This window comes from Callospermophilus lateralis, chromosome 6 (assembly GCF_048772815.1).
Source record: "Callospermophilus lateralis isolate mCalLat2 chromosome 6, mCalLat2.hap1, whole genome shotgun sequence".
NCBI lineage: Eukaryota > Metazoa > Chordata > Mammalia > Rodentia > Sciuridae > Callospermophilus > Callospermophilus lateralis.
This window is the reverse complement of record NC_135310.1, coordinates 128587061-128657878: the sequence shown is the minus strand read 5'-3', so window position 1 is coordinate 128657878 and position 70818 is coordinate 128587061. Positions and strand designations below refer to the sequence as shown.

Genomic DNA, 70818 nt, shown 5'->3' with positions numbered 1-70818 from the left:
AAGTATTGGTATTAATTCTTCTTTAAAGGTTTTGTAAAATTCCGCTGTATACCCATCCGGTCCTGGACTTTTCTTGGTTGGTAGTCTTTTGATTGCTTCTTCAATCTCATCCATTGATATTGGTCTGTTCAAACTGTGTGTCTCCTCCTGACTCAGTCTGGGCAAATCATAGGATTTAAGAAATTTATCGATGTCTTCATTCTCTTCTATTTTATTGGAATATAGATTTTCAAAATAATTTCTAATTGTCTTCTGTATTTCTGTAGCATCTGTTGTGATCTTGCCTTTTTCATTCCGTATGTTAGTAATTTGAGTTCTCTCTCTTCTTCTCTTTGTTAGCATGGCTAAGGGTCTGTCGATCTTATTTATTTTTTCAAAGAACCAACTTTTAATTTTGTTAATTTTTTCAATAGTTTATTTTGTTTCAATTTTGTTGATTTCCACTCTGATTTTAATTATTTCTTTCCTTCTGCTACATTTGCTTTTGTTTTGCTCTTCCTTTTCTAGGGCTTTGAGATGAAGTGTGAGCTCATTTATTTGTTGGTTTTTCCTTTTTTTGAGGAATGACCTCCAGGCGATGAATTTCCCTCTTAAAACTGCTTTCATTGTGTCCCATAGATTCCTATATGTTGTATCTGTATTTTCATTTATCTCTAAGAATTTTTTGATTTCCTCCTTTATGTCTTCTGTAACCCATTGATCATTCAGTAACATATTGTTCATTTTCCATGTGATGTAGGATTTTTTCTTCCTTCTTTTATCATTGATTTCCAGTTTCATTCCATTATGATCAGATAAAATACATGGTATTATCGCCACCCCTTTATATTTACTGAGTGTTGCCCTATGGCATAATATATGGTCTATTTTTGAGAAGGATCATGTGCTGCTGAGAAAAAAGTATATCCACTTGATGATGGTTGATATATTCTATATATGTCAGTTAAGTCTAGGTCATTGATTGTGATATTGAGCTCTATAGTCTCTTTATTCAACTTTTGTTTGGAGGATTTGTCCAATGGTGAGAGAGGTGTGTTGAAGTCACCCATAATTATTGTGTTGTGGTCTATTTGATTCTTGAACTTGAGGAGAATTTGTTTTATGAACGTTGCAGCACCATTATTTGGTGCATAAATATTGATAATTGTTATGTCTTGTTGGTGAATGGTTCCTTTTAACAGTATATAATGTCCTTCCTTATCCCTTTGGATTAACTTAGTCTTGAAATTGATTTTATTCGATATGAGGATGGCCACCCCTGCTTGCTTCTGAGGACCGTGTGCGTGGTATATTTTTTCCCACCCTTTCGTCTTCAGCCTGTGTATGTCTTTTCCGATGAGATGTGTCTCCTGGAGGCAATATATTGTTGGATTTGTTTTTTTAATCCATGTTACCAGCCTATGTCGCTTTATTGGTGAGTTTAAGCCATTAACGTTTAGAGTTACTATTGATATATGGTTTGTACTGCCAGCCATGTTTGATTATTTATCTCTCTCTCTCTCTCTTTTTTTTTAAATTTAGTTTGTTTCTCCATGATTAGCTTTCCCCGCTGTCCTCTGTCATTACCGAGGCTCTTCCCACTGTTGGTTTTGGTTGTTGTTTTTCATTTCTTCCTCGTGTAGTGTTTTGCTCAAGATGCTTTGCAATGCTGGTTTTCTGGCTGCAAATTCTTTTAGCTTTTGTTTATCATGGAAGATTTTTATTTCATTGTCAAACCTGAAGCTTAATTTTGCTGGATACAGAATTCTTGGTTGGCATCCATTGTCTTTCAGTGTTTGAAATATGTTATTCCAGGATCTTCTCGCTTTCAGCGTCTGTGATGAAAAATCCGTTGTTAACCTTATTGGTTTACCCCTGAATGTAATCTGCCTCCTTTCTCTTGTAGCTTTTAATATTTTCTCTTTGTTCTGTATATTGGCTATCTTCATAACAATGTGTCTTGGCGTTGGTCTATTGTGATTTTGTGTGCTCGGAGTTCTGTATGCATCTATAATTTGTATATCCATTTTCTTTTTTATTTCTGGAAAGTTTTCTGTTATTATTTCATTCAGAAGGTTATTCATTCCCTTGGTTCGATTCTCTGTACCTTCCTCTATTCCAATGACTCGTATTTTTTAATGTTATCGGTTTTTATGTACTCGGTTTTTTAATGTTATCCCATATCTCTTGGATGTTTTTCTCGTGATTTTCTACCAGCCTGAGTTGGCTAGACTCTTTTCAAGATGATATATTTTGTCTCATTATCTGTCGTTCTGGCTTCTACTTGCTCCACTCTGTTAGTACTACTCTCAATTGAATTTCTTATTTGATTTATTGTTTCCTTCATGTCTAGAATTATTGTTTGATTTTTTTTTAGTAATCTCTATCTCCTGGTAAAGATGCTTTACTTCTTCTTTTATCTGTTTATGTAGCTAATTTTCAACGTGTTCTTTTACTGTTTGAATTTCCTGTCTCGTATCCTCTTTAAGGTTCCATTCCATCTGTCTAAGGTGTTCCTTGAGTTCTTTATATGACCATTTTTCTGGTGACTCTAGGTCCTCCTGGATATTTAGGCTGTCCTTCATTGTTTGTACTCCCATTCTTCCTTGCTTTTTTAAATTGCTCATATTACTTCTTGTTCTGTTTGATTGCTGAGTTACTGTTGACTCTTATAGATTTATTTGATGCTTGGGACGAAAGATATTAGAAGGGAAGGGAAGAAGTCACTAAAGAGAATGAGGGTACGCAAGTAGAACTCAAGAAAGGGGGAATAAGGAAATTGTAAAGAGATGAAAAGACAAAAAAAAATAAAAAATAGGGGAAGAAAGAAATTTTTTTAAAAGATAATAATGATAATAAAAAAATTAAAAGTTAAAATTAAAAAAAATAATCATAATAATAAAAATTTTAAAAGGTTAAAAAAAATTAAAAACATAAAAAAGTTAAAGAACAACAACCACAAAAAAGAAAATGCAAATGAAAGAAAAGAGAGAAAAAAAAACCCCGAATTAAAAAAAAATAACAATAATAATAATAATAATAATAATAATAATAATAATAATAAATGCAGTCATAGAGTTCGATTAACTTCTCTTCCAGTAGGTGGTGCTGTGCCCACTGGGTAAAGCTTCTCCTCTCAATAGGAGGGAACCGGTCACTGTGCAGCAGCTCTTCCTCCCAGACTGGGCGGGTCTCCAATCCTGAGTGTCTAGGGCCTTCTGTTGTGTTTCCTGTAGCCAGGCCCCACTTACCTGTGACGCTCACCACAATCCTGGCTACACACCAGGTCTGCTGCTGCTGGGAGCCTTCTACTTAAGTGAACTTGTGATCAGGTCCTCTCTCACTTCCAGGAGTTTTGTCTATTTTCTTTTTCATTTAAATGAATCCTGCTTCTTTCACTCTTGCCTTTCATTGTTGTCCATGTATTTCATTTTTCAAATTCGCAATAAAAGAACTAGGAAAGAAATTGGCCCCTTCCATCCTGCATAATAAATTAGAATACATAAATAATTTAATTTTAAAAAACTGGCCTTGAGCTGCTAGGTGTTATGCTCGAGTTCCAGACCCCCAAAAGACCACCAGAGACCAAGATTGATGTAAGCAGCAAAGAGGCATTTATTGCAAGCTAGCTCGGTCCTCTGCATACACACAGCAACTGGCAATGCTGAGAGGCCCCGAGCCCAGGGTTTGAAGCAGTTTTATACACTCTTTGAGGAAGGCAGGGACTTCATATACATCATAGCATCTCTTAGCAAATCATCACACACTGTGGGGAAAATCAAACTCTTAACATTGATTAGCACATTCACTGGCAGGAACAAGTTGGTAAGGGTGATTGGTTAGTACAAGAGGGGGATTCATTTGAACTGATTGGTTTAAGCCATGAGGGGTGTACATGCTGAACTACATGGTTTCCCAACGTTATTAACCATCATAAACTACTTTGGGGTCATCTGGCATCCCAGGTATTTTCCCTGTCTCATGTTGAGTGGTGGTTGCTAGGGGGTTGCTATGGGTCCTCACCTAGCCTGACTGAGTCAGGGACACCTGGCACCGCAGTTCTCTCCTGTTATTTGTAGATAACAACTCAGTAGGGTGGGTATGTGCCTAGGAGTTCTCTGTGGCAGTCTTTTCAAGGACAAGGGTCACACCCCCTTCCTTGGACAGGCTTTGCTCTGAGGTAGAGGCTGGTTTCTCATTCCTCCCTTTGTCTGGAAACTTGGGAACCCATCATGGTTCCCTCAGTTTGGGGTCTATTTGGGCAGACCCTACATTTTGGTAGCGTAAACAGTAACCCTCAGGGGACAGTCTTTAACTTCCCAGATTCACTCAAAATTGGCCTCCTAGATCCAACCTGACTCAATTTACCTATCTACACTGTCTATCTATTTCTGGCTTCATTCCCCCCTCTAATTTTAGGAACTTCTTATTGCTATAAGGAGAAGGGGCGATGGCTTGTTCTGGCTGTTTCAAAGCTGAGACGGGGAGTCAAATATGAGGGGGCTCCATGACGTGGGGGATATGAGTTCCCTTTTAGAAGTCAGTTCAGTTTTAAGTCTGGTTGGGGAATAACAGGTTGTAAAGTCATCTGGGGATGGGTGCTTCTATGAGAGAAACAAAAACCATGAGTACTGAATAAATGTTGCAGTAGCTGGAACCTGTTGCTGTATAATAGAAGTTTCCTTACCAGGCTTTAACATCCCCAGTTATCAGGACTGTAAACATAATATTTAACTTTTAGTGTTACATATGTCCTTCCCCATAAGATAGTTTAATAATTTAATGTCATCTGATCTTGCAAAATCCTTTTACTAGTATGACCTCTGTGTCTATTAGAGAAACCTTTAATTCTGTTACTTAGGGCTGCATGATCATACTAGTAAACACCAAGCCTACCTGTGTAGGTTAGGAATATCTGTAGGCCTTAAACTAAAAACTACTCTGGCAGTTTCTTTTGAGAGTTTCTTTTGAGAGTTATCAGGCATTCCTGCCTAAGAATCTCTTTTGTAGCCTCCAGTTTACTTATTCTTGGGTGCTAACACAAGGTGTATTCCTTAAGTTACATTTAATTATTATTATTATTTAAAATGCCCAGGAATAACTGTGTTTTGATTTTAACTGTCTTTGCTAAGTGTTTAAGATAAAGCAGTCAAACTGAGTTTTATTTCTATCTATTGTTAACAGTCAGTTGAGTTTCTATGGGAGTCCTGGGGGAACTTGAGAGCAGCTTCTCAGTTTGGCTAGTGCCATTTGAGCTAGGATGGGTCCAGGTCTTGCTTGACCATGTGGTTTTCCTTGGAAGCATCAAGGATGTTTCCCTTCACTGATGACCCTCCTCTTCATAGCAAATGCACTGATTGGCTTTCTGTTCTCCAGTGGTCTCGTTAATCTCCCTGATCGGGAGGTTATGTGGCCCAGAGTTGCAAAGCTCTTTAGAGAAGTCCCCTGTTCCCTGGATTCAGACTGACTCAGACGGTAAGAGCCAAATATTGGTTTTCTTGGCCCTTTTAATTTAATTTTAATTTTAAGTGTTAATCTTAAACATCCAGCAAATCAATTTCAACAGATTTATATTAACAGTACTGGGCTTTAATGTCTATCTCTCTATCCTATAGGTGATAACTTATTATCTTAAATTAACCCAGGTTGTGTGTTCTCAAATCAGTACCTCTGCAAAACATTAACAGGCAATCTTTAGACCATTTATAAGAAAACTACAAATAAAATTAACAAGAGTAAAAACATATTTAGTTCATATAATAGCTACATTGAACTCTGGCAGAATTATACATTATATCCCCTGTTTGAGATCCTAGTAATCTTGACAAAAACCAACTTTTGGACACAACTTTAAAGGTACTGAAACCTGTCCTATTTTTTTCATAGTCATTCTCACATGCAGTAAGATGGGTTTCAGAGCCTTATCTCAGGTAAGGTGGGGCTCTTCATAAATCTTAAGTAAAGTGCTATAGTTCTGAAGCTGATCTTTGTTTTTTAAACATCATTTTACAAAGCTTGCAAAAATTATTGCTCAAGTTTACATAAATATTAGCTAACACAATATAATATCACATCTAAAACATGAATTAAAGAAAGGCTGAAAGCTTTTAACCTTTTTTAGAAAAGTAGCAAAGTACTTTTGTGTTTTACAATATTAAACTTTACACAGATTAGGCTCTCATTAACTTAAAAATACATTTAAATTGTACCTCAGTATAAAAAGTAACATAAAACTTTACATATCTTACTGATAACAGGTCCAGTTATAGAACATCAAATGATATAAATAAATCTCCAATATGTTTTTCTTTTAAGTCTAAAATTATCATACAACTTTAGAACTACGAGCTTGATATAATGCTCTTTTATAGGTTCTACCTTACAGACTTGTATATCTGGAAGATATGAACACATTTAATAGTACCACAATTACATTGATGTTTTTATATTCATTAAGTTTAGCTCTTAAAGAAATAATATATTACAATATTGCAAAATAGCAGATGTTGTTTAACCATAGTTGTATAATTTTTAATTTCTTTAAGATTACTTGCTCAAAAAACTTACATATATAACCAACTTACACTGACCTGCTTTATCACTTACTTAAACCTTCTTATTTACTTAATCACATAGACTCTCTTATCCAGAAACACATTTTCCTTCTATTAAATCCATACTTAGAACCTTCTAATTTATCTTTTCCATCTGTTAACCTCCTTTTCTGTCCGCATTTTGAACAATCCTTATAAATTTCTGAATTTAGGCAGATTATTTCATAGACATCAACATTTTATTAGGTTTTTTTGAACACCTAGAAAAACTTGTAAGCTTAAATTTAAAGACATCTTTATTTTCATCTGTTTACCCAATTTAAATTGAACCATTTAAATCACATGAATCAAAGATATTTGGATCCATTTTAAAATTTTCATGAGTGCTCTATATATATCTGCCAATTTTCATGAAGACATCATTATTTTCATCTGTTTACAACACATAACACAAGTGTGCACACATAACACAATAGTAAAGGCCTTGTAGCTTTTCACAGATGAAATCTCCATTGCAATGTTTAAAAACTCCACAGTTGATATCAACACATTATTGCCCATGTCTTAAAGGGCCAGAAACAAACACAAAGAAAGACACATCGACAGACAGACAGAAAGGAATGCCAGACTACGATTGACAGACAGGAACTTTTAAAACAGTCCAGGTAAGAGAAAAATCTTCCCAAGTTTTTAACTCTCATTTAATTATGACTCCTACACCAGTAGCACCATAGATGTCCCCACGAATGGACCAGATTCTCACAGAGGGGCAACCAGAAGTGTAAAATCAAGGGTCTCGGTGTGGTGATTTTACTGCATTCAGTGTCCCCCCCCCCCCCCCGTTTTTTAGTAGACAGAGATAGAGGGAGTTCCCTGAAGCAAAAGGGGCTTTGGCAGCTGCTGGGAGTCCCTTAGTCCCTCCTTTTACTTACAGGATTAGCTCCTCTGGTTAAGCTCTTATCCCAGGCATGCTAGCATATCTCCTAACTTTCCAGTAGTTAGGTTCTTGGGTAGTATCTCTAAGCTTGTCAAAAACAACCACCTTTTTTGAGACCTGCCAGGAGATAAACCCTCTATGATGCAACACTGAGGAAACTCTTTTTACATTCCTTTTTATTTATACTTTATTGCTCCACTCCCTTAAAGGGACGAGATCTCCTCTCCAAATTTCAAGCCTCCCTTACACTTCATTTCCCTTTCATAAGTCCTGATATAGAACAACCCACCCTAAGGGCTACAGATCTTTTTCCCTCCTCTTCTTGCCAATTCCCTTTTTCCCTTCCACACACACTACATTACTTCTTTCTTTGGCCCTGAGTAACCCAGCTCCTCCACCCCCTGTGTCTCCACACCTAGTCCACCCTCAAACTTGGGATCTGACCCATCCAGTTATGGCATCTCCCCATATGCCCACCCACATATCCCTGAAGGACCTCTCTTCCCATGTCAGCCTCAATATCCGATTTACCTGAATCACTTTAAAGAGCTAAAACCCCATCATAACAGATCTTTAAAAATGTCTCCTTCACCCTATACACTCTGCTTTTAACACCCCCATCTTATTCATTAAAAACCCCAACATATCTTATCGTTTAGTCCAAGAACTCCACATCATCCATGAGGCAGTCCTTTTTATCTACTAGTTCCCAACCCTTATACTCTATTGTCTCTCATCCCTAATGACACCTCTTACTTTACAGTCTACAGTTTTAGACTCCTTTTTCTATCCCATACATTCTGATTCATAAGATATCTTTGCCTTTACATAGACTGACCCAGATACTCATCATTTCCAACAGCTCACTTGGACAGTCCTCTTGGAGGGATTTTGAGACAATCCCCATTTCTTTGACCAAATACTTGCTGAGAATCTTTCCTCTTTCCCTGTCACCTATTCTTCTCCTACAATATGTGCATGATCTCCTTCTCTGCAGTCCCACCTTTTAGAACTCTCAAAATCACACCATTACCCTCCTTAATTTCCTGGTGAAGAAAGGGGTACCGTGTTTCTCCATCAAAAGCACAAATATCTAAAAACTCTGTCCATCTCACTCCCTCACACTGATTACAAGTCAGCTATTTCCCATCTACCACCCCCACCACAAAGGCAGACATGCTCTCCTCCATGGGTATCGCCAGTTTTTCTACCTTTGGGTTCCCAATTTTGGCCTGCTGGCCAAATCTTTATATGAGGCAGCAAAGGGAGATTCTAAAGAGCCCCTGATCCTTCTAAACCCATCTCTACTCCATTTGAATCCCTAAAGAATGCCCTCATTATCATACCTGCACTTAGTCTCCCCAATCTCTCCCAACCTTTTCTTCTCTATGTTATGGAGAGACAGGGCTTAGCCCTTCCCAGGTGTTCTGGGACAACAGAAGGAACCCTCCTTTGCCTCTGTGGCACATCTCTTCAAACAATTTGACCCTATCACCAGGGCTTGGACTCTCTGTCTCTACACTCTTGGGATCACTGCTCTGTTAGCCCAGGAGAGCAAGAAACTCACCTTCAGATAACACACCACACATTTTCTCCCCCCATCACCTTTCTGACCTCCTGACCCACAAGGCTCTTCAGAGTATGGTCCTCTCTCACATTCTACTTCTCCAAGTCTCTTTCACTGAAGACCCTACACTGTCTTTACACTCTTGTCCATCCTTCAACCCTGCTACATTTGTTCATAATCCTCAACTACCAGTTACAAACTCATGTTCAGAAGTCCTGGATGAATTTCTCCCTCATCCCTCCCATATACAGGAAGGACCACAATTCGACTCTGACCTCTCATGGTTCATTGATGGGAGTTCCTTCATCCATCAAATGCAGTGACAAGCAGGCTATGCCATTGTTTCCTGCACATATCATAGAAGCACAATCTTTCTCCTAGGCACATCCTCCCAAAAGGCTGAACTTATTGCCATTACCCAAGCCATAAAATTAGCAAAAAGAAATCCTTTAACATTATACCAATTCAAAGCATGCCTTTCACATTCTCCTATCACATTCTGCCATATGGAAAGAAAGAGGTTTCTTATCAACCAAAGTTACTCCTATTGTTAATTGGCCACTAATCCTTGAGCTGCTTAAAATGGCTCACCTTCCTTCCAAAATAGGGATCGTTCACTGCCGCAGTCTCTGGCTGGGCACAAATCACGAGTCTCCACACAGCTTGTAGATTCAAACAGCAATTCTTTATTCCCGAACTCACACCGGCCGTCTACAAACACGCTCTGGGGGAATCCACGTTCTCTGCCCAAGTCCACTTCTCCCAAAATCCACTCTCTGCCCAAATCCACTCCGCATGGGCTTCTGTCTCCCAAAATATACTGTCTGACCCTAAGCACTCAAGAGGAACTCAGCAGCAGGATACGCCCTATTCTAAAGGGGGAACACCCTAATCTCCTATTATGCTAAACCGCCCTATTCTAAAGGGGGAACACCCTAATCTCCTATTATGCTAAACCGCCCTATTCTAAAGGGGGAACACCCTAAACACGGATCCTGCCCTGCTCCTTGAGCAAGGTCACCTTGCAGAAGTCCTTCCACTAGACAGCATGGGAGTAAGCTGGCAAGGAGATTGTCATACCTACTTGGCTGATGGCTCCCAGCATCTCCCCCCTTCTGATTAATTAAACAACAAGTAATGTGGCTTAAGGACCGTGCCTGGTAGGTTGTCCAGTTCAACATATGGCTCTTACCCGTCATTGGAAAACTGACCTTTAGGCGTCAGCCTCCTGTCTTAGGTTGATACCACTGCAACTGGATCATACCCGTCACTGACTACTGGTCCAGCATACAGCCATACTTGTGGATAGGTCTATGCACCAGTGGGGGGGTGAGGTTCTTTGCCTCACCTCTGTTGGCCCCCAAATTTGGCCTTGGTGCCAGTGGGGGAGTGAGGTTAATGTGGCTTAAGGACCGTGCCTGGTAGGTTGTCCAATTCAACATATGGTTCTTACCCGTCATCGGAAAACTGACCTTTAGGCAACTGACCTTTAGGCGTCAGCCTCCTGTCTTAGGTTGATACCACTGCAATTGGATCATACCCGTCACTGACTACCGGTCCAGCATATAGCCATTGGCCCCCAAATTTTAGACCATCACTAGCAGAAGGGAGGAGGATACAGAAATGCCATGACACCAAGCCAATTGACAGTTCCTTTGGAAAAATTGCATCATTGGTGACACCATCAGCAAAGATCACTGGTGACACCATCAGCAAAGATATGCCAGCATTACCACAATTCGCTGCACTAAACGTAGTTACATAGTCTAGGCAAGTTCTGTAAGCAGTTCAAAGTGGAGGAATCTATCAATCTGTCCGTCTCCTCCCAAAGTCCGTTGCCTCCCAAAGTAAGTTGACTCCTTGATTGAGCATACTTGTTGAGTTATATTCATTGGGATGAAGATAGGAATTCTGGCAATGATGTTAAAAAGACATTATCCTGAAAAGAATTATTAAATATAATGAAAAGGAAAGGTAAAAGTAAACAAACAGATCTGTTAACCTCCTTAAAAAACAATCCTTAACAGCTGTTTACCTGATTTAAATTAGTAAACAAGCAGATCTGTTAACCACCTTTAAAAAGAATCCTTAACAGCTGTTTACTTAATTTAAATTAAGCCATTTAAATCACGTGAATAAAAAAATAATAATTTGGATCCATTTTCTCATGAGCGCTCCTCATATATGAAATATGGACATACACACACACAGACATATAACACAAAACACAAATGTGCAAACAAACGTACAACACATAACATAATAATAAAGGCCTTGTAGCTTTACCTAGGTGAAATCTCCATTGCAATGTTTAAAAACTCCACAGTCAAAAAATAAAACTGATCAGAAAAACATTAACCTAGGTTTGTATGAGCTCAAAAAAATAAAAATAGAACCTATGATGTGGAAAAATGCAATAATAAAATAGATATTGATAAAAGCATCCTGGTTAATCATAGTCGCAGATGTAAGAATGGCCAAGCTGGAGTTCTGGATATCAGCTGTTATGGATTTGAGTCAAATTATCTTCTTTTTGATCTGTAGAAATCGTTTTGGTTAGTCTTTCTGGAATCCAAATCGGCTGCTGTTCTCCCTGTGGAAACACGCAAACAGAGCCCCGACTCCAGACAATCACTGGGTCTGAACCTTTCCATTGTCCTGTTAGAATATCTTTCCAAAGAACTTTAGGCTTATGCACATTTTTTGGATACATATGCCTTTCCGCAGCACTAAGTCCTGATGAATCCAAATTTAAAAAGTTTAGAGTAAAAAGGGTTATTTTAAGTTTATCTTTGGGGGATATATACCCCTTTCCAATTCCCTCTTTTTGCTTTAATAAGCACGTTTTAATTCTATCTTGAATGTTTGTATCTAATAGTTGTCTTAGCTTTTTGTATTTTTTATCTGAAATACCTTTACTTGACATTTTTAACCATTTTCTAATTCTTGTCTTCCTACATCTTTTCTAACTTTTTTCTTTTTAACTTTTTATACTTCTGTCTTTAAAGTTTTTCACTTCAAATTTTTAATCTTCTTTATCTAAATATCTTTTATCCTATTAACTTCCCATTATCCTAGGTTTTTTTTTTTTTCCTCCGTCATGAAGGCATCTTAACCACCTTCAATTTAACCTTTTAAAGCCTTTTAATTATCATCTATATTGTACTTTTAAATGTACTTTTTCACTACCTACCTATAGCTTCACTATTTTAAACGAGGCTTAGATTCTGTTTAAATCGCTTAATGTTAGTTTACATGGCTGCCCTTCAACCAAAGGCCTTTTTTACTCCATTAAGAAGCTTTGTCTCAATCTGCCATGTACAAATACCTTTTTTTTCTTTTCTCAAGCTCTTAAAGTAAGTTTAGTTTCCTCAAAATTTTTTTAAATGGCATTTTACAACTTTTTACTTTACCACACAGAGATTATCTCATCTAGAAACATTTCTTTTTCTTTTAACCTTCCATATTAAAATATATTTTCACATCTTGAATCTTTTTATATCTCTTTTTAAGCCGTTAACCCTTTTTATAAATTCACATTCTGAAATAACCCTTATAAAATTTCTGATTTAGACAAATTACTCCACTTTAAGAAGATGAAAGACTTTCATGTTTTTTATGATACTATAATACTATAATTGAAACCCAACTGAAACTTCTTATACTCTTTGTATATAAATTACACCTGATAGACTCTTAACACTTAGTAACCTTGTTTCAGCAAAGACATAGACCAAAGCAATATTAAACTTTTTTTTTCATTCACCAATTTATGAAAACACATATAATGTTTAAATATATTACCTTATGGAACTTAATAAGTAAAGAGTACTTGATTTTATATTTAGTGGTTGATATTTTAACACTTTAGCTTTGTAAATTAATTAGATGTCTGTAAAAACCAAGATCTTAGACAAGCGTAGTAAACAGAACTAGCCATCTCTTTCTTGTTGAAGAAAAATCCTTCTACAGGATACCATGATGGTCCCATTGATATATTTAACAACTTCTCGTTTAAAAGCCATGGGCTGCATTTTTGTATTGTATCAACATATGCCCTAGCTGTTCTTGGTCTTACTGGGGTGCCTTTTTTCTCTAACAATTTCTCTCCCTCGCTGGTGAACAACTTCAAACCTTGAGTTAACCATTTTCCCCAGTTTGCCTGAGAAAGTTCTAGGAACAGGCAACTTGAAATAAAAACAAAATAAATCAAAACAAGAACACATTGTTTTTTGAAATGCTCACCCATTCTTTCGCTCTCCTTCAGGGGCAAGTAATTTCACTTACCTTCAAGTTTTAGACGTTCCGCGTACGAACCACCAAATGCCGCAGTCTCTGGCTGGGCACAAATCACGAGTCTCCACACAGCTTGTAGATTCAAACAGCAATTCTTTATTCCCGAACTCACACCGGCCGTCTACAAACACGCTCTGGGGGAATCCACGTTCTCTGCCCAAGTCCACTTCTCCCAAAATCCACTCTCTGCCCAAATCCACTCCGCATGGGCTTCTGTCTCCCAAAATATACTGTCTGACCCTAAGCACTCAAGAGGAACTCAGCAGCAGGATACGCCCTATTCTAAAGGGGGAACACCCTAATCTCCTATTATGCTAAACCGCCCTATTCTAAAGGGGGAACACCCTAATCTCCTATTATGCTAAACCGCCCTATTCTAAAGGGGGAACACCCTAAACACGGATCCTGCCCTGCTCCTTGAGCAAGGTCACCTTGCAGAAGTCCTTCCACTAGACAGCATGGGAGTAAGCTGGCAAGGAGATTGTCATACCTACTTGGCTGATGGCTCCCAGCAGTTCACTGTAAAAGTCACCAAACTGATTCCTCTCCTATTACATAAGGGAATAATAGAGCTGATCAAGAAGCCAAAGCAGCAGCACTTTCTGGTCCACCCAATACCCAACTCTTTCTTACTCCTTTAATAACCCCTCATTATCTGCTGGAGGAACACAATTTATTTATTACAAAAACAGGTGTCACAACAGATTAATAGATTAATAGCAAATAAGTGCTCCCACAGGAATAGCTTCTCACTGTCCTCACTCAGATCCTTATCTCCTTTCACACTGGTTTCAAAACCTCTATCTCCTCTGGCCCCTTTTCTTTCACCCCCAGCCACTCCCAAATCTCTGTGAGGTCACTGAAAAATGCTCCCTATGTGCCATCACCTTAGCACAAGGTGGCTCCTGGCCTCCCATATTTCCTACCCATCATGCCCAAAGCCATACTCCTGGAGAGGACTGGCAACTCGATTTTACTCACATGCCCCCCCACAAAAAAGACCAAATACCTCCTCACTTTTTCTGATGGATAGAGGCTTTCCTAACAACTACTGAAAATTCGGCCACCATCACTAAAGTTCTTCTGGAAGAAATTATTCCCAGATTTGTTTCCCACCCGCCTCTCACTTCAGACTGACTATGGTCCCTCCCTTCATTTCTCAGAAATCCCATCAGGTGGCATCCGCCCTTAATATTTCCTGGAAGCTACACATTCCCTATCATCCTCCATCCTTAGCAATAGTACAAAGAGCTAAATTTCTCCTTAAATCCCAACTCACTAAACTGTCCCTAGAGTCAAAGCAACCCTGGACCATCCTTCTACCTTTGGCCCTAGTGTGCTAGAGAGCTACTCCATATTCCCCTTCTTTTATTAGCCCCTTTAAACTTATGTATATCCACTCTTTCCTCCTAGGATCTGCTTCTGTTAGTCCTCTCAGTGACTATTTTCTCACTCTTTCTCTAATGCAGCATTTGTTCCATGAACATGAACATGTGGACAGGGTCCTCCCACAACCACAATACTCCTCTCCACTGCCTACCTATCACCTTCATCCTGGGGACTGGGTATATCTCAATCTTCATCCTTCCCCTCTATCCCCCAAATGGATAGGATCATTCCAAGTTCTCCTGACTACCCTGATGGACATTAAAGTTGCTGGAAGACTCTCACGGTTTCATCTCAGCAAGGTTAAACTGGTCCCCGCCAATGGCCTGCCTCCTCTGCCTCTTCTTCCCCTTCTGGGTCCCAGGTACTCTGCAGCTAAAACAAATCCCACTACAATCAGATTACAATGGATCTCAGAGGAACAATAAGTCCATGTACTCTTGGTACCATTACTAGTCTTTTGTTCATATTCTGTCCATGGAACAACAATATTTCCCTTGTTCTATATCTTCCCCAGCCCAATTTCAGGCATGGGTCTCATTCCCAGAAGAAATCTCTTACTTTTCTTCCTTACTTCTATTCTCTTTTTCTCTCCTATGTACTCCAAAATGTTAGGCTCTTGGCAATTCCAGGTTCAAAAACCTGGGGCACACCAACTCTTCTTAATTCCACCTGCTGGGATAGCACACCCAACACTCCTATTGTTCTCTAATTTGATGCCTGCCCAATCACCATACCACAAGATTTCATCACAGGGTGCTACTCCCTTGGTTGGAAATGAGAATGTGCTTCCCAACATAAATATATATGCTTCAGACACAAACAAATGCTTTCAGCTTGCAAAGGTAGCCCTGATGAGGCTTATTGTCCTAGTTGGGGAGTGGCCCCTCCACAAATGTAAAAGTAACCAATGTAACCCCGTACAATATACCATCCCTGACACTCAAAATCTGCTCTGTGACTCTTCTGTCAAGGCTGGGGTCTGTATAGATGAGCAGGGCAAAGATCCAGCAGGAATAATCAAAATTATTAAGGCCTACATCCAACTCGTTGACAAGCCAATACACAACGTAGCTCAAACCATCAAAAACACTACTAAACCCTAGACCCCCTCTGCTCACATTTCTCAACACAAAAATCTCACAAGTTCTTAACAATTCTAATCCATTTTATATTTCTGACTGCTGGCTCTGCATCTCTCTTACCCATGGCTCATTGATAGAAAACCCTATCCCTTCTCCATGGACTTCCAGTTTATTCTCTCTCTTCACCAATTCCTCATGTCATTCCTCACAGCTACTTTATTCCAATGTCTCCTACTTTGCTGCACCCTCCCCTACCTATGTCTCTACTCCACTATGTGACCTAACAGTGATCTGTGTAACAAAACCTACAATGTCACCCAGCCACTCCAAAGCCAACCTGGCATTTTCTTCCCCTGCAGAAGCTCCATTCTTCACTGCCTAATACCCCCTATTCCCACCTTCTGCCTCCCTGTCCTCTTCACACCTGATATAACCATATTCTCTGAAGGGGAGGGTGAACTTGTCCTTTCCTCCCCCTCCTGGATGCCACTTGAACGTCCCAGACTCAAAAGAGCAATCCTTGCTCCACTCCTCATTGGATCAGGCATATTGGCAGCAGCTAGCACGGGGTAGTAGAAATAGGTATAGCCACCCATCTTTACTATAAACTCTCCCAAGAATTGAATTGAGCAGGTGGCAGACTCCCTAGAGTCTTTTCAAATCCAAGTCACTTCTTTAGCCAATATAGTTCCCCAAAATAGGAGAGCCATTAACTTGCTAACAGCAGAGAAGGGAGACATGTGTGTCATTTTAGGAGAGGAATGCTGTTATTTTGTCACCAAATCTGGAATATTCCAAGGAAAAATAGCTGAGCATCAAGAAACACTACAGGGAGCAGCAGCAGTCATCTCCCTGGAACTTACTGAGCCAGACTCTCCCTTGGCTGCTCCCATAGAAGGAACCTCCTCTTATATTCATCATACTGCTTTTAATAGAACCTTATCTGACAAATTGCCTTACTTTTTTTTTTTTTACAAGATTGGGTAAAGGCACTCACTAATCAGAATGTAAACCAATTCTTTATGAGCCAATATAACCCTCTCCCCGAAGTTCTAGCCTAAACCCTTCATGGACCCTGTTCAGCTTGAAGAAGCAAGACCCAATGATGCCCCTTATCATTATAAGTCAAAAGGCCAGAATGTTAGGTTCTTAGGCCAAAGTAACCTTTATTTTGAAAATCAGCACACAGTCATCTTAAGAAGTCCACCCAGGCACGACCTTCTTCTTAAGTCCCCTTCTCCTTAAGCCCACCCCAAAGAGTCCCAAATTACCAAAACCAAAGACGCTAACCATCACAGGACCAGATGGGTTTCTTTAAACTACTTCCTTGTACATGGCTATATAGTTAAGAAGTTTTTTTTAGCAGGTTGCTGCACCTTACAAAAGGGCAGCCTGGCAGATATTCTATGTCAATAAAACTTTGCTTAACTCAGAGCTGTGTCTCTCATGGATATTTGCACCAGCTACCCTAACAAAAACAACAGGCAGGTTTTGTCAGTTTTTAATTCACTGATCTTCCTGATTGCAAAAAGTATACGCCATGTAAGCAGTACTCAAAAAAAGTTAGCTGAATGAATGATTGGTATAAAGCACCTTCCTATTTTACAAACAGTATCTTTACTAATGAAACCTCAGACTAAAGGCTGCTGTATGGCAGCTGCAGCATAATGTTCTCTCATACTGATATCAGGGCTACTTGGGCCTTTCTCACAAATGAGGTTTGATTGTTCAACTCATGACAAATGACATCTTTCCACTCATTCTCTGAAAGGAAAGCGAGGAACTGCAAGGCTGGTGAGCAAGAAATGAAAGATGGAGACCAGGCACACATGAGAGTTTATTTGTCAGAGCTGACAAATAAAAGGCACATCTCTCCATAGATGGAGAGAGGCAAAACAGGATTGGGGTTCAGGATTGTTATGGGGCAGGTCAGGGATTAGAGCCGGGTGGGTCCTAATGCAGATGGTTAAGGGAGGGGTTGGTGTGAGGGAGTGTTGAGCCTTTCTCAGAAATGCCCTAGGTGGGAAAGTGAAATTTTTCTTAAAATGGCGATTGTCACTTAAGATGGCCATCCAGATGCTAAGCAAGGAGCTTACAACCTTGATAATCTATTTTGAGGTACATCTTTTGTCTATACCATTCTATACTTACCAAAAATAAGAGTGGTATTTTGGGGGTAGTGAAATGATTATTCAAAACTTCTTGTGCCTTTATAGGATTAAAAGATCCTATAAGATTTCAGAAGAGGCTCGTAGCCAACCTCAGCAACTTAGGAAGAGTCTCTCTCTCTCTCTCTCTCTCTCTCTCTCTCTCTCTCTCTCTCTCACACACACACACACACACACACACACACACACACAAGGCTGAGTATGTAGCTTAGTGGTAAAGTGCCACTGGGCTCAATCCCTATTTAAAATTTAAAAAAAAATCAAGTTCAATTCCAGCCTGAGTAAGATAATGAGACCTTGTCTCAAAATAAAAAATAAAATGGACTAAGGATGTAGCTCATTGGTAGAATGCCTCTGGGTTCTATCTCCAGTATTACAAAACAATTGGAGGATGTGTGTGTGTGTGTGTGTGTGTGTGTGTAGATCTCCACCCCAGAAGCATTACAGATTGATCCTAGGGGCACTCTACCACTAAGCTACATCCCCAGGTCTTTTTAAAATTCTTACTTTGAGACAGAGTTTCGCTAAATTTCCAAGGCTGGCCTCAAACTTTTTTTTTTTTTTTTTGAGAAACAGAGAGAGAGAGAGAGAGAGAGAGGGATTTTTAATATTTATTTATTTATTTTTTTGGTTTTCAATGGACACAACATCTTTATTTAAAAAAATTTTTTTTATGTGGTGCTGAGGATCGAACCCAGTGCCCCGCGCATGCCAGGCAAGCGCACTACTGCTTGAGCCACATTCCCCAGCCCTAAATTTTTATTCTTCTCACTCAACCTCCTGCACAGCTGAGATTAAAGGTGTGCACCATTGTAGGTAATATGAATTTTTATATTTTTTTAAATATTTTTTTTAGTTGTATTATTATTTTTATGTGGTGCTGAGGATCGAACCCAGTGCCTTCCACATGCAAGCTACAACCCCAGCCCTTTATATTTCTTTTTACATGAACACATTCCTGGGGAGAGTATCTATAACATTTATCAGCTTTTTTGTCATACCCCCCACCCCCCACCATACCAAAGTCTAAAAAAGTTTAGAACTGATACTCAAACTCTGGTCCATGAACAGATAATAATCTGTTTTAAGTACATCAAAGGCCAGGATGTAAATGCTTATTGTTTACCTGTTACCAGCCTGGGACAAGGTAAGATAGAGGCTTACTTGATTACTCTCTCTGTGCTAGTCAGCTTTTTGTCACTATGTGATCAAAATACCTGACAAGAACAACTTAGAGGAGGAAAAGTTTAGTTTGGGCTCACAATTTCAGAGGTCTCAGTCGATGTTCAGCTGACTCCATTGCTCTGAGCCCAAGGTGAAGTGGAAGGGCATGGTCAAAGTTCAGCTCATAGTAGCAGAAAGAAGAAGATAGAGAAGGGGAAGAGGTGGAGAAGGGGTAGAGGGAAAAGAGGAAGGGGGGAGGGAGAGGAAAAAGAAGAAGGAATTAATAAGAAAGGAAGGTGGGAAGGAAGGAATAAGAAGGAGGAGGAGATGAAGAAGAAGGAGGAGGAAGAAGAAGGAAGAAGGAAGAATGGAGAAAGAGGAGTAAAAACAATGATGACTGGGGAGTAGAAAAACCCTTCCAGGGCACACTCCCAGGGACCTACTTCCTTCAACTAGGTCCCCGTATCCCAGTACTTGATTTATCTATTAAAGAATTAATCCTGGGGCTGGGGTTGTAGCACAGTGGTTAAGAGCTCGCCTAGCATGTATGAGGTACTGCAGTCAATCCTCAGCACCACATAAAAATAAATAAATAAAATAAAGGATTAATTCAATTTTTAATGTATTCCACTGATATCAGAACCCTAGTCATTGCTTAAAAGCCCCACCTCTGAACTTTGTTGCATTGGGGACCATGCTTCTAAAAACACATAAGTTTCTGAGGACATTGTAGTTCCAAATCACATCAATCTCACTCTCAATTTTTATTTGTATCTTCTTGGGGGCTAGTTTAAGTAGACCAGTGCTGGCCCACAGACTATAATTTGACTAGCATTGTTCTATATAGATTTATATTCCAGCACTCACCCTGGTGTTAGGTAAATAGCAGGGATTAATCATTAGTTAACACTGATTCCATTTCTAGTAATATAGTAAGTTAGATTTTAAGATTGCCTCTTCTGCTGAAAACAACCAAAAATACTAGGTAATACATTAAAAGTATCTAAAATTATAGAAAAATAGCAAGAAGATAATCACTTAGGCCAAAATATAAATGTGGATAGGAATTTAGAGAGAAAATTATGTTTTTTCCTGAATGAATTTGTCAAATTTGGGGGAAAAAAATGTTATTTTTGGCTCACAAGCTGTAAGAGACAGGAGGTAGTACCTAGAGCTTCTTCACATGTGGAGTGTAATAGGGTATGTCCCTCATCCTAGAAAGCTGAGAAAACCAAAGATTCATTTCTTCAGAGTAAAGGTGAAGTGAAAAAAAAAATCTGTTTCATCTCCTAATACAAAAGTATTCTAAGGAAATTTGTCTTTGAGCCAACAAAAAGGGAATAGATGACCATTCTTAGTAACCACCAGTCAGCTGTGCTATATAGATTTTTTTGTTCAAAATAATATTTATTGTTCAAAATAGCTTTACCATGATAGATCACAATAACCTGAAGCCATGGTTTTAGTTTATAATTCTCCTAGATTGATAGTGAGTCAAAAATTGGAAGGAAATTATATCATTTTTGCATGTAACCACCAATTTTAGATATTTGGGTTCAAGTTACCAAAATGTTTTATAATACTTGGAATGGAACCAATATTTGACCCAGAATGAAATTATGGCATTTGCAGGTAAATGGATGGAGTTAGAGAATATCATGCTAAGTGAAATAAGCCAATCCCCCCCAAAAAACAAATGCCAAATGTTTTCTCTGAAAAGTGGATGCTGATCTATAATGGGGGCAGGCATGAGATGAATGGAGGAACTTTGGAAAGGGCAAAGGGGAGGGATGGGAGGAAAGGGAAATAGGGGTAAGAAAGATGGTGAGGGCTGGGGATGTGGTTCAAGCGGTAGCGTGCTTGCCTGGCATGCGTGTGGTCTGGGTTCGATCCTTAGCACCACATACAAAGATGTTGTGCCCGCCGAAAACTAAAAAATAAATATTAAAAAATTCTCTCTCTCTCTCTCTCTCTCTCTCTCTCTCTCTTAAAAAAAAAAAAGAAAGATGGTGAAATGAGATGGACATAATTAGTCTAGGTACATGTAGGATTTCAAGAATGGTGTGACTCTACTTCATGTACAACTAGAGAAGTGAAAAACTGTGCTCCATTTGAGTACTATGAATTGAATTGCATTCTGCTGTCATGTATAACTAATTAGAACAAATGAATAAATTTAAAAAATGTTTTAAAGGGCTGGGGTTATGGCTCAGTGGTAGAGCACTTGCTTAGCATGTGTGAGGCCCTGGGTTCAAACCTCAGCATCACATAAAAATAAAAAAAGAAAGGCATTGTGTCCATGTACAACAACAACAAAAAAAATTAAAATTAAAATGCTAATACTCATATTTCTTCCTTTTCTTCCCTTTCCTTCCCTTCCCTTCACCTCCCTCCCTGCCCTCCTTTCCTTCCTTCCTTCCTTCCTTCCTTCCTTCCTTCCTTCCTTCCTTCCTTCCTTCCTTCCTTCCTTCCTTCCTTCCTTTCTTTCTTTCTTTCTTTCTTTCTTTCTTTCTTTCTTTCTTTCTTGGTACTGGAGATTAAACACAGGTGTCCTTAACCACTCAGTCTTATCTCCAGCTATTTTACATTTTATTTTGAGTCAGGTCTTGTCAAGTTGCTTAGGGCCTTGCTAAATTGCTAAGACTGGCTTTGAACTCTTGATGCTCCTGTCTCAGCCTCCCAAGCCACTAGGACTACAGGTGTACACCACTACACCTGGTCTCATATGTTTTCTTTAACAGCTTTCTCAGCAATTGCTTATACAATCCAAATCCATTAAGCACATCTACTAGAGATTGCCTCCTCAGAATTAAAGACCACCAGTCTTCCTTGTTACTTAAATATTCTATTTAATTGAAATTAAGTACAAATGATCATTAAAGTTACCTTTAAGAGCTGGGCATGATGGCACTTGCCTGTAATCCCATGGGTTGGGAGTCTGAGACAGGAGGATTGAGAGTTCAAAGACATCCTAAGTAACGGCTAAGTGCTAAGCAACTCAGTGAGACCCTGTCTCTAAATAAAATACAAAATAGGGCTGGAGATGTGGCTTAGTGGTTGAGTGTCCTGAGTTAAATCCATGACACCGGGAGGAAGATGGCGCCGAAGGGAGTGCAGCACCCCCGTGTACCGCGTCACTGAGCAGGAAAATGACAAGGTAGAATGGCTAAAAGCTAGCTTGTTAGGAATTTCCAGCAAAATTGGGGTGCTCCGAAATCTAGAGGAAGGATTTCCATCGCATAAGGATAAGCTACTGGGGCTCAAACATGAGAGATTTGTCCGCACGGAGGGTCACGCTGCTCTATTCAGCAAACCGTGCCGCGGCCAGAGTCTGCAGCGCTCCCTGGGAAATGATGACGAGATAACAAAGATACAGAGCTACGGATTCTGCAGGCTCCTGCCAGCGGTGCAAATACTGTACTCAGAGCTGAATTCTGGGCTTGAGACGGGGAAGGAAGTCATCCAATTCAGTTCTCCACATCGGACAGACCACAGAGAAAGCCAGCGGCCACCATCTTGAAGAGTTGACGTCATCATCTCTGTTTTTGACTGATCGCAGCTCTTTCAGCTATAGAACAGCGGGGAAAACTTAAGGGCCCCTCCCAGCTCTTCTGTGAGCACAATAGCCAGACCGAGGGAATCAGGAGTGGCGCGGAAGCCTGGGCGGCGGCAGCGCAGGCAGCGTGGGAGCCGGGGTGTGGGAGCCGCCGCGGAGGCGCGGGAGCCAGGGTGCGGGACTCCCGGCTACCGCTCCCACCAGTGCTGACAACTGAGGTCTCTTGCACCGATTCGCCCAGCGCGGGACTCCCAGCTACCGCTCCCAACAGTGCTGACAACTGAGGTCTCTTGCACCAGAAACCGGGGGCGTGGCTACCAGAAGGTAAGCAAATTCCCTGGGGGTTCTCAGCCCCAAGCTCTACAATCTTAGGATCTGAGGGAGGCAAACACGGAGAGTGTGCCCAGGCGCTAATGAAAACAAGGCTCCCAGGAGCAGCAGACCTGGCGTGTAGCCAGTATTGTGGTGAGCGTCATAGGTGAGCGGGCCTGGCTCGAGGAAACACAAGAGAAGGCCCTAGACACTCAGGATTGGAGATCCACCCAGTCTGGGAGGAAGAGCTGCTGCACAGTGACTGGTTCCCACCTATTGAGAGGAGAAGCTTGACCCAGTGGGCACAACACCACCTACTGGAAGAGAAGTAAATCGAACTCTATGACTGCATTTATTATTACTATTATTATTATTATTTTTGTTATTTTTTTTAATTTGTTTTTTTTTTTCTCTTTTCTTTCATTTTCATTTTCTTTTTTGTGGTTGTTGTTATTTAATTTTTTTATGTTTTTAATTTTTTTGAACCTTTTTAAATTTTTATTGTTATTATTTTTTTTAAATTTTAACTTTCATTTTTTTATTATCATTATATCTTTTAAAAAAATTTCTCTCTTCCCCTATTTTCTATTTTATTTTGTCTTGTCATCTCTTTACAATTTTCTTATTCCCCCTTTCTTGAGTTCTACTTGCCTACCCTCATTCTCTTTAGTGACTTCTTCCATTCCCTTCTAATATCTTTCCTCCCAAGCATCAAATAAATTTATAAGAGTCAACAGTAACTCAGCAATCAAACAGAACAAGAAGTAATATGAGCAGTATAAAAAAGCAAGGAAGAAAGGGAGTACAAACAATGAAGGACAGCCTAAATATTCAGGAGGACCTAGAGTCACCAGAAAAATGGTCATATAAAGAACTCAAGGAACACCTTAGACAGATGGAATGGAACCTTAAAGAAAATACGAGACAGCAAATTCAAACAGTGAAAGAACACATTGAAAATGAACTACATAAACAGATAAAAGAAGAAGTAAAGCATCTTTATCAGGAGATAGAGATTATTTTAAAAAATCAAACAATAATTCTAGAAATGAAGGAAGTGATAAACCAAATTAGAAACTCAATTGAGAGTATTACTAACAGAGTGGAGCAAGTAAAAGCCAGAACGACAGATAATAAAGACAAAATATATCATCTTGAAAAGAGTCTAGCCAACTCAGAAAGGCTGGTAGAAAATCACGAGAAAAACATCCAAGAGATATGGGATAACATTAAAAAAACAAACATACGAGTCATTGGGATAGAGGAAGGTACAGAGAATTGAACCAAGGGAATGAATAACCTTCTGAATGAAATAATAACAGAAAACTTTCCAGAAATAAAAAAGGAAACGGATATACAAATTGTAGATGCATACAGAACTCCGAGCACACAAAATCACAGTAGACCAATGCCAAGACACATTGTTATGAAGATAGCCAATATACAGAACAAAGAGAAAATATTAAAAGCTACAAGAGAAAGGAGGCAGATTACATTTAGGGGTAAACCAATAAGGTTAACAACGGATTTTTCATCACAGACGCTGAAAGCGAGAAGATCCTGGAATAACATATTTCAAACACTGAAAGACAATGGATGCCAACCAAGAATTCTGTATCCAGCAAAATTAAGCTTCAGGTATGACAACGAAATAAAAATCTTCCATGATAAACAAAAGCTAAAAGAATTTGCAGCCAGAAAACCAGCATTGCAAAGCATCTTGAGCAAAACACTACACGAGGAAGAAATGAAAAACAACAACCAAAACCATCAGTGGGAAGAGACTCAGTAATGACAGAGGACAGCGGGGAAAGCTAATCATGGAGAAACAAACTAAATTAAAAAAAAAGAGAGAGATAAATAATCAAACATGGCTGGCAGTACAAACCATATATCAATAGTAACTCTAAATGTTAATGGCTTAAACTCACCAATAAAGCGACATAGGCGGGTAACATGGATTAAAAAAACAAATCCAACAATATGTTGCCTCCAGGAGACACATCTCATCGGAAAAGACATACACAGGCTGAAGACGAAAGGGTGGGAAAAAATATACCACACACACGGTCCTCAGAAGCAAGCAGGGGTGGCCATCCTCATATCGAATAAAATCAACTTCAAGACTAAGTTAATCCAAAGGGATAAGGAAGGACATTATATACTGTTAAAAGGAACCATTCACCAACAAGACATAACAATTATCAATATTTATGCACCAAATAATGGTGCTGCAACGTTCATAAAACAAATTCTCCTCAAGTTCAAGAATCAAATAGACCACAACACAATAATTATGGGTGACTTCAACACACCTCTCTCACCATTGGACAAATCCTCCAAACAAAAGTTGAATAAAGAGACTATAGAGCTCAATATCACAATCAATGACCTAGACTTAACTGACATATATAGAATATATCAACCATCATCAAGTGGATATACTTTTTTCTCAGCAGCACATGGATCCTTCTCAAAAATAGACCATATATTATGCCATAGGGCAACACTTAGTAAATATAAAGGGGTGGCGATAATACCATGTATTTTATCTGATCATAATGGAATGAAACTGGAAATCAATGATAAAAGAAGGAAGGAAAAATCCTACATCACATGGAAAATGAACAATATGTTACTGAATGATCAATGGGTTACAGAAGACATAAAGAAGGAAATCAAAAAATTCTTAGAGATAAATGAAAATTCAGACACAACATATCGGAATCTATGGGACACAATGAAAGCAGTTTTAAGAGGGAAATTCATCGCCTGGAGGTCATTCCTCAAAAAAAGGAAAAACCAACAAATAAATGAGCTCACACTTCATCTCAAAGCCCTAGAAAAGGAAGAGCAAAACAAAAGCAAATGTAGCAGAAGGAAAGAAATAATTAAAATCAGAGTGGAAATCAACGAAATTGAAACAAAAGAAACTATTGAAAAAATTAACAAAACTAAAAGTTGGTTCTTTGAAAAAATAAATAAGATCGACAGACCCTTAGCCATGCTAACAAAGAGAAGAAGAGAGAGAATTCAAATTACTAACATATGGAATGAAAAAGGCAAGATCACAACAGATGCTACAGAAATATAGAAAACAATTAGAAATTATTTTGAAAATCTATATTCCAATAAAATAGAAGAGAATGAAGACATCGATAAATTTCTTAAATCCTATGATTTGCCCAGACTGAGTCAGGAGGAGACACACAATTTGAACAGACCAATATCAATGGATGAGATTGAAGAAGCAATCAAAAGACTACCAACCAAGAAAAGTCCAGGACCGGATGGGTATACAGCGGAATTTTACAAAACCTTTAAAGAAGAATTAATACCAATACTTTTCAAGTTATTTCAGGAAATAGAAAAAGAGGGAGCTTTGCCAAATTCATTCTATGAGGCCAACATCACCCTTATTCCAAAACCAGACAAAGACACCTCAATGAAAGAAAATTACAGACCAATATCTCTGATGAACCTAGATGCAAAAATCCTCAATAAAATTCTGGCGAATCAGATACAAAGGCACATCAAAAAAATTGTGCACCATGATCAAGTAGGATTCATCCCTGGGATGCAAGGCTGGTTCAATATACGGAAATCAATAAATGTTATTCACCACATAAATAGACTTAAAGATAAGAACCATATGATCATCTCGATAGACGCAGAAAAAGCATTCGACAAAGTACAGCATCCCTTTATGTTCAAAACATTAGAAAAACTAGGGATAACAGGAACTTTCCTCGACATTGTAAAAGCTATCTATGCTAAGCCTCAGGCTAGCATCATTCTGAATGGAGAAAAATTGAAGGCATTCCCTCTAAAATCAGGAACAAGACAGGGATGCCCTCTATCACCACTTCTACTCAATATAGTTCTCGAAACACTGGCCAGAGCAATTAGACAGACGAAAGAAATTAAAGGCATAAAAATAGGAAAAGAAGAACTTAAATTATTACTGTTTGTGGATGACATGATTCTATACCTAGAAGACCCAAAAGGGTCTACAAAAAAACTACTAGAACTAATAAATGAATTCAGCAAAGTGGCAGGATATAAAATCAACACGCATAAATCAAAGGCATTTCTGTATATCAGTGACAAAACTTCCGAATCGGAAATGAGGAAAAACACCCCATTCACAATATCCTCAAAAAAAATAAAATACTTGGGAATCAACCTAACAAAAGAGGTGAAAGACTTATACAATGAAAACTACAGAACCCTAAAGAGAGAAATAGAAGAAGATCTTAGAAGATGAAAAAATATACCCTGTTCATGGACAGGCAGAACTAACATCATCAAAATGGCGATATTACCAAAAGTTCTCTATAGATTTAATGCAATGCCAATCAAAATCCCAACGGCATTTCTTCTAGAAATAGAGAAAGCAATCATGAAATTCATATGGAAAAATAAAAGATCCAGAATAGCAAAAGTAATTCTAAGCAGGAAGTGTGAATCAGGCGGTATAGCGATACCAGACTTCAAACTATATTACAGAGCAATTGTAACAAAAACAGCATGGTACTGGTACCAAAACAGGCGGGTGGACCAATGGTACAGAATAGAGGACACAGAGACTAATCCACAAAGCTACAATTATCTTATATTTGATAAAGGAGCTAAAAGCATGCAATGGAGGAAGGATAGCATCTTCAACAAATGGTGTTGGGAAAACTGGCAATCCATATGCAACAAAATGAAACTGAATCCCTTCCTCTCACCATGCACAAAAGTTAACTCAAAGTGGATCAAGGAATTAGATATCAAATCAGAGACTCTGCGTCTGATAGAAGAAAAAGTTGGCTCCGATCTACATATTGTGGGGTCGGGCTCCAAATTCCTTAATAGGACACCCATAGCACAAGAGTTAATAACAAGAATCAACAAATGGGACTTACTCAAACTAAAAAGTTTTTTCTCAGCAAGAGAAACAATAAGAGAGGTAAATAGGGAGCCTACATCATGGGAACAAATTTTTACTCCTCACACTTCAGATAGAGCTCTAATATCCAGAGTATACAAAGAACTCAAAAAATTAGACAATAATATAACAAATAACCCAATCAATAAATGGGCCAAGGACCTGAACAGACACTTCTCAGAGGAGGACATACAATCAATCAACAAGTACATGAAAAAATGCTCACCATCTTTAGCAGTCAGAGAAATGCAAATCAAAACCACCCTAAGATACCATCTCACTCCAGTAAGATTGGCAGCCATTATGAAGACAAACAACAACAAGTGCTGGCGAGGATGTGGGGAAAAGGGTACTCTGGTACATTGCTGGTGGGACTGCAAACTGGTGCTGCCAATTTGGAAAGCAGTATGGAGATTCCTGGGAAAGCTGGGAATGGAACCACCATTTGACCCAGCCATTGCCCTTCTCGGTCTATTCCCTGAAGTCCTTAAAAGAGCATACTACAGAGATACTGCCACATCGATGTTCATAGCAGCACAATTCACAATTGCTAGACTGTGGAACCAACCCAGATGCCCATCAATAGATGAATGGATAAAAAAAAATGTGGCATTTATACACCATGGAGTATTACGCAGTGCCGCAGCCCGGCTGGCTGGGCAAAATATCCGGAGGGATGACGAATGACTCATGTATCTTGATGCAGCAGGAATAAGAGCCGTTTATTGTAGGATCTGAGCGATATTTGTACATTTTACATAGCTTATCTAATTAGCATAAAATAGATACAGCAGTTAACCAATAAGGAATCTCCACACTTAATGGCTTGCTTTTGTTACTTCATAAACTACTCCCTCTGGCATTTGGCCAGGTGCCATCCAGACTTGTTTACAGACTCTAACATTTCTCTGGCAAAATAACAGGTGCCAATCTGACTTGTTTACGATAATATACTAAATTGTTCCAAAGGTTGTTTTCTTAGTGAAATGCTACAGGATTTTCTTTAGCCATGCGGAGTTCCTACCTTCGTCCCAGTGCTGGTGAAAACAAAGGTGAAAGAATTTACAATGTTGCTAAGAACCAAAGGAAACTTTAGCTGAAAACTAAAAGAAACTTCCACTGAGAAATGGACGAAACTTCTTCGGAGTTGTTGCTATTTCTGCTTTCTACAACTTAAGCTAGCTGCCTACAACGCAGCGCTAAAAAATGACAAAATCATAGAATTTGCAGGGAAATGGATGGCATTAGAGCAGATTATTCTTAGTGAAGTTAGCCAATCCCTAAAAAACAAATACCAAATGTCTTCTTTGATATAATGAGAGCAACTAAGAACAGAGCAGGGAGGAAGAACAGGAAGAAAAGATTAACATTAATCAGAGACATGAGGTGGGAGGGAAAGGGAGAGAAAAGGAAAATTGCATGGAAATGGAGGGAGACCCTCAATGTTATACAAAATTACATATAAGAAGTTGTGAGGGTAAGGGGAAAATAAACAAGGAGGGAAATGTATTACAGTAGATGGGGTAGAGAGAGAAGATTGGAGGGGAGGGGAGGGGAGGGAGGATAGTAGAGGATAGGAAAGGTAGCAGAATACAACTGTTACGAATAGGGCATTAAGTAAAAATGTGGATGTGTAACCGATGTGATTCTGCAATCTGTATTTGGGGTAAAAATGGGAATTCATAATCCACTTGAATCTAATTTATGTAATATGAGATGTCAAGAGCTTTGTAATATTTTGAACAACCAATAAAAAATAAATAAAATAAAAAAAAGATAATTTCTCTACTATGGTAATTCAACTGATTCAGCACAAATTGTGGGAAAACATATACTCTCTCAAATGGGTTTTATTTTTATCTTTTAAATGAGGTGTTTGCATACATATTTCTATTTTTGAAATCTTTATTTTGCTCCATTAGTCAGTTTCCTGTCCTTAAGAAATTTTGCACTGTCTTATTAATTTTGTAATAAGTCTTTATATTTTGTTTTCATTTTTTGTAGCTGATTTGAAAAATGAAATTGAGCCAGGTGCAGTGGTGCACGCCTGTAATCCCAGCAGCTTGGGAGGCTGAGGAAAGAGTTTAAAGCCAGTCTCAGCAAAAGCAAGGCTCTAAGCAACTCAGTGACACCTCGTCTCTAAATGAAATTCAAAATAAGGCTCAAGATGTGGCTCAATGTTTCAGTGTCCCAGGGTTCAACCCCTGGTATCCCAAATATTAAAAAAAGATAAAAATTAATATTTTTGTTTTTATCTTGTACTTTATAATTTGTAGATGATCGTAGATGTTATATGTACATAATCATATTCAAAAACAAAAAAGTTTATTTACTTATTTCTAGTCTTAGGATTTTATTTCTCTTTTGCCTTAATTAACTAGCTAAGCATTTTGGTAAAAGTTGAAGAGAAGAGGCAATAGCTGAAAAACATTCTGTTCACACCCTTAAGCAAAAAAAAAAAAAAAATTAAGATTTTCCCCATTTGATGATTTTTAAAAATTTGTTGATATTCTCTGCTTGATAAGAAATATTCCTTATACTCCAAATTTTTGAAGAACTTTAAAATATAAATATTTGTTCAAGTTTGACAAAAGGACAGTACATCTATTGAGATAATTATATATTTAATTTTATCTTTATTAACACAATAAAGTGCATTGATTGATTGATCTAAAAAAAAAAATCCATGACACCCCCCCACCCCCACAAAAAAAAAGTTATCTTTAAGGAAAATCTCACAATTATAGAATGGGGCATATGTGAAAGGTGCAAGGTAGGCTTTTCAATCATCTGCATTTTATTTGTGAATTTATTTTTTGCAGTACTAGGAATTGAACCCAAGGACACTTTACCACTGAGCTATACCCATAGTCCTTTTTAAAAAATATATATATATATATATATTTTTTTTTTGGCGGGATACTGGGGATTGACCTCAGAGGCCCCATATCCCCAGCCCTATTTTGTATTTTATTTAAAGACAGAGTCTCACTGAGTTGCTTAGAGCCTTACTGAGGCTGACTTTGAATTTGAGATCCTCCTATCTCAGCCTCCTAAGCATCTGGGATTACAGGTGTGTGCCAGCTACCGCCAGTCCTTTTTGTTTTTTATATTGAGAGAGAGTCACTTAGGGCATCAGTGAATTGCTGATGCTGGCCTTGAACTTGTGATCCTTCTGCCTTAGCCTCCTGGGGAGCTTGGATTAAAGTGATAAACCTAGCCTAAATCACTCTTAAGATCAGGAGCCATCTTGTCAAAATTTATGAAAGATTCATTTTTTGTTATCTGTAAAATATTAGGATTTCTATTTGGCCTGCTATATTTTGATGATTTAAACTTGCTTGAAAAGCTTGCCTGTGCCTTGAACTCACCCATGCCTGGCTTTCCCTGAGCAGACAACTCTCTCTGAAACCTTAGTGGTGCCTTATAAATTCTGGTGTTGGGACCTAAATTTACTCCCTAAGTGTTGAACCATTTATATCATATCAAAACCTGCCTTTGTATTTTGCTTGTCAAAATCCTGTCCTGTAAGTTCTCAAGACACCCCTCTTTTGCAACTTTTTGTGCCATAAAACCATGCTCCTAGAGAACTGGGGTACTGTTCTCTAACCCAAGGTTTTTGCGGGAGAGTCTTGGCCAGTATTATAAGCTAGCTTTACTTTGATTAAAATTGGAGTCAGTGGTCTTTTCTTTGCATCATAGTTTAACAACAGGTATGCACCATCAAGCCCAGCAATCATCTGCACTTTAGATCCAAGCAGAGTGGGTTATTATCAGAGATGTTTTGGTATACATCCCTACAGATATTTTTTTTTTGCCATTTTTAGTTCCAACCTGTTTTCTGTTTGTGCTGTGGTTTAAATAAATATTCCTCAAATGTTCATGTGTTAAAGTCTTGGTCCCCAGCCCATGATGCTGTTGGGAGGTGTTGGGGTGCTGAGTTGGAGGTCTTCTTATCACTGGGAGTATGCCTTTGAAGGAGATTCTGGCACTCCTATCTCTTTCATCTTCTCTTTTGTTCTGGCCATGAGGCAAATAGTTCTGCCATGTGTTGCTGCCATGATGTGCAACAGGGCCAATCTTTTAAAATCTCCAAAACTGTGAGCTAAAAGGAAAGTTTTTTCCTTGTAAGTGGATTATCTCAGTATTTGTTACAGTAATGGAAAGCTGACTAATATATTTTACTTCTCCTTTGAGAGGTTTAGCTGAATAAGATTTAGACTCTCATACCTGTTTGTACTACTGCCCATACTCTTCATGGAATTTCCTAACCTATTTTTAGTTTTTATTTTTTGGTATTGGGGATTGAATTCATGGGTGATTTACCATTGAGCAACATCTCTAGCTCTTTTTTTATTTTGAAATAGAATCTTGCTAAGTTGCTGATGGTCTTGCTAAGTTGCTGAGATTGTCCTCAATGTTGTCATCCTCCTGACTCAGTCTCCCGAGTCACTTGGATTACAGGTATGCACCACTATACCCTGTTCCATTTTCATTTTTAAAAGCCCAACTTTTTATAACTCAATTTGCAATCCTGTTTTAATAAATGATTGATGCCACTAGTATATTAGAAACACTGAACTTTGACCCCAATGGAAGCTTTTTAATGTCACTTTATGAATTCAATCATAACAGTCTTTCTTGTGCTTCTGTCATTTGTAATTGTTTGCATTAAACTGAATGCCATTACAAGGCCTCAGTTGACCTGACCATGACAATTTTTCAAAGCTTCAATTACTGTCATGCCCTAATCCTTATGCTTATAGGTCATTTATACCTAGATTTTTTTCTTTCTTTCTCACCTCTAATCAAACTTTCCATTCTTCAGTTCAAAAAAGTGTTTACCTCTTCTCCAAAGATTTCCTAAGAGGCTCTTTAGCTCCATTCTGAAGAATTGAGCAATCCTCCATTATTTCTGTTAACTATTTCCTTCTTGCAATGTAATTCTTTCTTTCTTCATCAGATTTCAATTTGTTACCAAGCCAAGGAAGGCCTCTTACTGATCCTTCTATCATTGGCATTAATACAGTACCTGCTTAATAAAATCAAATATTTGTAATTACTAAATAAATCCTATCTTTACCTCTTAAGTATTGACTTGTCATAATATGTAGGTTTATCCCAGATTCTACCTAACACAGTATCCTATGCCTAGATATTTCAAATAATTGACAAGCACTTGGCAAAACTTATTGTTCAGCCTAAATTCCCCAAGGTTTGCAGTTTTTCCTAGTTTAGTAACTTCCCTCTTTTCTTCTTCCTTTTGCATTACAAACTTGAACTACACCGTTTCCATGATTCTGGTAGAAGTTCATAGTATAGTATGAAAAAGGGGAAGAACACACCTACTTATTGTATTACTACCTACTTGGGAGGCTGAGCTAGGAGGATGGCTTGTACCCAGCAGTTAGAGACCAGTTTCAAAAATAATAAAATTAGGGGAAGACAATGGATAAAAGGGATTCATGACACTGTGTGGCATTTTATGAATCACTTTTCCTTTTTTTGGGGGGGGGGTGACAAAAATGCTGGAAATAGAACCCAGAACCTCCCTACATGCTAGGCAAGAACTCTACCACTAAGCTATACCCAAAGACCCTACAACACACTTTAGTATCCCTTATCTCAAGGAGATAAGGAAAGTGTATATTTTATTTATTATTATTTTAACTGGGGTGAGATCCCTGTGAAGCATGAAAATCCAATATAGCACCACAGAAGAAAAGCAAGGTACCCTTCCTCTTACACACTGCCTTCCTTACCCAGATATTCTGGGAGCCAAAACTAACTTCTCCTTATGGAAAAGGGAAAGCTGGAGACCCCCAATGGTCCCAATTTGCCTCTGCAGACAATAGCACAGGAGACCAAACTTCAAACAGTCTGGGGAGTGGCCTGTAGTTCACATGGATATATTGTCAAGAGTAGGAGGTCACATATTACATACACCCCTTCCCCAGTGACCTAAGCTGCTATGGCTTGGTGCCATTTGAAAACCAGACCTACTGCTAGAATGTACCCTTCCCTAGTAGTCAAGAGTGTATCTCTATTCTTAAGACTGCACTCTTATTTCAGGATGCTCACAAAGGTGGCTGCAGCACTATGACCTCAGCTGCTCAAGAGTGTAAGCTCAGCAGAAAGGCCAAGACCCTGAATCCAAACCCACGTTGTGCCCCATCCCATGGTAAAGGACAGACTTGCACAGAAGGGACTAAACACACAGTTGTGGCCTGCATGCACCTACACCCAGCCCTTCAGCAAGCCAGGTGTTGGCTCCATATCCCTATAGCTGGTTGATCTAACAGAGCCAAGAGTACCTGTGAGTCACCTGAAAGCCAGTCAGGAGTACCTGTGAGTGACCTGAGAGCCAGTCAGGGGTGGCCCTTCCCCACTGAGAACCCAACAAATGGTTGGCTAGCTCAGAGCACCTATATGCCTCAGTCAGGCCTGATAATCATTTAGAATGCAACCCCATACTTGATGAATTTGCCATAGAGCTGAATGGCCTGTAGCATCTCCATGCACCTGAGCCCATTTAATAGCCATCTGGGTGACTGCCCTGACCCCCTCACCATGAATTTGCTTCACAGCCAGCTAGTCCAACATGTTCTCATGTACTTAGAACTGCCCAACACACAGCTAGGTGGTGCCCCTCTCTCCAAGAGTATACCAGATAGCCAGGCAGCCTGCAGCACCACATGTCCTGAGTGTAATCCACCACCCAGAAGATAGCCACCCTGCCCTCCAGAGAACCCATCATACAGTTACCAGACCACAGTGCCTGCAGTTGCCCATTCTCAGCCTGAAAGCCAGTAGGTGGTGGCCTTACCCTCAGCAAAACTATACCATGCCATACCAGTCATAAACACCCACACTCTCTGTCACTGACACATTGAGGATTACAACTGAACAGATGCCACACTATTGATTGTACTCAAAAATCAAACCCAATATACCACACATAGTCTAGCACTAATCCACAAGAAAAAGCCTCTCTGTCGCTGGCTGGAGGGAAAAAGTGGCTGTTGCACTATAATCATAGATATCAATATAAGGAACAATAAGTATGAGAAGCAAGGAATAAAATAATTCTCTAGTAACAGAATTTCCCCCAAAGGAAATTTATGAATTGTCTGAAAAAGAATTAAATATAATGATCTAAAGGGAGCTCAGTGAGATACAAGAGATACAATTTAGTGAAGTCAGGAAAACAATTCATGATCTGAATGAGAAATTCAACAAGAAGACAGACAACATAAAAAAAGAACCAAACAAAAATCTTGAAAAATGAAAAATTCAGTGAATGAAAAATTTAAAAAATATATGTCAGATCCCTAACAACAGACTAGATGAAGCATCAGAAAAAAAAAATTATGGTATTGAGGTTTTAACTTAGGGGTGCTCTATATCCCAATCCTTTCAATTTTAAAAATTTTGAAACAGGCTCTAAGTTGCCCGGGCTGACTTAAAACTTGTGATTCTCCTACCTTAGCCTCTAGATAGCAGCTGGGATTACAAGTATGAAGAAAAAAAAAATTGAACCTTAATAACAGTTCTTTTGGTTTCTGAGCCCAGTCAAGAAGAAAAAGATAAAGAATAAAGAACGACTAAAGAAGAAAGAGCCTGAGAACCTATCAGACACTATTAAATAGACATCTGAATTTTGGGAATTCCAGAGGAAAAAGAGTTGTAAAAAGATACAGAAACATATGTAATGAAATAAGAGTTGATACTGCCCAATTCTTGGGAGAGATATGCACATTCAGGCTCACAAAGCTCAAAGGATCCCAATTATAAACTCAACCAAAGGGGATCCTCCTTCAAGGTATATTATAAGCAAGCTATCAAAAGTCAACAACAAAGAGATTTCTAAAAGCATTAAGAGAAAAATATCAAGTCATATATAATGGAATCTCCATTCAACTAAATGCAGATTTATCAGCAGAACCTTTGCAAACAAAAAGAGTGTGTGTGTGTGTACACACACATATATATATAAGTATACACACACACACACACACACACAAATGGAGTAGCAGAAAAAAATCAGTCCTATTTATGACAGCTACAAAAAGAATAAAATACCTGAAAATAAATTTAAGCAAGGAGGTGAAAGAACTCTATGTAATGGAAAGCATAAAATACTACTACAAGAAATTGAAGAGAACACACACACAAAATGAAAAGACATTTAATGTTCACAGACTGGAAGTATTTATTTTGTTACAAAGTCCATGATACCCAAAGTGATTTACAGATTCAATGCAATCCCTCTTAAAATACCCATGACATTCTTTAGAAAAATAAAAAGAAACCACTCCTTAAATTTGGGAGGTGGGACCAGGGATTGAACCCAGGGGTGCTTAATCACTGAGCCACATCCCCATCCCTTTTAATATCTTATTTAGAGACAGGGTCTTGATAAGTTGTATAGGGCTTCCTAAGTTTCTGAGGTTAGCTTTGAACATCGGATCCTCCTGCCTCAGCCTCCAGAGCCACTAGGATTACAGGTGTATGAAACTGTGCCTGCTACTCCTTAAATTTTTATGGAACCACAAAAACCCCAGAATTGCCAAAGTAATAATGAGCAAATTTTGACTTCAAAACATACTATTTTACTTCCATCATAATAGTGTGATACTGGCATAAAAAGAGACATGTATACCAATGCTTCAGAGTAGAGAACCCAGAAATAAATCCACAACAGATTTTAACAAAGGTACCAAAAATACACATTTGAGAAAGGATGATATTTTAAACAAATGGTACTAGGAAAACTGAATATTCATTTGCAAAAGAATAAAACTAGGCACAAATCTTATATCACATACAAAAATGAACTTGAGCTGGGTGAAGTGGCGCAGACCTATAATCCCACTGGCTTGAAAGGCTGAGGCAGGAGGATCTCAAGTTCTAAGCCAGTTGCAGCCACTTAGTGAGGCACTAAGCAACTTAGTGAGATTCTGTCATAAATTTAAATAAAATAAAATAACATAACATAAAATAAAATAAATAAAATAAAATGGACTGTGATGTGGCTCAGTGGTTAAGCATCCCTGGGTTCAATATGTAGTAGAAAAAAAAATCTTGAAATGGATCAAAGATGTAAAACTCAAAGCTACTACAGAGAAACTGAGGAAATGCCTAGGACACTGGTGTGGACAAATATTTTTTGGATAAGACCCCCAAAACACAGGCATTAAAAACAAAACTTGACAAACGAGATTACATTCAACTAAAATTCTTCTGCACACACACACACACAAAAAAAAAAAAAAAAAAAAAAAACAAAACAATAGAGTTAAGAGATAACACATAGAAAGGGAGAAAATATTTGCAAACTATCTATCAGACAAGAGACTAATATCACACTAACTTATAGGTGACTTGAATTTACTTATCAATTTATAGGAGTTCATTATAACTAATTATTATAACTCATTATAACTAATATTCAGAATATATAAAAAACTCAAACAACTCACAACAACAACAACAAAAAGATCTGGATATAAAAATGAGTTCTGAATAAGAAAAAAAAAGAAGATATACAAATGTTCTCAGGAACTATGTGAATCACTAATCATCATGGCAATGCAAATCGAAACCAAAAAAAGACATCATCTCATCCCAATTAGAATAGCTTCTATCAAGAAAAAAAATAATAAATGCTCATAAGGATCCAGAGAAAGAGGACCTCTCATACACTGTTGGTGGGAATGTAAATTAGTATAGTCATTAAGATACAATATGGAGGTTCCTTAAAAATTGAAAATAGAACTATGCATCATCCAGCAATCCCACTACTGGATATATATCTAAAGTAAATAAAATTAGTATGTTGAAAAGACATTTGCACTTCTGTTTATTATGATACTATTCACAATTGCTAATATACAGAATCAACCCATTAAAAGGCGAATAAATATAATAGATATGGTATATATACTGAACAGAATATTATTTGGTCATAAAAAGGATGAAATTATATAATTTGTGGCAACATGGATGGAACATTAAATTAAGTAATATAAGTCATGCACAGAAAGATAAATACTGCATGCTCTCGACTTGTATGTGAAGTCTAAAAAGTTTATCTCACAGGAACAGAGAATAGAATAATGGTTGTCAGAGGCTAGAAAGGATAGAGAGGAGAAAAGATACGGAGAGAAAGGATAATGAATGGGTACAGATGGGCAGTTTAGTAGAAGAAATAACTTCTAATATTCTACAGCACAATAAGGTAATACATTGACAACGGTATTTCTAAATGGCTATTAGAAAAATTTTTTGAATGTTCCTAACACAAACAATAAATATTTCAGGTGGTAGGTATACTAATTACCCTGATCTGTTTATTATACAATGTACACATATAATGAAATATCATTCTCTAACCCCATAAATATGTACAATTACCATGTGGTCATTTGGATTTTTTTTTAAAGAGAGAGAGAGAGAGAGAGACAGAGAGAATTTTAATATTTATTTTTTTTTTAGTTTTCAGCGGACACAACATATTTGCAGGTGGTGCTGAGGATCAAACCCGGGCCGCCTGCATGCCAGGTGAGCGCGCTACTGCTTGAGCCACATCCCCAGCCCCCATTTGGATTTTTTTAAATTTTAAAGAACAACTATGTACTCACTCTAAGCCCATTATTTTTGGGCTTACAAAATAATGTACGTTCTCACAATTCTTTGAGGCTAAAAGAAAATAAAAGAAGCAAATACTATCAAAGACAGAAAACTGATGGTGGTACTGGAATATGGAACCCAGGATTATCCTATCCAGTGCTACACTGTGTAATAGGACAGTCACTTGCCACACACGGCAATTTAAATTTAAATTAAAATTTAAAAATCTGGTTCCTTTGGCTGCACTAGACAGATTTGTCAGTGGCTAATCTACTGAGGAACACAGATGTAGAACATTTCTATCGCTGCTGAAAGTTCTATTGTACAATACAGATCTAGAAATATTCATGGTCAGGAGAGTACTAGTAGTACAAGAGGGTGAGCATCAGGGTTACTACAACTTAAGTAAAATATTCTTTAGGGCAACCAGTTTCCATTTCTCTGGTTCTCTATTCACCAATGATGAATACTGCTTCCACAAATTTCTGGTATCTAGAAAGAAAATGACTGTCTCGAAAACAATAAATTACACCATGCTTGGTAATTAAAATTCCACTAAATTCATAAATTTGCTTTCTGGTTTAAAATTAGTGGCATGTGTTTGAGAGAGGCTGAGTTTGCTTAACCCTGAGTGAATCCACAAATAGGGAAAGCCTTACTTAAGTGGATGATAGAAAAAGATAAAATGTGGAACTGGAAGAAATGTGAGACTACTACACTACTTTCTCTGACTTCCATCTTCTTCACCCTGCTCATCTAGGTGGGTTAATGTCCTTTCTTGTACAGTGTTCTGTACACACCTCTGTCATAACCCTCACCATATATGTTACCTGTTTACTGAGTGATTTTTGCCATTAATTGTAAACTACTCAATGGCAGGGATTTCTCTTTATTCATCCCCAGTAATTAACATGATGCATTACAAATAGGAGGTTCTTAAAATCAAATTTATCATGCAATAAGTTATATGGCACAATTTAGATTTTTTAGGGCCCAGTTAGTAGTTCTCTGATGAAGATATGAATGTATCCACCTAAGTAAAAGGGGGTATTTTGAATCATAGTAATATCAAGATAATCTTGAGGGTGGGAGCAGGAGGAATCAGAGAGGCAGATGAAAAAAGTTCCTTATAAGTTCCTTATTTATCACCATCACTCAAGCTAGATCTTCCTCATGGAGGGAAACTAATACATATTAATGCTCTACAAAAATCACAATCCTCCCATAAATTCTATGAAATATTATCCTCACTTTACAAATAAGGAAATTGAACACTGAAAAGGATAAGCAAACTTTACAAATAAGGAAATTGAACACTGAAAAGCATAAGCAACTTGATTACAAAGCAACCAAAAATAGCTAAGCAAGTTTTCAAGTTCAGAACTTTCTTAATACTTATGCATGTGATACAAATGGAAACAATGACTACACCCTTAGCAGAGACAACTCTTAAGAAATTAAGGTTCATTTAAGAGGTATGATTTCATCACAAAAGCATTGAAACTTTACTAATCTTTTATTTTCCTTATTTGGCTTTTCAAAAAGGGTGGCACAACCAAAAATCTTCTTTGATGTGGCTTTATAATTGTATCCACTTCCTCTGTATTCTGATGCTTTTCCATAAGAATATTCACCTTAATCCGACTTCTATTGCGAGGCTGGAAAAGTGGATATGCAATAACTCTTTCAAACTCTTTTACCTCTTTCTGTATTCTCTCTTGCTTCTCATATGTAGGTAGCTGGCTCTGACTTTTCCTCAAAATTCTTTCCTTGAGTTTTTGCTCTATAAGTTCTCTCCCTCGAATCATGCGTTCTTGATGATCTTTAATTTGCATCTGTTCTCTCTCATTTACCTGCTTTCTTCTCTGTGCTTTTGGGATGCTATGCTTTTCTGGCTTAATTTTTGGTAATATTGTTGCACTGAGGGGTCTTGGTTGTCTAAATGTTTTGCTTTTAAATTCTCTGGCCTGGCCTGTTCGATGTATGTGCCTTTGTATCTGTTTCCTCTCTCTCTCAGGTACCCAATAGTACTGTTTTTGTCCCTCTATGCTTTGGGTTGTTTTCTCCTCCATTTCTGTATTCATTTCATTGCCAGTCTTCTCTTCTTTCAACATTTCCACTAATCTTTTATTATAATAAGACTCTGCTTTGGCAAGCCAGTAGTCAAGAGAAACAGCTTGTTCCCTACAGAGTGTTTCATACTCTTCTTGACATTTCCTACTCATCAAGTGTCTTGCTGCTGTTGTATGCACGCCACCTAGATTCTGTCAAAGTGAGGTTCAGAATTTTATAATGTGATCATATTTTTCCTTTGAACATATTTAAACAGTAGTTTACCTTCCTTATTAATACTTGCTTTTTAAATTTACTTTAATATAATAAGTTCAGTATTACTCTCAAAAGTATAAAATATTAAGTACCCACCAATGATCAATAACTAGCTTTAAAAATATATAATGTTGGGAATCTTCAAAATGATATTTCACTTTGCAACTATGAAAATGTCTGGGAAACATTACTAGTGTGTAATGTTTCTACCTGAAGGTGTCACTGGGCACCTAAAGTTCCTTCTCTGAGTAGTTCCTAAATGTCTGATATGAATATAGCTTATTTACCAATATCTTTTTCTCCAGTGGAGAATGTTGATCTGCAGCAATCCTAGGGTCTTTAGATGCTTTAGCCCAAGCCAATCTGGAAGATTAAAAAGCAAAGATACATTAGAATGTGGGAGATGTTAACATATCTACTTACATATTGTCTGGATCAAAGACCCAAAATATTTTGGCCCAGACTAGGAACATTTCTCCCACAAAGAGAAAACCTGCTAATAGGCAGGATTATACAGGCAGTGGGGAGCCAATGCATTCCTATAGTGAAGAATAATGAATGCTCTTTTTTTTTTTTTTAAGAGAGAGAGAGAGAGAGAGAGAGAGAGAGAGAGAGAGGGAAAGAATTTTAATATTTATTTTTTAGTTTTCAGCAGACACAACATCTTTGTTTGTATGTGGTGCTGAGGATAGAACCCGGGCCGCACGCATGCCAGGCGAGCGCGCTACTGCTTGAGCCACATCCCCAGCCCAATGAATGCTCTTTTATTTAAGAAGAGAATCTTTCCTTTCATATGAATTAAAAGCATACTTCTCTTCTGGACTCAATGTGAGCCATTCTGAATCTTGTATCAGGGGTTTCAAGAGGGAAGAAATAGGCTCCTTGGTGACGTGTTGTCCAATTACACTTATTTCAGATGGTTCAGTCCCCTGGCCTCTTTTGTCTTTTGATATAATTCTAGACTCTGGTTTTATCAGTTCATTGTCTTTCTGCAGTTTCTTGAGCCGGTCCCTCTGTGCCTCTATCAATACATACAGCATCTCTGCTCTCTAAAGTTTTGTACTGAAATTCTGTTTTTATTTGATGGTCCACCCCTCTGCTTGTCCTCCTTATGTTGGCAATCATCCTTCACCCTAAATGCATTACGAGACCACTCCCTGTTGAAGCCCACAGGATGGGAATTTACGGTTACTCTGGTTTACTTATAGGGCAGGCTGACAGCAACACAAGTGAAGACTACCAACTTTTTATGTGTTGTCCCTGAGTTTATGTGTCTAGCCTGAGTTTACTGTGAGGTCATACTTAAGCCATTGAGGATGCCTGATATATATCTCTGTGCCCTTTATAGCACTGATGGTTAAAGGCATGGACATTAGAGGCTGACAAGGCTAAAAGTGAATCTTAATTCCATTACTTCCTAGTTATGTGACTCAGGACAATTCACTTAACTTCTCCCTAGGTTAGTTTCCTCATTTATAAAAGATATAAGACCAAAAACTACCTCTCGGGGTGAGAAAAAACAAATGTAAATTAGATGTAAAGAGACTGACATGATGTTTGATGTATAGGAAGTTCTCAGTAAATGGTAGCTATCTGTCCTTCACAAGTCAAGCCTCTGATTCTTTTAATATTTACTTCTTTAGTTGTTGATGGACACAATATCTTTATTTCATTTTTTTATGTGATGCTGAGGATCAAAACCCAGTGCCTCACGTGTGCTAGGCGATCACTCTACCCCCAAACCCCCAATTCTTTTTTTTTTTTTTTTAATTTTTTTTGAGAGAAAATTTCAATATTTATTTTTTACTTCTTGGCAGACACAACATCTTTGTTTGTATGTGGTGCTGAGGATGGAACCCGGGCCACATGCATGCCAGGCAAGCGCGCTACCGCTTGAGTCACATCCCCAGCCTGCCCCCGCCCCAATTCTTTATGAAGTCTTTCCGGTCTACTTTGTCAGTGATTTCCCTCCTCTAAACACTATTTCTACAGCTCATTTGAAAATCAACCATGATTTCCATTATGATGTGATATGACTTTTAATATTTTGATTTTGAAATTTAGGCTTATAAAAGATGGGAGCTATAATTTATATCTAAAAATATGACTTACCTATATTATTGGAGGAGATATCTAATATTTGGTCTCATTGATTTTTTTTTGGTACTGGGGATTGAACCCAGGGGTGCTTACCACTGAGTCACAAACCAGCCATTTTTTATATTTCATTTAGAGTTAGGGTCCCATTGAGTTGCTTAGGGCCTCGCTAAGTTGCTGAGGCTGGCTTTGAACTTCCCATCCTCCTGCCTCGGCCTCCTAATCTGCTGGGATTACAGACATGTGCCACTGCAACCAGTGGTCTCGCTGACTTTGAAAGCACATTCTTTTTTGTCTATGTGTACCTAGCTTGAGATTTAATAAAAATGGCATCTTTCATTTTTTTGTACATACTCATACAGTACATATCTAATACAGTACTTAGTCTATAATTACAAATTCTCAAAACTCTTGGTTGCTGATTACTTCATCACGTAATATCTAAGAATCTTTTTCTTATATTAACCATAATATTGTATTTACCTATCTTTTTATTAAAGCATTTACCAGTCTTCCTTGAGGTTTATAGACATGTTTGTTTATATGTCTGACTCAGGGTCTCCCATTTTGTACTTACTAATGCACTTTCATTGTGCTCTAATTATTCTTTTGTGTTAGTAAAAACACGTTTTAACTTTGTAGTCCCAGCCTCACTGAAAACCTGACATAGGTTTTCAATATTCACTATAACATTGTCTACATCTTTTTATGAGAGCATTTAGCAATCTTCCCTAAAGTTGATGAGTGTTTATTTTATCTGTCTGATCCAGGCTCTCACATGTTATACTTATTAATGCACTTTCATTGTATTGTTCATATGTATTTATGTGGTACTGGGGATTGAACCCAGGGGCACTTTACCACTGAATTACATCCTCAGTCCTTTGTATTTTTTATTTTGAGACAGGGTCTCACTAAGTTGCCCAGGCTGGCCTTAAACTTGCAATTCTCTTGCCTCAGTCTCCCAAGTTGCTGGGACTAGGTACATGCAACAGCACCATGCTTCACCTGTGTTCTAAGTTCTCAGATTTCAACTTTGCAGCCCAACCTCAGCTCAAAGCCTGGCATAGGTGTTTAACAAATAATGTGCAGATTGTAAGCTTTTGTTCAGAAAAAGCCATATCTTATAATGCTTGTATTCTTTTACTGCATTAGGCAAGTAATAAAATAGTGGGTGTTTGCCGGATATCAAACTATAAAGGGCAAGATGGTGAACAAGGATGACTAATTTCAATTTCCACTTTGAAAGGAAAAAGACACACAGAAAAGCAAAAATAAAGACTGCCTACCACTGAATGTGGTGGTCGCATACCTGTAATCCCATCTATTCTGGGGGCTGAGGTGGAAGAATTCCAAGTTCAAGGTCAATTTAGGCAATTTAGCAAGACCCTGTCTCAAAATAAAAAATAAAAAAGACTGGTTACTATAGTTTAGTGATAGACGTTCTTAGGTTCAATCCCTAGTGTCATCAAAAAAGAAAGAAAGAAAACAAAAACACTTGTTTACCATCATGGGCAACACACCTCCTTTATAAAACAAAATAACACTTCCAGAGTTAAGTGAATATGGGCTTGTCATTCTACAGTAGCTTGCCAAGAGTCTTAGCTCCTTCACCATGAAGTCATATTGCAGAGATATGCAGACAGAGGTCTTTCCTAAGGAAAGATCACAGCTTGTGTCCTTCAAAAGAGAAAACAGTAATGACTTCAGAACTTTTATATGAAGGAGCTTAACACTGCTATGAGATTGGATAGTGCTGAAATAGAACTAGGAAACTCATCTAGAAGCTGCCCCTTCAGGACAAGTTTCTATTTACATTATAGGCTAAAAAATTTCTACAGAGACTTATTGTTTTATAAAAGGGAAGAGGAATGTCAGCTGCCACCCAAGGAATGAAAAGGATGATTCAGAGTTGGACAAAAAGAAAGTAGGGGAGGATGGAAGATATTCACAGAGCAAAAAAAAAAAAAAAAAAAGTCTTATGAAATCCTACCAAAGGGACGCTCTTGACTAATGCTAGCCTCCCTCAGCTGGCAGGACCCTAGGAGAAAGGTGCCCCATCTCATCTGTTCATTACCTCCAAATCCTGAGCTCCTTCCCAAGCGACCCATTCCATCTCTTATTCCTTTCGTTCCACGGGGACCAGGCATCTTCCTCTTTCTTCACTCTCACCATTCCCTGACCCTTAAAAAATGGACTCACCCCTTCCAAATGACTGCAGCCTAGGCTAGGCTAGGAGGGCCCAGGCAACACTACAAACCCCAGAACGCTTAGCTTTGTTTTTAAGCCACTGCGCAGTCTCAAAAGAGACGTGCCCGCTGAGGAACGATAGGAGTTGTAGTTCGGTAACCCAATCGAGTAGGTATTCGGTTAAAAAAAAAAAAAATGTACGTTTCAGGGGGACCACCCCCCACCCCGTGACTAGGTCTCTTTAGGATACAAAGCAGGAAAAAAAAAAAAAATCCCAGGACTGAGTCCTAGAGGTCCAGCCTGGTTCCTCGTGATTCTTACTTGACGTCACAGTTTCGGGCCGAACGTGGAGTGAGACAACTACCTGTCGGAGAAGTTCTGCTTCTTCCCTAATTCAGGAGAAGGTTCGCGATTAATTATGACATCGCGACTGATTATGACGTCACGGGCCAAGCGAAACGCTAACGTGTTGACGCTCTAGCACACCACGCGCTCGCTGCTCCACAGTCGGCGCAAAACCGGCGCTCTAGCCTACGGAGATAGAGAGTCCCTTTGCCGGTCCCAAGAAAGGTCCCAAGTCCCTCAGTCCTTAACAGCCGGGGAAGTCCGGGCGTATCGGCTCCTTAGTCGTCGAGGCAGGAGGCGTGTGTGAGGGAAGGGTGAGGGTTCTCCATATCTGCATTCTGGGGCCGAAGAAGAATGATCCCTAAATTGGAAGGAGTTTCCGCTTTATTGTTGGTTTATTAATAAACTTTGCGTTCCCTTCCTAGCCCTTGACCTATTGTCCATCATGGACCACGCCAGTACCTGCTCTAGCTTTCAGTCGGACTTGGATTTCTGTCCGGATTGCGGCTCGGTCCTGCCTCTGCCCGGGGCTCAGGATGCGGTCACCTGTATTCGCTGTGGCTTTTCCATCAATGTGCGGGGTGAGAAGATCCTAGGCATTTGTTCCAGCCGAGGGCCCAACTTGGAAGGGTTGGAGGCTGGGGATCTCGAGACTGGGGAGGGGGACCCAAGAGTAGAAGTCAGGCGCTTGTCCGGGAAGGAAACGGAAAGAGGCCTCTGGGACTAATTGGGAGGGTAATTCCGTCCCTCAGCCCGGTTCTACAATTAGTTTTTACTGCCTGTACAGACTTTGAAGGGAAAATCGTGAAGACCTCAGTTGTATTTAACAAACTGGGGACAACCTTGCCTATGTCGGTGGAGGAAGGACCTGAGATCCAGGGACCTGTGGTAAGTTACTCCAAGATCAAGGACTGGCTCCATAAGAAGAGTGGGAAAGTTATGGAGGTGTGATTGCAGAGATCTGGAGTGTTTGTACTCAATTCCATGAGATTCCCTCCCCCCCCCCCTTCTTTCCTTTTTCCTCTCTAGCTTCCACCTATGAGAGAAAATGTAATCATTTTTAATTTTTTGAGTTTGACTTATTTTAACAGAATGCCCTGAAATTCCATTCATTTTCCTACAAATGACATAATTTCATCTTCTTTATGACTTGAATGAATAAAACTCCATTGAATACATATACCACATTTTCTTAATTTTTTTCCTATATTGAGCACCACCTAGGCTAGTTCCATAATTTGGTTATTGTGAGTTATGCTGCTAAAAACAGGTATGCATATGTAGCTATAATATGATGTCTTTAATTCTTTAGGATAGACACTAAGGAGTGGGATAGCTGGGTCACATGGTGTTTCCAATTTCTAGTCTTTTGAGGAACCTGCACATTGATTTCCATAGTGGTTGAACTAATTTACAACCCCACCAAACAGTGTAAAATGTTCCTTTTCCCCAATATTCTCATCAGCCTATTGTTTGTATTCTTGATGGCTGCCATTCTAACTGGAGTGAGATGAAATCTCAGTGTAGTTTTGATTTGCATTTCCCTACTTACTAACAGTGTTGAACATTTTTTCATATATTTGTTGGTCATGTGTTTCTTCTTTTGGAAAGTGTTTATTTTAGTTCATTTGCCCATTTATTAATTTGATATTTAGTTTTTTAAAAAAATATTAAGTGGGCTTTTTTAGTTCTTTATGTATTTTGAGTATTAATCCTCTTTCAGAAGAATAGCTGGCAAACATTTTTCTCATGTAGGTTCACTCTTCACATTCTTGTTTCCTTTCCTGTGCAGAAGTTTTTTAATTTGATGCCATCCCACTTATTATTTCTTGGCATTATTTCCTGAGCTTTAGGGAGTTTTGTACCCAATTCTAAGAGAGAGCAGGTGGGAGGGGGAAGGTTTTTAGATGAGGATATCTAAGGAATATGACAGCTTGACTTCTGTGAAAGGTAGGGAAGTATGACTAGGCCTTCCTAATCCACCAGTTTCTCTCTAGGTTGACAGGCGCTGCTCTCAGTGTGGTCATGAGGGAATGGCATACCACACCAGACAGATGCGCTCAGCTGATGAAGGACAGACTGTCTTCTACACATGTACCAACTGCAAGTAGGTATCCTTTCCTGTCCCTCTGCCCGTTCAAACTCAAGTGAGACTTGTAGTACTAAACAATTGTTTTATTTGGCTCCATCCCTAATAGGGAGATTTGTGGCCTTTTAATTTTTTTTTAAATGATACTTTTACCCCTTTTTATACTAAGTGAACTGAATCTTGTAAGTTATTTAAAAGGAAATTTTAAAACACAGACAGGTATTGCTTGGTGATCAGTATGTTATGCTGGAATCTTCAAATGCAATCAAAGTAGTTTTCTTTTGGTGAGAGACATGCATGAAGTAAAGAACATGGGCCTGGTGCATTGGCAGTCTCCTGTAATCCCTGCTAATCTGGAGGTCTAGAGACTAAGACAGGAATTGAAGTTCTAGGCCAGCCTTGGCAACTTAACAAGACCCTAACTCAGAAAAAAAAAAAGGGACTGGTGATATAGCTCTGGTAAAGAGCCTCTGGGTTCAATCCCCAGTACTTAAAAAAAAAAAAAAAAAAAAAAAAAGGAATAAGGAAAAAAACATGGGCTTTAATAGTTTTAAGAAGTCCTCTTTGTCTTTGCTGTTCTGCAGTTTCAATACAGTATATCAGATATGGCTTTCTTTTATTTATCCTGTATAGTTTGGGATTTATTAGACTTTCTGAAGCTGAGAATTTTTCATCAACCTTGGAAAATTAACAGCTGTTATCTCATTTAACATTGCTTTTCTCCCATATTTTCAATTCTCACTTCCTGAAGGTATAATTTGTTTTTAAATTTTCTCTTGTCATCCATTTTTATTATCTTTCCTATTTTATCTCATTTCTTTTTATGTTGCCTTCTGGATAATTTCTTCAGGTCCTTCTAGGTCACTAATTCTATCTTCAATTTATTTCAGTTATTGTTAATTACTATTATTGATTTCTACTTAATTATTTTTTCAAATATCCTCATTTTAAAAAATTTTTACTCCTTAATCATATTCTAAACTTCTCCTTTTATTCTTGCTTTTCTTTCATTTTTTTGATCCTGCCTGTTAACAACCCTTGCTCCTTTTTTTCTTTTTCTTTTTGGGTTCAGGGATTGAACTCAGGAGCACTCAACCACTGAGCCACATCCCCAGCTGTATTTTGTATTTTTGAGGCAAGATCTCACTGAGTTGCTTTGCTGAGGCTGACTTTGAACTTATGATTCTCCTGCCTCAGCCTCCTGAGCCACTGGGATTACAGGTGTAAGCTACCATGCCCAGCCATTCTTTAAATGTATGTTAAATAACATTACACTTGTTTTTTCTGAGTCTGATAACCACAGTTCTTGTGGGTCTGATGCTGCTATCTGCTATTTCTGCTGGCTCTCTCAGTGCTTTTTTGTTTTGTAATTTTGGAATACAAGCTCAAATCCATCCCACCTGTTTCCCACCCCCCCACCCCCGGGGGGGGGGGGAGTGACGCTGTATTCTCAGCATTTCTTTCTTCTTTTTTTTTTATTTCATTTTTTAAAGCTTTTATTTATTTATTTAATGTGATGCTAAGGATCGAATCCAGTGGCACACACATGCTAGGCAAATGCTCTATCACTGAGCTATAACCCCAGCCCGCATTTGTTTCTTTTTCAAGTGCCTTGAGGCATTACCAAGCGGGGATCGCTCTACTTTCATTTCTGTGGCAGTGCTGGGAATCAAACTCAGGGCCTTGCCCATGTTAGGCAAGTGCTGTACCACTGAGCTACATGTGCCCAAATCCTAGAATCACTATGATAACTTCTTGGCTTCATATTTTTAGGAGCATGCAAGTAATATCAATTTTAGCTGCATATTCATGTAAAGGCCAGCTTATAGAAGAAATTCTCACAATATTTTCTCTCCTCTCTCTGTTGAGGCAGTGAAATTCCTTTCTTATGAGCAGAAGTATTTAATAGGGATGAAACCCAGGGCCTTGCACATATTAAACATACTCCCTAGCACAGGCCTAAACCCCAATCTGAAGTTTTTAATTTTTTATGAGGCCCGGTTTATTTATTTTTTCTTCTAAGAAGAGTGCTAAGAAAATCTTCACATTTTTTGATTAATAATAGATATTAATTAATTAATAATTAGATATTAGTATTAATCCCAGCATTTTCAGTTGTTTTAAAGTTGGAATTGGAAGATTGTTTAAGGGAGCTAGTTCTCTACAATGCACAAATAAAAGTCCTTTCCTGATTATTTTATTGATTATATCATCTCACATAACTAGAAACTCTTCCTTTGGTTGAATATTACAAGTCCTTTCTTTCTTCATAGGTTTCAGGAAAAGGAAGATTCTTGATCTTTATTTCTGGGCAACTCTACAGTACATCCTCTTCTTCCTTGGAAGGTGAAGGATATTGGTTTTTAGATGTCTTGTCTATCTCCTCTGCAGTGTTTTGCTCCCAGAGAATAATCAGATCTTACATGGGGACTACCATTGGTCTCCCACCTACTACTATCCCAGTTGAATTTATTAAAGTTACATTTTTCTATAAAACCTGAATATATGTGTAATTTTTAATGTGTCTTATTTCAAAAGGAACTTAAATTAGCTTATTAAGGAGAAAAATACAAGGGCAAAATAATGAAACTGCAGGAGTGAGGCTAATGCAAAAAAGAAATTATAAGCCCAGCATAGTGGCACATGCCTGTAATCCCAGGAACTTGGAAGGCTGAAACAGAAGTATTGCAAGTTTGAGGTCAGCCTGGGTAACTTAGGAAGACCCTGTCTCAAAAAATAAAAAGGAATGGGATGTAGTTCAGTGGTAGAGTGCCCCTGGATTCGTTCTCCAGTATTGTAAAAGAGAAAAAAGCAATTGTATTCCCTACGTCTAAATCTGTTTGGTTCCTGATTATAAGGAAACAAAAACTGGGGGTTTGGATAATGAGAGATTCAACATAAGATTTAACCAGATCTATTTGACATATAAATTTAACAGACAACAAAAAAATTAGATACCCAGGGGTTGGGCACAGTGGTGCACATTAATCTCAGGGAGGAGGCTACGGCAGGAGGATTGCAAGTTTGGGACCAGCCTCAACAACCTAGGCCCTAAGCAACTCAGCAAGACCCTGCCTTAGAATTAAAAATGAAAGGGCAAGGAATGTGGCCTGATTGGAGAACTCTCCTGGGTTCAATTCCAAATTACTGCGCCCCCCCCCCCCCACATACAAAAGATACCAAGGGATGCATGGGCATTTTGGAAAGTTTTATTTCATTGACTCTTGAGATTAATATACATTCATTGTAAATAGACTCATATAAAATGAAACAAAAAGTCAAATTCAAAGGAATCCCACTTCTCAGAGATAATCAATACATATGTGCTTATATAGGAATGTATGGAAATCGCATTTTTAAAAATGGGCTATGTAGTATACATGCTGAATTTTTCTTTTCCCCAAAAACATTCCAGAGAAATGAACGCACAATACAAAACATTCAAATTTTGATTCTGGGAAACTGCATCTCTGCGTTCTTTGATATAAACTATGATCAAGGAACAAGAGTAACAATGATTTCTTGTAGTTCTATGGTCCTTCATATATTCATTAGCTCTTAAACATCACACAATCTTGTTTGATTGATCCTCACAAGGTGCAGATGGGCAGGGCATTCTTCCCCACTATACATTTGACTGTTCTGGCAGTGAACCCCCTGACCTCTCTGGAAATTTCACACAAATATGTTTCTACCCTACTTTAAAGCCTTTCTATGGCTAGTAACAACAGGCTGGATAAAGTTCTCTTAGCAAAGCATGCAGGGCCTTCCATGAAACCACTGCTTAACTGTCAAGCCTAATATGGCACTCCCCCTACTCCCAGTAGTATTAAACCATAATGTATAGTATAAATCAATGTACACACCTACTACTTTATAAGCTCTCTACCTAAAAACAAAATATGTCTGCCCTCTGGTTTTTCTTTTACCACTTTCTTTTGCTCCTTGAAAAATGTGCACATATTTGTATAAAATGATATAACTTTCTCTGGTTAATGTAGAGAATCAGATGTGACTGCATTACTATTACTGTCCTTGATGGAGTCTGCCTGCAAAAGGGATATTCTGTCAAGGTATAGATAGGTAACAGTGGATATGCTTGAGGTGTCTGCTGTCCTTGGGAGGGCCTGCTCGCAAACGAGAAGCTCCCTCAAGGTTTAGATAAGGTAACAGCCGACATGCTTGAAAACGAGGTGTCTGCTGTCCTTGGGAGGACTTGCCTGGAAACGGGATGTTCTGCCAAGTGGGCTAGGAGGGTGCTAAGAAATATTTTATTATCTGTTCTTAACAAGAGCAGAGCTCAACATGCTCCAGGCTGAGAGTAGATTAGCCATGAGAAGCAGGTCACTTCTGATTAGAAAGTAAAACTTCTGTGTGCTATGTAAATTAGCTGAAAGACCTGATTCATTGATGTTGGAAGGCTGCCTTCTTTGTTCACAATACTATAAAAAGATTGCTTGTACACAATAAAGGGCTTTTTTTTTTCTGCTGCTGCTTTGCTTGCTCTGCTTCTTATTGCTTTCTTTCTCATGCTGACCTGCAAGTGAATTACTGCAACAGGTTAATGTACTCTTTTCCACCGCAGAGAATATGTAAGCAGTATGTAGCTAAATTCACATCATTCATCAGATTCACTAATATGTTAATATTCACTAATATGTTAATGCCTCCTCAGTGTTTTATACTTCGGTTAGTTTTGAGCATGCCTGCCTTTTTCACCAGACTAGGAGTGAAAAAGCATCTACTAGGCCATCTCCAAGGCCTAGTAGAATGGAAAAATCCAGTTTGAAGGTGCATTAAGTGCCCTCTGCTCAAACACCTACAGGCGGGGCGACAGCTAGAATCCTGATTGCTTTTTCCAATTTTTTAGTTATAGATGGACACGATATTTTTCTTTTCTTTCTTTATTTTTATGTGGTGCTGAGACTTGAACCAGTGCCTCACATTTGCTAGGCAAGCGCTCTACCACTAAGCTACATCCCCAGCCCCTGGATTGCTTGATTCTTTTTTTTTTTTTTTTGGCGGGGTGTGGAATCCAGGTACCAGGGATTGAACTCAGGGCACTCGACCACTGGGCCATATCCCCAACCCTATTTTGTGTTTTATTTAGAGACAGGGTCTCACTGAGTTGCTTAGCGCCTGGCTGTTGCTCAGGCTGGCTTTGAACTCGCAATTCTCCTGTCTCAGCCTCCCCAGCCGCTGGGATTACAGGCATGCCCCACCCCGCTCAGCTCGATTGCTTGATTCTTAATCGTGGGTTTCCAACCGCTCCCAGGTTCCATTTTTCATTAAAGAAACCGAGAGGGACCAATAATGAAACGAAAACTAGCCAAGATTCACTATTGCACCTATTCTCCGGGTCTCTCACCCACTCACTCAAGTTTAGGGAGGGGGCGGGGTGGGGTCAGCCACTAGCATCTCAATTCCGTGCAACAGCACCCAAGCGACCCGCCTCGCCGCAGGTGGTCCGCTGCGTCTGACCCAACCCTACCCCTCCAGGCGCCCCTTTCTGCTTTAACCCCCGAATGCCCTCTTTCCACACCCGCAGTGACGCCCCTTCCGCTGAATTTGTTTCGCCTTCTTGCAGCGCCTGCGCGCTGTCACATTAAGGCGGAACTAAACTGGCGACGCCTGCGCTTTGACGCATTTGGTGCTGGGGAAGGGAAATGCGGGACTGCAGAATGCGTCACACCCGGAAGTGGAGAGCCGGAAGTGGGGTTGGACAGGTTATCCCCACGGGTGGGGAAACGGAGGCCCTGGAGGAGGGGGAAAAAAGGAGGCCGAGGATCCTTGCTACTAACCTGAATCGGATACCGATTCTCTTAGAACCCAGAGACACAGAAAAAAGGGAAGGGTGTATTATTCCCCTTCCTCCCCTCCTCCTCTTCCTCAGCCTTAGCCATGGCCGAGGCAGGGGCCGGGCTGAGTGAGACCGTCACTGAGACAACGGTTACCGTGACAACCGAGCCCGTGAGAAAGGCGGGGGGCGGTGCTCTTTAGGGGTCTGGGAGATACCGGGAGGGAGGGCGCAGGGCTTTCGAAAGGTGAAGGAGCGACTGGGCATGGGAATCTGGGAGGTCTGGGATTAAATATCTGAGGTTGAGAGAATCGCAAGGGATTGGGGATATTTGGAGTGACAGAGATGGTGCAGGAGGCTGTTGCAGAGACATGCAGTAGGACGTCATAGTTGGGATATAGGTGTTGCTGCTTGGGGTAGTGGTTTGTAATAAGCGTATAAATAATAAAAAGGAAATTGTGAATTAAGGAACAAGAAAAGTGCTGGGAGGAAATGAAAGGTCAATGTAGGAAAGTATGGTTGAAAGCCAGCTGTAGGGGTATTTAACCAGAAGCATGCTTATTAATACATAGCTATTAAGTGCTTGAGAATAAAAGGAAATAGAGGAAATGAAGAAGATGAAGGTAGTATTTTCAGAAATCAGAGGGGAGGATGTGAGTGGGAAAACAAGTAGTATATTTGCAAGAACAAGTTAAGTTGCTTTCAAAGGAAGATAATTGCACTGGGTTTAATCTCCAAATTAAGGGAGTTAGTAATAATTGTTATTAAGGATGAGAGGAAATAGGTGGATAAGAGATGGGGAAGGTGGTTTTGGGAATGAGTGAGGTAAGAATGAATGAAGTTCCTCCTTCAATGGGAAAAGGAATAGGGGAATCTGGAGAAAAAAGACCAAAGATTAGTCACTGGGGACTGAAAGTAATGTTTATGTACTAATACCACCAAGGATGATATGGGCAGAAAGACAGAGAAGCAACAAGGATTGTATTTTCCTTTGAAGATTTGCTGGGATCTTCCCTAGGTTAGAAATTGTGTCTTCTTTGTATACTGATGGTTATTGAGAACAGGAAATTATATCCGTTAAGGACGCCCTGAGGGCAAAGACCTGTTCTATTTTATTTTCTTCCAGTACTTGGCTCCTCTGTGTTGTATTGTGGAACTGATTGAGCTAGGGAAGAAAAGAAAGGAGATCCTCTGGGAGGGAATAGGAAGTCAGTAGGAGACTAATATGTATGCTCATGCCTCTGAACCTTAGGAGAACCGGAGTCTAACTATCAAACTTCGGAAAAGGAAGCCAGAAAAAAAAGTGGAATGGACGAGTGACACAGTAGACAATGAACACATGGGACGCCGTTCATCAAAATGTGAGTTATTGTGGGCTCAGAGGAACCCTAGAGTTTAGATTTCTTCCTGTATATCTACCTTCTAACATCCACTGGCCCAGATGCTCACAATTCTGTCACTTTCTTGGTGATTCTTTTGGTGGTTCTCAGGGAAAAGAGGTTAAAGTTAGAAGGAAAAAGGTAGGAAGGGGCTAGAACAGTGATATATCAAGGTCTGATGGCAAGAGGTATAAGAAGTAGGAGTAGCAGGGTTTCAGATTCTTGTCTGTCTAAAGGGGCCAGGGGCAGTAGGGTGCACCTATTATCCTAGCAACTCAGGAGATTGAGAGGCAGGAGGGTTATAAGTTTGAGGACAATCTCTATAACTTTAAGTAAAACCCTGTTTCAAAAAAAAAAAAAGGACTGGGGATGCAGTTCAGTGATAGAGTCTCCCTGGGTTTGGTCCCCAGTACCCCCAAAATAAAAGGGGTTAGTGCCTGAGTCCCAGGGAATGGGCCTGGGAAAACTGTATCCTAGAAGGTAGGAGGAAACAGAGGTGGAAGTAGGAATTTTCAGAGATCCAGTAGGAATGGCACTGATTGAACATCTTATTCTTCCTTCTTTTTAACTGAGCTCCTCCCTCCAAATCCAGGCTGCTGTATTTATGAGAAACCTCGGGCCTTTGGTGAGAGCTCCACGGAGAGTGAGGACGAGGACGAGGAAGGCTGTGGTCATACACACTGTGTTCGGGGCCACCGCAAAGGACGGAGTCAAGCAACCCCAGGACCGACCCCTACTACCCCTCCTCAGCCTCCAGACCCCTCCCAGCCCCCTCCAGGGCCGATGCAGCACTAAATTCCTCTTTCCCCCATCATTCCTGTGTCTGTCTGGCCCTGAATGTATCCATGTGGCTACCTGGGGGCTAAATCCATGGTTTGATTTCTTCTTCAGCCCCCTTCTTCCCTTTTCTTTGCCTCATAGAGGGAAGAAGTAGAGGAGGGTGGACAGAGATCCTGGAATTCTGACTTGCTGCTATTCCGGAACCCAGTCTTCTGGGTTCTTCCAGCCCTCATTTCTCTTTCCAGTCCCATCCTTACCAGGGATCTAGGCATCTTGGTCCCAGTCTCTTTCCTTTGTTCTTACTGCCAAACTGCCTGTCCTGGGATCCAGTTATCTTGGCCCCTCGCACCCTCAATTTGAGTCCCAAACACTTAAACTGGGTTTTCAGTAGTCCCAGCTTTCACTGCCAGGGTCCCAGTCAGATTCCAGGCATCTCACCCCAGCTGTGCTTGTTAATCTTGGCTTAGAGCTTTTCCACTTATGCATTTATATAATCCCTAATCTTAGTTCTTGCCTATAGGATATGAGGTCTTATGGGACACTGCAGGGCTCCCAAATTTTCCCCTCCTTCCTACCCCTTCATGCCCTCAAACGGAGTTAGAGAAAGAGGTCTTTGTCATTCTCACTTCTAAGGGAAAGTGGAACAAGAAAGTCATGTCCTTTGTCCCCACCCTTTTCATTTGATGTAGGATTTTTGACAGATAATTTGATATTGGTCACTTAGAGCCAACTATCTTTTCAGCCTTTCATCCTTTAGTTTCAGAGCCATCCAACATATCCCAGGGGCCTAGGACCCTGGGAGAGGAAGGAAAAGGGAGAGAGCAAACAGATGGGGGTATGTACCCTGTATTACACTCCTACCCCTTCCTTCCTAGGCTTTGATGCATCTGCCAACCCAGATATCCAGCTCTCTCAGTCCTCCCCACCCTTCACTGGGACCTGGTTATCATTTTCCAGGTCTCTTGCCATGCACAGTTGCAGAGATCAGTCAAATCCATATCAGCACTGAGATCTCATTTATTGCCACAGATGCACAAAATAAATAACCCAACATCACAAAATGTGTTAAATACGGGCCCATTTATACATGGGGTGGAATGATGTGAGACTATGTATAAGGATGCATTTGGGGATGTCTGGGTGTCTCCCAGGTTGAGGAAAAGAGGGGTAGCACCATTCATTCTTTTTTGTGAGTATGTGCAGGGGAAAATTTTACAAAGGGTTTTAATAGGCAAAATTTGTGAGCACAGAAAGCAGTCACAAAAGGAAGGTAGAATAGAACTGGCTTACACTCCCCCCACCATCCTGAAAAAAAGTGGGTGTGCTATTAAGCTTCCTAGAGGTCCCTAGGGCCTAACCAGCCTCAAGCTTCTTGTTTTAGGAAAAGGCTTTTTCTCTCTTGAGGAGAAACCTCAAAATGGACAGGACCAGGAAGCACAAGCCTTCCAACAGTGAAGAAGGCACTGAACCCTTTGAAGTTAAGAAAGCCAGGACCTCTGTGTAGTAAATGTGGATGGCTCACCAGTACTTAACAAGCTGAACCAATTCCACAATTGAGACCTAGAATAGTGTAGAAAGGGAGAACTAACAGAAAGTACTGAAGTAGTGGGGTGGGGATATTCCCCAAGAGAAAGGGGGCAGGAGCTATTGGATTTGGGGCAAGGATGTGAAAGCCTAGAGGCCTGGTAAGGTTTGTGGGGATGGGGATAATGAGAATTGGTGATGAGTGCTTATTAATACTATTGCATAGACTTATGAACCCGTTTCAGCAACTAAAGGAAACAGCCTCAAAGTAGCTGGTCCAAACTCAGGGGCCAGGAGGGAGGCTCTCAGCCTTCTCCTGGCACAATGCGGAGTGGGGCCCGGGGATCACAAGTGCAAAGCAGAGGGAATACGCGCTCCCCCAGGGGTCCGGGCGCCTGGAAGGCGAAGAGCAAGTCCAATGAGCGGCCGTCGTAGAAGGCCACGCGGCCCCGCTCCCAGTCCAAGTCCACACGAATGCGCTTCGGCGGTGGTCCAGCGCCACCCAGCAGGGTGGGCTCCGGTGCAGTGAGGGCCCACAGGCGGCCGCCGCGGCCTTCCACTGCCCACACGGCCTCCGCTGGGCACAGCCTGATGCGGCCTTTGCGTTGCACCGATTCCCCGGCAGCGCCCACCGCATAGCAGCTCTCCCCGTCGTCCTCATCCTCTCCGGAAGAGTCTCCGTAAGAGGCAGCATCCGCGGTCTCCACTTCCCAGCAATGGCGGCCGGCCCCGAAGCCCTGTGCACCTAGTACCGCTGGGAGCTGATCGAAGCGCGCGGGGCCGTCCAGGGGTACAGGGGTGCCTGGTGGGGCCAGTCGGACGCTGCGACGGTCAGTGGAGATGAGCAGGCGGCGGTGTGCGGTGCCAGGGTCCAGCGTCAAGTCGGCTGGAAAGGAGGAGGCAAGGAGAGGACTATGTGAGAGGGGTTTCTAAATCCGGCGGGGTAGCGCAGACAATAGGCAGTAGCCAGTACACAAGAGACTGTTGAAGACCCTACAAATGAGGTCAAAAGGAGGCTGCAGGACCAAAAAGGATAAAGGCTTATGAAGACCAGGCCTGGACAGGATAGGGACTATGCACAACTTCTGTGGAATTGGTCGTGAGGAAGGAACACAGGGAAGGAGGCACAGCTCAAAGAGCAAAGGTTTCCCTCTGATTTGTAGTGTTAGAGAAAGGAAGGGTGAGACTGACCCGACTACATGGGAAGGAATGAAGACTCATATTTCAATATGCAGCATCTGGGGTGGAGCATGGGAGCTGGGTCAGCAGGATAGGAAAGGTGGATCTAAAGAGAAAGACTGATACCTGATAGAACCCCAGAGACAAAGGGGAGGGGCAAAACGAAGAATTCAAGGTATCCTGCAAAACCAGGCCACCCACCCACAAGCATAGGTGGGGGTGGACAGGCCTATTTCTTTGGGAGGTGTGTTGCAGAGGAGAGAGAAGGAGGTGATAGCCAAAGGGATCAGGAAAACACACACATTGTCTTGTATGTATGAGGTGCTTTGAGGGAAGATTTCTGGATTGGGGTACTAGAAGTAATTGGATTAGGTGAGATGATGGGTGACTAAAAGGATGAAATATCTTCTCTAAGCAATTGAAAGAAGGGTGGAGAGCAAGGAAAGAAGGGGAAGGAAGAGGCTCTGTAGAGAAGAATGATATGAAGTGGTAGAAGGAGAGATTCCTAGGAGGCAGCTGACTTCCTGGGTCTGTTTGAATGTATGAAAAAGGAAGAAGAAAATGGCTGGAATACGAAGAATTGAGGACAGATACTCTTCTGGGTTAAATTGTACCCCCCCCCAAAAAAAAAAGGTATGCTGAAGACCCCAATATCTTGGAATTGACCTTATATGAAAATAGGCTTTTTACAGAGGTAATAAAGTTAAAATGAAGTAGTTAGGGTGGGCCCTAATTCAGTATGCCTGCTGCTTTATAAAAAGGGAAGGAATTTGGTCACAGACAGATGCAAACAGGAGGAAGATAATGTGCTGACCATCTCTGAGCCAAGGAATTAGTAAGGCCATGAGAAGCTAGCACAGACATGAGGAACAGATTCTTCCTCAGTCCTTAGAAGAAACCAATACTTCTGACACCTTGATTTCAGATTTCTACCTCTAGAATTTAGGATAACTGTCTGTTGTATAAGCCACAAAGATTATGATACATTGTTATAGCAGTCCTAAGAAATAACCATTTTTGAGAACTAAAAGGGTACAAAGTTAACACAGCCTCTTATTCAGTTCCCTCCCTACATTCTTCCTTACCTGTCAGTCTGTGAAGCATGTTTTTGACCACTGGATAATCATCAGGGAGATCTTCCTCTGAGTTAGACAACTTGGGTGCTGGGGCATCAAATCTGGACAGATAAGACGAAGAGTCAGGAAATCATTAGACACTCCTTTGCTTTCTGATGCTGATTCTGAAGTCCTTACTCCTAACCCTCTCAGTTCTCTGGAGCAGAAATAGATGAGGCCAATACCCCAGAAACACTGCCTATTAGTGGGGATAAAGATATGGGCCCAGTGGTAAGGTGATGGCTATGACTGCTGATAGTAGAAAGGAAGAAAGAGTAAACGTGAAACTTACCGCCTCCACGTCTTCCTAATATCCTGGGATGGACAAAAGAAAACATGGATGTGAGCTCTGAGTTTCATACTGTGGGGAGTCCTCTCCCCTCCTCCCTGCTTCTCAGGGGAACTCTAAGTGGGTAATATTCCTCCCCACCTCTCAGAGTGATCACCTTCTTTTCCCCCAGTGCCCCCACTGTTGCCTTTCCCCTCTTTATTCCACAAAGGTTCTCAATTCCCATTCTCCAGACTATTTCTTGTCCCAAGAGACCTTATTTTCCTCATTTGCCTTCTTAGTTCTATTCTCTCTTTCACTAGTGCTATCCTTATCACATTCCAGAGTGTATCCCAGACAAATGTCCACCCCCACCCGCCATCACATGACCAAATACACACCCAGAGCCCTTGAGCTAAGAGTTGGTATATAAAAGCCTTACAATAACGCTGCTTCCCATCTTGCTATAAAAGCCCAGTGGCGTTTATTGGGTCCTTTGCTTTGTGTCTCCCCTGTGCCAGGGAGGCAACTGGACTTGGAGGACCTGTCCCAAGAGGCCCAATAGATCTTGCAGAGAATCATGGGAGCCAGAAGAGGGCGCTGGATCCCCTCCAAATAGTGGGACATTCCCCTCCCCCTCTTCACTGCCCAGTGAGGATGGCTGGAGTTGGCTGGTGTGGTGGCAAGGGGGAAAGAGAAGAGGAAAGGCAATTTGCCTAATTATGCCAATTACACCAAGACTAATTAGGTCTAGGAAGACTTCAAAGGGCGGAAGCGAGACCCAAGACCGGCTGGGTTGCTGGGGAGAAGCCAGCCTCAGACGCCTGGGGGTCGAGCAAGGGAATGGGGTTGGTTGGTGGCCAAGGAGTACGGGGCTAGGAGGGGGTGTGGAGGCGATAAATAAAGCTGGTGCGTGGAGGGAAGCCAGAGGCCCCAACGGCTGTTCTCCCGGACCTTGCCTCCACCTGTCGCCATCCCTGCCTGGGGATCTGGGAGGAGCTGAAAACAACAATAATAACAACACACATCTAAGGTCTGAGGAAGGGGCCCAACACTAAAGGGATTGTTGGATCTGCTCCCCCTCCTTTCTCCGTCCTTTTTATCAGTCTCCCCCTTTCCCTCCCCTCCACTCCGCGTTTTCTCCGCCTTCTTCCACTCTCGACCCTCGTTCTGATATCTCTTACCATCCTCCCGGGCTTCCTATTCGCGCTAGCCTGGGTCACTTGCCCTTCTGCAAGCAGGATCTCTCCCCTCGGCCAGCTCTGCTCCTCCTGGACGCTTTGGAGTCCCCGTAATTCCCGTACTCTTTGCATGGTCTCGAGGGGTCCCGTGCTCTGTATACTACTCGCCTGTCTCTTCCTGTCCAACCTCTTCTCTCTTGCTCCTTTCACAGCATCTGTCCATCCTCCTCCTCCGAACAGTGTCAATCCCTTACCATCGTCCTTCCCGGCACCTCTCACCTTGAGGACCGGGTTAGACCCTGCCTCCTTATTCTTTGCAATTCTCTCTCCAACTTCACCCTTACCTAAACTTCCACAAGGACTTTGGGGTGCCAAGTGCCGTTCCCGCCTTTCCCAGGGAACTTATGAGCCCTCTCGCACCCCATTAATAGCTGGTGACCCTCGAAGGCACCTACCTCTCCGTGCGGGTCCAGGCAGCCCATGGTTGGGATGCGGCCTCCTCGGCGCCTTCCCAAGCGGGCGCCGGGCTCAGCCAGCTTCTCCCGCAGACCGCGGCTGATTCGTACCTCCACCGCCAGCCGCACATTAGACCTCAGGCTGCGGCGGGGACACGGCAGGCCGCAGCAGGGGCAGGCGGTGGGGGACCCCTCAGTGCCGGTGGGCGGCGGGTTCCCCCAGCAGCGGGCCAGGCACGCGCGACAGAAGCTGTGCTCACACGCCAGAAGCACTGGGTCCTCGAAGGGGCCCCCACACAACGGACACGTCGCCAGCTGCTCCAGACGCTCCACCAGCCCCGGGCCCAGCTCAGGCGCCTCCATGGGAAGCTGGGGTCTGGGAGCCACCCACTGCGCGACCACCGCGACCGCCTACGAGCGCGCAGATGGTGGACCACCCCTGCTGCTTGCTGACTCGATGTCCTTCTCTCTGACTCCCGCATTAACTTTATGCCGCTTTTCTGCCTGTCTCCTGGGATTGCCTCTCACTTCAACCAGAGTCTCAGTCTTGGCGAGTCTCCCCACCACACCACGTCAGGTTTTATAGGGAGGGAGGAGGCTCCTGCGGGAGGTAAACAGCAGGCCTTGCGTAACACCTCATCAGGTTCTCCCGCTTCCCCTGGGAGGTTTTGGGGGAGGAGGTTAGGGAGAATAGGTCACCTGGCTCCTAGAGCCTACGAGGTAGTCACTAGGGGGCGCTCTGGAGGCAAGGTAGCCTTGTGTGGGGAGAGTAACCCCCTGTCCCCCACTGAAGAGCTCGAATATTCCCTCTCCCTTCCCAGGCCTATGGTGTGAGGGTGGGCAGGGTGCCCAGGCTCGCTCTTGGCATGTGTGCCCACATCGCCAGGGTGTGAGTCATTGCAGGTGGCTGGCACACCTACATCTGGGGGTTGGGGGCCGGAAGCTGGGATCCTGGTTTGTGTGGCTTTAAGAAGCCTCTGAGTATTGATGTATGACAGTCATTCCCTTATCTTCCTGCCTTGCCTATTAAGGACTTAAGAACACTCTGAAGCCCACACTCCCGCCTCTAGGAGTCTGTATAATGCTCTCTCAGTTCTACTCTCAGTTCTCTCCTTCTATCTCCTGGTTCTTTCTCTACTTTTCCCTGTGTGTGTTTTTATTTCCATTTATCTCTTTCCCTCCTTTGGAAATGACCCAAGGATTATCTATTTTACTGAGGCCCAGAGAGTTGGGATAGCCAAATTTACACAGCAGGAAGATCAGAAGTGGAGCCACCCAGGCTGAGGCAGGGGCTTCTCCTCCTCCCCCTCCTCCTCCTCCTCCTCCCCTCCTCCTCTTCCTCCTCCCCCTCCTCCTCCTCCTCCTCTTCCTCCTCCTCCTCCTCCTCTTCCTCCTTTTTTCTTTTTCTTCTTCTTCCTTCTTATTTTACCTTTCTTCTTCTTCAACTGCAGATCCCTGGAACTCCCTCCTGATATCTGATTTTTTTCCCCCTTGATCTTTTCTTGTGTCTTCTTCCCTCACCTTTAGCGCTCTCTCTCTTCTTCCTTCCTTTTCTTCCTCCCTCTTCTCTTTTTCTTCCTGCTCTCTCCTCTTCCTAGCTTCTATGGCTCTCTCATGCAAGACCTTTCTTCCTGGATACCCTTCCTGGATACCCTTGGAGGTTTGTGAATGAGTAAATATCTGTGATATATACATCTGTGATCATGCACTGTTATACCACATGTGTGTGCATTCACTGATGTTCAAATGCCCAAATGTGCACAAACTTATTGACATAGATAAATGTATAGTCCAAACATCACAGATATACATTAAATAGCACCAGGGTGAACACCCAGGATTATTTAGAGACAGAGGGGCATACTCAAAACATGCAAAGAGACACTCTGTTATTAGTTTTATTGTCAATAATAGCAACAATACAACAGCAGCAAGTCTTTGTGGAGCAGCAGCGCTTTATTAGGCACCCCCTCCAGGCACCCTTCTTCCTCCTCCCCCATACCTATTAGGGAGATACTCAAATATGACACCATGATAAACAAACCTACACAAACAAACACATGCACATTCATTTTGGAATAATTCTCCTAGCTCAATGCTCATATAAGACACAGATAAAACTTGACCAAAAGACTATAGATATGATTGAAATCCATTTGTGAAAGATATACTGCTATGCTACAATAGGTAGAATAATGGCCCTCCAAAGATGCCATGTCCTAATTCCTGGAAACCGTGAATGCTACCTTATATGGCAAAGGAGAATTAATTTTCAGATGGGGCTGTGTTTGATGAACAGTTGAAGTTAAAGTAGGGAGGCTATTCGAGAATATCCAGGTGGGTCTACGGCAATCATAAAGGTCCTTAAAAGTAGAAGGTGGAATCAGAAAGAAGGACCAGGAAAACAGCAGCATGAGAAATACTTGGCCAGGGCTGGGGCTGTAGCTCAGTGGTAGAGTGCTTGCCTAGCACATGTGAAGCACTGGGTTTTATCCTCAGCACTACATGAAAATAAATAAATAAAATAAAGTCATGCTTCCCATCAACAACTACAAATAAAATAATAAAAAAGTCCCTGGCCTGATGTTGCTAGCTTTTAAGATTGAGGAAGGGATCCAGGAGCTAAGGAAGTGGGTGGCCTTTAGAATTTGCAAAAGCCAAGGGAATGGCCTCTCCACTAGAGCATCCCAAAGGAATGAAGTCCTGCTGACACCTTGATTTTACCCCAATAAGACCCTTTCCAGACTTGTGAATTACAGAATTATGAGATAATTAATGTATGTTGTGTCAAGCCAGTGTTTGTGGTAATTTGTTACAGCAACATTAGGAAACTAATTCATGTTTGACATTTCTCCCTCAGCCTCTGACCTTTCTGGGCCTGTCTGTACTTGTCTGCTTTTATGCCTCCAAATATGTCCCATTTCTTGATTTTGCTGTCTCTCTTGGCCTTTTTGTCAATCCCCTTTAGTCTCTTTTCCTCTAGATTACTTCATTTTCCTGGCTCCATCCCCACCTTCAAAGCCTCTTAGACAATGAGTTCTTTCTGGATCTGGGCCTAGACACTGGGAAAATGCCTCTTTGGGAAACTTGTATCTACTATCACCAATCCAAGTGACTTGCCATGGCCCTCAAAGTCTTGCCAATGGTTCAACACCTTGGTGGCACCTTAGAATCATCTGAGAAACTTTTAAACTTCTAATGTCCAGGTGATAACCCAAACCAATTAAACAGAACCTCCTGGGATGGGCCCCAGGTATCCATAGTTTAAAAGCTCTCCAGGTGGTTCCAGTGTTTAGCCAAGGGGAAACCATTGTATTGCTCGATGGGATGTGTAGGTGGACCTGCTCCTCCCATTTCATTCTTTGTGCTCTAGCTGCAGTGCCTTGTATTTTCTGTTCCTTGAGCATGCCAAGGCTGATCTCATAGCACAGCCTTTGCTTTCTTTCTGCCTGGGCCCTCCTCCTCCAGAGCTTCACATGGCTCTTTATCTTCTCATTGTAGTCTCAATCCAAAGGTAACATATTCTTGAGAGAATTTTTTCTTTTCTTTCAGTACTAGAGTATTGAACCAGGGCCTTGTGCATGCTAAGTGAGCCCTCTACCATTAACCCTTACCCTCAGTCCCCCAAGAGGACTTCTTTACCACTTACATCTCAAGTAGTTTTGCTCAAAGGCATTCACTATCTCTTTACTCAGACTTATTGTCTTCACAGCATTTCTGAGTGCCTACAATGGTCTATTTATTATTTCCATCCAACAGACGGTAAGCAGTATAGGAATAGGAACCTAACATTCACCTTCACTGCTGCTTGACATGCACAGGGAACAGTGCCTGGCATGGTGTCCTGGTAAACCTAGTCTCAGTTTTTTAATTACTCATCACTGATTGAGCAAAGTGAGAGGATCCTTTGACTCTGCTGACACCCTCTAAATTCCAGACAAGGACATTCTTATCCTTTTCAATCAATAGTCTTTCCTCGTTGAGCATGGTTGCACAAGCCTGTAATACCAGTGACTCTGGAGGCTGAGGCAGAAGGATCGCAAATTGGAGGCCAGATTCAGCAACTTAGCAAGTCTTGAAGAAACTTAGCAAGAACCTGTCTCAAAATAAAAAGGGCTGGGGATGTGGCTCAGCAGTGAAGTACCCCTGGACTCAATCCCCAGTACCAAAATCATCATCATCATCATCATCATCATCATCATCATCATCATCATCATCATCATCTTTTCTTACTGGCCAGTGCCAGGCATGGTGCTTATAGAATGCTCATGTGATATGAGACATGGTGCTCAGTCTGACTGAAGAAGCTCATGACTAGTTGTCATTTCCCTTCTATAACTAAATGATGAAGATTCTACACCCTGGTTATCATGAGTTCATACCTAATGGTTCTAGGACACTGGTAAGGGAAAAGGCATTTGGAGACAGACTCTGCCAGGAAATATCTCACTTCTCAAAACCTTCTCCCTCCCTCTCCAGACTCCCTAACAACTCTACACTTGATCCTCCAATACCCATTTGAGTTCATTCTTTCTGCAGAGAGCAGGAAGGGTGGTGGTGATTTCATGTATGCTGGCTTGGCTTTGCTTGCTCTGGCTGATTGAGAATGGATCCTGCCACTCTGTTAACATACACATCTCCTTCCTTAATGAAGGTTCCTCCCACATAACCATTCTCACACCTTCTTCATACCCACACTTGACACTGGGGAACATCAGAGGTGGGACAGGCCGTAGCCCCTCCCTTTCTTTTTTCCCCCCATTTTCTTTTTTTGTTCTCTTCTCTCCTTTCATTTCATTCTTCTCTCCTTTCATTTCCTTCTCTCCTGTCTATCTCTGCTCCACCATCAGTAATATGCTGTCCTTTTAAGTAGTCCACAAGTCTTTAAGCCTTCAAGTGGGAGAGGTAGAAAAAGTGGAGAGGGGTATGAGGAAGGTTTTGGGAGACAGATGTCAGAACAGTCATGGTCCCTGCCCTTAAGAAAGTGTGATAAGACAGGTAAAGTGTATCCATCATCAACTAAAATCTGTCATTACTAAATTAGGGAGTGGAATAAAGCAGATAAGGTGCATTCATCATTGAGTGCACTGAGAGGCGAAGATGGAGAATTCTGTTGACAGAATGGAGGATGAGTGGGAATGATTTCAGAAAGGCATCCTAGAGGAGGTGACCTATAAAAAGGAAAGGAGAGTTGGTTGAGCTGAGTGACAGAGAAATGAAAGAAGCCTGAGCAAAGAATGGGAAGGATTTGGGAGGGAGAAAGCTTCAAGTGGGAAAGAAGACCCAGCAGGTAATAAGCACAAGTGAAGGAGACCACAATTCTTTTTCAGTTCTCACTTGTTAAGTCATTTGCAAAGATTTTATTAAATTTTGATTGTTTCTATATTTACATTTTTTTTTAGACTCCACAGTTTACAATGTGCTTTAATGTAAATGAAAGTTCTCTTACCACAGGGTAATTTTTCTAAATAACTGCTCCAAGGATTCTGGGTAAAACATCCCCTGATGCAAGAACAAGAATGGGGTGGAATTAAGGTAGAAGATTCACAGATCAATCCCATCAGCCCTGATGCTCAACAACATGACCTGTGTTGTTACAGGAATGTCACCCTCACAGTTTATCCTCTGATTTAACCCAGTAAGAGCTGTGGGCCACATCCAGTCATTTTAGAGAGGTCACTGAGCCTTGGGCATCATCCAGGATTTGACTAGGCTCAAAGAGCTGGTAGGAGGGGGACCCAGGGCTGAAATTCAAATCTATTGAATTGGTTTCAAATTCTGTGCTTGTTCTCTTAAGCACTACTTTCTTTTTTTCTGAGACTTTACTTTGTATTTTCTACCCCTAATGAGAAATTCTTTCTTCTCTCTCTCTTTAAACACCTATTTAGAGATAACCTTTGAGATGTTGTGCCTTCTTCAAGTTCATCCTGGATGCTCATTTGTTCTCTCTCCTTCTAACAACCCCCTTGTCAATGACACTGATTCTTTTTCTTTCTTTCTTTCTTTCTTTCTTTCTTTCTTTCTTTCTTTCTTTCTTTCTTTCTCTCTTTCTTTCTTTCTTTCTTTCTTTCTTTCTTTCTTTCTTTCTTTCTTTCTTTCTTTCTTTTTTTCTTTCCTTTCTTCCTTCCTTTCTACCAGGGATTAAACCCAGAGGCGCTTAACCTCTGAACCATATCCTCATCCCTTATTTATTTATTTTTATTTTGACACAGGGTCTCACTAAATTGCTTAGGGTCTTGCTAAATTGATGAGACTGGCTTTGAACTTACCATCTTCCTAACTTAGCTTCTTGAGCCACTGGGATTACAAGCATGCGCTATCACACCCAACATTTTTTTTTTTTTAAGTTTTGAGTTAGGGTCTCATTAAGTGATTTTTTTTATTCACTCTTTAAATTCCCCTTTAAATATCCACTATCACTTCTCTTCCCAATGCTCCCCAGGTTTTTTTGTTCCTCAACCTGTTATCAGCATTCCTTTAAGAGCTGTGTATTCATCCAACTATTCCATTTAATCATTCAATGACTATTTACTGAGCACCTACTATGTGCCCAGCACTGTTCTAGGAGTTAAGGGAACTGTAGAAAACAAGCCAGACACAGTGCCTTGTCCTCTGGCAATTTAAATTCTATTAGGAGACATCAACAATAAGCAAGCAAACAAATTAAGAAACTAATTATAGATTATGATAAATGCTTTAAGGAATATAAAGTGGGTAATGTAAGAAGACTTAACCGGAGGAGGCATGCACTACTCTTAGTAGGAAAACTTCTCTGAGGAATGACATTTGAGCTGAGCCATGATAGATGAGAGGGATCCAGTATCGAAAAGAATTGGAGGAGAGTCCTCTAGGCAGTGGCAGGTGCAAAGGCCTTGAAGTGGGAACAATGTTATTGAAAAGTGAAGTGCTATGAAAATGGTTTGACTTGGGATTAGAGCCATACCAAGAGCCAGGCTGTGCAGGACTTTAAGGAACAGCATAAGGAGCTGGGCTTTCTTCTAAGCTTTTAATTGGGGTTTATATGGTCCAATTTGTATATATTTTAACATTCATTTTATTTTAATTTTTCCATTTTTTGGTGCATTATAGTTGTGCATAGTGATGGAATTTATTATACATATTCATACATGTGCACAATATAACATATAACCTGACCAGTATCATTCCCTTGTATGTCTCCTTTCCCTCTCCTCGTCCCATTCAGGATTTTAGTCCCTTTCCTCTATTCTAATGATCCCCTCATCTATTTCTTTTTCTTTTTCCTCTCTAGCTTCCACATGTGAGCAAATTTCCTGAACAATTAATTTTTTAGTGTAAAGTATCCCCAAATATTGAATGGAGGCATATTTATACTAAATAATTATTCATTATTTATCTAAATGCATATATAAGTGGGCATCCTTTATTTTTATTTATTTATTATTATTAGGTACCGGGGATTGAACTCAGCGACACTCAACCACTGAGCCATATCTCCAGCCCTATTTTGTATTTTATTTAAAGACAGGATCTCACTGAGTTGCTTAGCGCCTTGCCATTGCTGAGGCTGTCTTTGAACTCATGATCCTTCTGTCTCAGCCTCCTGAACCTCTGGGATAACAGGCATGAGCCTATTATATATATATATATATATATTTTATAAATATAAAAATGTTTATAGGGGCTGGGGATGTGGCTCAAGCGGTGGCGTGCTCGCCTGGCATGCGTGCGGCTCGGGTTCGATCCTCAGCACCACGTACGGACAAGGATGTTGTGTCCGCCGATAACTAAAAAAAATAAATATTAAAAAAATTATTTAAAAAATGTTTATAAAAATAAAATATTTTTATTTGTGAAATCTGATAACTTAGTATCCAGCACAGATACTAATAGCCTGAGTTCTAAGTTTGATGAAGGCTTGAGGAAGGCCTCTCTAAGGAGGTAATATTTAAGGGTAAACCTGATAGATGAGGAGTTCATCATACACAGAGAGAAAAAAAAAGCATATGAGGGCTAGAGAACGGGTAGTGATGAAGACATAAGAAGGTATTAAATCAAGAAGTCTTCAGTTCTGAGTAGTGAAATAAGACAAGAGTATAATGGGGAAGACCTAGGGCTACTACATACTAATAACATTCCCCAGATCTATTCAAGGTGATCATTCTGAAGAAAAACATTCCAGTTGTTTAGGCAAGAGATGTTGTTGGCTTGAGTTTGTGGAATTCAGTGGAGCTGGAGTGAGCAGGCCAATTTGAAATACATTTTATAGATAGAACTGACAAAAGCATTGAAGAGGTCTTTATGGGATGAGAGCGAGGAAAATCAAGGATGAGTTTCTAATTCCTCGAGTGAACAACTGGGTCAAAGCAAGATGCAATTACTGAAACGGGAATGGGATCATAAGAGAGGAGATACAGAGTGTTGAGTCTTCCTGGTTCAGATGAACAGCCCTGCACAAGGACTGCCTCTCCTCTCTGCAGAATATTCCCAGACATGTACTTAACCTCACTGTTCTCTTCCTCTTACCTATCTCCCTGCTCTCTCCACCACATTTTCTCCTTCTCTCTTCTTTCTTTTTATTTATTGTCATCCTATTTCCTGGACAGAATCAGAGGCTAAGCCATCAGGAAGGGTAGAATGTAGATAGCCAAAACCAGAAAAATTTCCCATGGTTCTGTGATTCACAGTCTTCCAATAGACCTGGTAAACCACTTACCCTCTCTTCCCTGGGCCTCAGGAAATGTTGAAGTGGGGAGGAGGGAGAAGAACTTGACTGAAGCAGTTGAGAAGGCTCTGGAGGAAGGAGCAGGCCTCATCTTCTAGCAGATGGGAAATCCACCAGTCCAAACCCCTTCATTTATTTTGTTATTTAAATTTGGGTGTGTGTGTGGGTACTGGGAATTGGACACCAGGTGGTTGGTTGGGGAAGGCTTTACCCACTGGGCTACATTGCCAGTCCTTTAGTATATATTGGAGATAGGGCCTGGCTAACTTGCTGAAGCTAACATTGAACTTGGGATCCTCCTGCCTCAACCTCCCTAGGTGCTGAGATTTGGGTGTATGCTATTATTCCAGGCTCAAACCCTCTCATTTAAAAGTTGAACTAATTACTGAGTACAGTGGTACCTACCTATAATCCCAGCAACTCAAATAGGCTGATGCAGGAAGATTTCCAGCTCATGACCAGCCTCATAAACTTAGAGAAACCCTGTCTAAAGAGTAAAAAGGGCCTGGGATGTAATTTCAATGGTAAAGCATCCCTGGGTTCAAGCTTCAGTATCAAAAACAAACAACAACAATAATAACCACAACAAAATAAACAACCACACTGAAATAACTCATGTTTTCAGCTTCCTAGCTAAATTAAGTAAGAAACCGCACAATATGAAAGTACATACACACAGCTTGGAAATAGTTGCATCTCAAGATTCAACCCAACTCTTGCTAGCTTTGTGACTATGGAATAAAAATATTACATATATTACATCAAAGAATTGTTTTAAGAATCTAAGGAAATAATTTATATTCATTCATTCAACAAAT

At 40.5% G+C, this 70818-nt stretch overlaps 4 protein-coding genes across 10 annotated transcripts; 2 read left to right on the top strand and 2 right to left on the bottom strand.

Moving 5' to 3' along the window:
• Positions 1–37939: 37939 nt before the first annotated feature.
• On the bottom strand, positions 37940–45585 carry LOC143400805 (putative uncharacterized protein ZNRD1-AS1). Of its 4 annotated transcripts, none has more exons than XM_076857801.1 (4): positions 45072–45428; positions 44307–44387; positions 41185–41260; positions 37940–40833 (listed from the first exon to the last, which is right to left on the bottom strand). In XM_076857801.1, the coding sequence occupies exons 1-4, from the start codon at positions 45167–45169 to the stop codon at positions 40078–40080; spliced, it is 1011 nt and encodes a 336-aa protein (XP_076713916.1). In that variant the 5' UTR covers positions 45170–45428; the 3' UTR covers positions 37940–40077. The 4 variants fall into 4 exon arrangements, with proteins under 4 accessions (XP_076713916.1, XP_076713917.1, XP_076713919.1 ...); XM_076857802.1 differs by having other exon boundaries at positions 44307–44383; XM_076857804.1 differs by lacking the exons at positions 44307–44387; positions 45072–45428 and adding an exon at positions 45506–45585.
• Polr1h (RNA polymerase I subunit H) lies at positions 45543–50120 on the top strand. 3 transcript variants are annotated; one of them, XM_076857806.1, is made up of 5 exons: positions 45543–45588; positions 45955–46110; positions 46317–46417; positions 47527–47636; positions 49892–50120. In XM_076857806.1, the coding sequence occupies exons 2-5, from the start codon at positions 45975–45977 to the stop codon at positions 49914–49916; spliced, it is 372 nt and encodes a 123-aa protein (XP_076713921.1). In that variant the 5' UTR covers positions 45543–45588; positions 45955–45974; the 3' UTR covers positions 49917–50120. The 3 variants fall into 3 exon arrangements, with proteins under 3 accessions (XP_076713921.1, XP_076713920.1, XP_076713922.1); XM_076857805.1 differs by lacking the exon at positions 45543–45588 and adding an exon at positions 45671–45843; XM_076857807.1 differs by lacking the exon at positions 45543–45588 and adding an exon at positions 45704–45754.
• Positions 50121–53295: 3175 nt separating this feature from the next.
• Ppp1r11 (protein phosphatase 1 regulatory inhibitor subunit 11) lies at positions 53296–56644 on the top strand. The gene is made up of 3 exons (XM_076859064.1): positions 53296–53588; positions 54668–54776; positions 55387–56644. Exons 1-3 carry the CDS (start codon positions 53520–53522, stop codon positions 55587–55589), a joined length of 381 nt encoding a protein of 126 aa, XP_076715179.1. The 5' UTR covers positions 53296–53519; the 3' UTR covers positions 55590–56644.
• A 422-nt stretch (positions 56645–57066) lies between these two features.
• Positions 57067–61849, bottom strand: Rnf39 (ring finger protein 39). 2 transcript variants are annotated; one of them, XM_076859063.1, is made up of 5 exons: positions 61297–61849; positions 59685–59707; positions 59363–59454; positions 57668–57984; positions 57067–57493 (listed from the first exon to the last, which is right to left on the bottom strand). In XM_076859063.1, the coding sequence occupies exons 1-5, from the start codon at positions 61657–61659 to the stop codon at positions 57404–57406; spliced, it is 885 nt and encodes a 294-aa protein (XP_076715178.1). In that variant the 5' UTR covers positions 61660–61849; the 3' UTR covers positions 57067–57403. The 2 variants fall into 2 exon arrangements, with proteins under 2 accessions (XP_076715178.1, XP_076715177.1); XM_076859062.1 differs by having other exon boundaries at positions 57067–57984.
• Positions 61850–70818: the final 8969 nt, after the last annotated feature.

Coding starts and splice junctions, on each gene's coding strand:
- Polr1h (XM_076857806.1), top strand. CDS start 45,975: ATGGACCACGCCAGTACCTGCTCTAGCTTTCAGTCGGACTTGGATTTC. Junction 46,111..46,316: donor CTTTTCCATCAATGTGCGGG/GTGAGAAGATCC, acceptor CTGCCTGTACAG/ACTTTGAAGGGAAAATCGTG. Junction 46,418..47,526: donor CTGAGATCCAGGGACCTGTG/GTAAGTTACTCC, acceptor GTTTCTCTCTAG/GTTGACAGGCGCTGCTCTCA.
- LOC143400805 (XM_076857801.1), bottom strand. CDS start 45,169: ATGGTGAGAGTGAAGAAAGAGGAAGATGCCTGGTCCCCGTGGAACGAA. Junction 44,388..45,071: donor AAGGAGCTCAGGATTTGGAG/GTAATGAACAGA, acceptor TTTTATTTTGAG/ACAGGGTCTTGCTAAATTGC. Junction 41,261..44,306: donor CAGAATAGATGGGATTACAG/GTATGCGACCAC, acceptor TTAATCTTCCAG/ATTGGCTTGGGCTAAAGCAT.
- Rnf39 (XM_076859062.1), bottom strand. CDS start 61,659: ATGGAGGCGCCTGAGCTGGGCCCGGGGCTGGTGGAGCGTCTGGAGCAG. Junction 59,708..61,296: donor GCCTGGACCCGCACGGAGAG/GTAGGTGCCTTC, acceptor TGTCCATCCCAG/GATATTAGGAAGACGTGGAG. Junction 59,455..59,684: donor ATTAGGAAGACGTGGAGGCG/GTAAGTTTCACG, acceptor TTATCTGTCCAG/ATTTGATGCCCCAGCACCCA.
- Ppp1r11 (XM_076859064.1), top strand. CDS start 53,520: ATGGCCGAGGCAGGGGCCGGGCTGAGTGAGACCGTCACTGAGACAACG. Junction 53,589..54,667: donor TTACCGTGACAACCGAGCCC/GTGAGAAAGGCG, acceptor TCTGAACCTTAG/GAGAACCGGAGTCTAACTAT. Junction 54,777..55,386: donor GGGACGCCGTTCATCAAAAT/GTGAGTTATTGT, acceptor CTCCAAATCCAG/GCTGCTGTATTTATGAGAAA.